General features: G+C 43.8%; 1 protein-coding gene across 1 annotated transcript; it reads right to left on the bottom strand.

The window, feature by feature from the left end:
- Positions 1–41,162: 41,162 nt before the first annotated feature.
- On the bottom strand, positions 41,163–62,642 carry PUS1 (pseudouridine synthase 1). The gene is made up of 6 exons (XM_069756065.1): positions 62,532–62,642; positions 56,824–57,098; positions 55,315–55,452; positions 46,801–46,903; positions 45,566–46,257; positions 41,163–43,955 (listed from the first exon to the last, which is right to left on the bottom strand). The coding sequence occupies exons 2-6, from the start codon at positions 57,034–57,036 to the stop codon at positions 43,911–43,913; spliced, it is 1,191 nt and encodes a 396-aa protein (XP_069612166.1). The 5' UTR covers positions 57,037–57,098; positions 62,532–62,642; the 3' UTR covers positions 41,163–43,910.
- Positions 62,643–72,089: the final 9,447 nt, after the last annotated feature.

Here is a 72,089-nt window from a genome sequence, read left to right as displayed (position 1 = left end):
CTTCAGGAGGTAGCCTTGGGGTTTTCTGCTTTATCGTTCTCGGGGGTCTTTCAGTGTGATTATGGCCACTGTTGAATCCAGGCCCGGGGTCTCTGTTTAGCACGATGTCCTTCAGCTCTTTGGCCAGGAGGCTGACCCCTTGTTTGTTGAGGTGTTTATCATCGTGCAGGTGACTGTTGTTTATGGAGAGGTGTTGTGCCAGGGTCACGTTTGGCACAGTCTTGATCTTTTCAGTCAGTTCTGCATTGATGGCTTGGGTGGTTTGCCTGGGTATGTCCTTTCTTGGAAGCAGCGATGACAGAATGATTTTACTGTCCGGGAATTTTAGGTTTGCCATCTTTGCCAGGTTGATCAGTTGTTCTGCGATCTGCTGGTCTGGCCGATTGTTTGTACCCGTGTGTATAATAATGTGCTTTGGGTTGGTAAACCGTGGTCTACTGATGACCTCTGTCACCTGTTCAATACTTGCACAGCGGATTGTACGGACCTGTTTTCCTGGGAATAGCCGCTGTGTATTTAGGTACTTCCCATTTGAGTCCATTATTAGGACAATATCGGGACTTTGCGATGTCTTGGGTGGGCTACGGTGCTGCTGATGGGGGTCTGTGATGCTGGCTTTGCTGGTGGCTGGTTCTCTTCTCTCATCCATCTCTGTGGTTTCAGGATTTGAGTCCATTATTAGGACAGTATCAGGACATTGCGATGTCTTGGGTGGGCTAAGGTGCTGCTGATGGGGGTCTATCTATATATCTATATATCTATTTCCATAGATATGTCCATATCCATGTTTCTAAACCCCTTCACCCCTGGAGCTTTTTTTGTTTATCGCTCCCCTTCTTTCCAGAGCCATAATGTTTCCTTCAATATGGCCATGTGAGGCCTTGTCTTTTGCGGGACAAGTTCTACTTTTGAACGACACCATTGGTTTTACCATGTCGTGTAACAGAAAATGTGAAAAAAAAATTCAAAGATAGATGAAATTGCAAAAAGTGCAATCCCACACTTGTTTTTTGCTTGCTTTTTTGCTAGGTTCACTAAATGCTAAGACTGTGTGCACACGTTGCAGATTTGATTGCAGATCCGCAGCGTTTTTTGCAGTACGGAATTGCATCAAATCCGCAGTGTAGTGCACAACCAATGTAAGTGTATGGGAGCCGCAGACTTGTTGTGCACATGCTGCGGAAAAGGCCGCACCGAAACGCAGCTTTTTTTTTTCTCCGCGGCAGGCCACTTCTTTTGTGCCGAACTGCAGCGTTTCTGCACCCTTAGGCCGGGATCACACTACAGTGAGATACGGCCGAGTCTCGCAGGTTAAAACCAAGCTCTGGCACCAGCACTCTGGAGCGGAGTGTGCGGCCGCATACCAATACATGGAGCTGCACGCTTCGCTCCGGAGTGCCGGTGCCAGAGCTTGTATTTAACATGCGAGACTCGGCCGTATCTCGCTGTAGTGTGACTCCGGCCTTAGACTTTCATTGAGATGTAAAAAATATCTGCAGTTTTGCTGTGGATGTGGGTCCAAGAAACGCTGCAGTTCAGGAGGAGGGAAGTGTGTGGGCAGTGACCAGGGCCGGACTGGCCATCGGGCACTTCTGGCAAATGCCAGAAGGGCCGGTGCCAGTAGTGGGCCGCTGCAGTCTTTCCCCCCTCCTCCCGCCAGTGCCGCCGCCGCATTAAACTATACCGGCGTCTATGACGCCGGTATAGTTCAAGGCAATGATGGAGGAGAGAGCATCCACTGACGTTCCCTCTCCCATCATTCCCCGCTCTGCCTCTGACACTGCGGGTGCGCGATGACGTCATATCATCGCACACCTGCTGTGTCCCGGGCAGACTGCAGCCGCCGACACAGGAGCAGCGCAGGCAAGAGGAAAGGTGAGGAGAGTGTGGAGCCATTATCGGGGGGATGAGATGTGGGTTGTGCTGTATATACCACTGTGTGGGCTGTGCTGTGTATATACCACTGTGTGGGCTGTGCTGTGTATATACCACTGTGTGGGCTGTGCTGTGTATATATCACTATGTGGGCTGTGCTGTGTATACTACTACGCGGGCTGTGCTATATACTACTACGCGGGCTGTGCTGTATATACTACGACCCAGGCTGTGCTGTATACTACTACGCGGGCTGTGCTATATTATGCAGGCAGTGCTATATACTATGCAAGTTGTGCTATATTATATGCGGGCTTTGATATATACTATGGGAGGTATATTATATTCTATGGGGGAGGCCGTGTTATATACTATTGCGGGGGTATTTTCTATTCTATGGGGGAGGCGGTCTTATATACCATGTGGGGTACATTATATTCTATGGGGGAGGCGGTCTTATATACTATGGGGGGCTGCATTATATTCAATGGGGGCTACATTATATATTATGGCGAGGTGGGCTGCATTATATTTTATGGGGGGCTGTATTAGATTTTATGAGGGATGATTGCATCATACTCTTTGATGGGGCTGCATTATATTATATGGGGAGGTGGGCTGCATTCTATTCTATTCGGGGCTACATTATATTCTATGGGGGGCTGTATTATATTTATATTCTATGAGGGGTGATTGCATCATACTCTATAGGGGGCTGCATTATATTCTTTGGGGGGTTACATTATACTCTGGGGTGGCTGCATTATACTCAGCAAATTCAGATGTAAGGCTACTTTCACATTTGCGTCAGTACGGGGCCGTCGCAAACCTTCGGCCAGACGTACCGACGGACGTTATGCTAAATTTAGCACAACGTGGGCAGCGGATGCAGTTTTACAACGCATCCGCTGCCCATTGTGATGAGCGTGGAGGAGGGGGCGGAGTTCCAGCCACGCATGCGCGGTCGGAAATGGCAGACACGTCGCACAAAAAAAGTTACATTGAACTTTGTGTGCGTCGCGTCCGCCAATACACGACGGATCCGTTGCTAACACAAGTCTAGGGGTACAAAACGCATCCTGCGAGCACATTTGCAGGATCCGTTTTTTCCGCCGTATCCGTTTTTTTCCACCTGATGGTTTTTTTTTCCGCCAGATCCGTTTTTTTCTCATAGAGTTGTATTAGCGCCGGAGTGCGTCTGATGGCCACACGTTTCATCTGTTTTTTGCTAGATCAGTCGCTGTGCATTTTTTCAACGTTCCGAAAAACCGTTCCTCTGTATGTGTTTTCCGTCCGGCGGAAACAGCTTTTTTGACGGATCCTGCAAAAACGGATTAAACGTGTGGCCATCAGGCGCAATCTGGCGCTAATACAACTCTACGAGAAAAAAACAGATCTGGCGGAAAAAAAAAACATCCGGTGGAAAAAAATGGATCCGGCGGAAAAAAATGGATCCGGTTGAAAAAAACGGATCTGGCGGAAAAAAACGATCCGATGCAAAAAAACGGATCCTGCAAATGTGCTCGCAGGATGCATTTTACCCATAGACTTGTATTAACGACGGATCGTGACGGATGGCCAGACATCGCCTCCGTCGTTCTACGGATCCGTCGTGTTTTGGCGTACCGTCGGCACAAAAAAAGTTCAATTGAAAATGTTTTTGTCCGTCGCGCCCGCCATTTTCTACCGCGCATGCGCGGCAGAAACTCCGCCCCCTCCTCCACTTCAGAATTGGCAGCGGATGCGTTGAAAAACTGCATCCGCTGCACACGTCGTGCACAAATTTCACAACGTGCGTCGGTACGTCGGCCCGACGCATAGCGATGGACCCTTACCGACGCAAGAGCGAAAGAGGCCTTAATGAGCGTTGAATTAAAAAAAAAAAAAAAGCAGAAAAAAACGACGTGGGCTCCCGCGCAATTTTCTGCGCCAGAGGGGGAAAGCCGACGGCCGGGGCCAATATCTGTAGCCTGCTGTGAATACCAGCCCGCAGCTGTCTGCGTAGCCTTTACTGGCTATTAAAATAGGGGGACCCCCCCAAAAAAAATGACGTGTGGCCCCCCTATATTTTATAGCCCGAAAGGCTACGCAGACAGCTGCAGGCTGATATTCATAGCCTAGAGAGGGGCCATGGATATTGCCACCCCCCCCCCGGCTACAAATACCAGTCCGCAGCCGCCCCAGAAATGGCGCCCCTGTAAGATGCGCCAATTCCGGCACTTAGCCCCTCTCTTCCCACTCCCGAGTAGTGGTGGGATATGGGGTAATAAGGGGTTAATGTCACCTTGCTATTGTAAGGTGACATTAAGCCGGGTTAATAACGGAGAGGCGTCAATAAGACGCCTATCCATTATTAATCCAATAGTAAGAAAGGGTTAATAAAACACGCACACATTTGGAAAAAAGTGTTTTAATATTCTTCATTTAACCATACTTACCATACTTCAGCGCCTGCAAAAAAAAGTAAAATAATAAACCATATACTACCTTTCCGCCATAGTCCAATTAATAACGAGTGTCCCACGACGATCTCCCCTACAGAATAGTGACATCGGGTGATGTTACTGCTCTATAGCAGGGGTCCCCAACTCCAGTCCTCAAGGCCCACCAACAGGTCATGTTTTCAGGATTTCCTTTGCATTGCACAGGTGATGCAATTATTACCTGGGCAAGACTAAGGAAATCCTGAAAACATGACATGTTGGTGGACCTTGAGGACTGGAGTTGGGGACCCCTGCTCTATAGGACCCTCAGTGACAAACTGACAGGAGACAATGGCTCCTGCAGTGCATCACTGAGGTTACTCTAGTTCACTGGTCTCACTTTATGGCAATTGCTGCGTGGGAAAATGTCTCACCCAGCAATGGCAATAGTGAGACTAGGGACTATTTTCTCACAGGGGCGTAGGAATACCTTGTGAGGAATACATGATGGAAGGATACCTTCCATCATTGTGTTCCTGAAGCCCCTGGAGAGTGGTCGCATCATCTGATGCTCTTGCTCTCCACGGGAGATCGTCGTGGGACACTCGTTTTAATTGGATTTCTGCGGACAGGGAGTGTATTGTTTGTTTACTATTTTAATATTTTTTACAGGTGACAATGGCTTCGGGGAACAAAGTGACAAGTGATGGTGAGTATGTAATCTATGTTATATGTACTGTATGTCTGTAGTATGTATTTATGTACTGTATGTCGCATGTCGCATGGTGCATGTCGTCGCATGGTGCATGTAGCATATCGCCGCATGGTGCATGTCGCCGCATGGTGCATGTCGTCGCATGGTGCATGTCTTCGCATGGTGCATGTCGTCGCATGGTGCATGTAGCATGTCGTCGCATGGTGAATGTCGCATGGTGAATGTCGCATGTTGTCGCATGGTGCATGTCGTCGCATGGTGCATGTCGTCGCATGGTGCATGCCGTCGCATGGTGCATGTTGCATGTCGTCGCATGGTACATGTTGCATGCCGTCGCATGGTGCATGCAGCATGTCGTCGCATAGTGCATGTCACGTCGTCGCATGGTGCATGTCGTCGCATGGTGCATGTAGCATGTCACATGGTGCATGTCGTCGCATGGTGCATGTCGTCGCATGGTGCATGTCGTCGCATGGTGCAAGTCAGCGCATGGCGCATGTCAGCGCATGGCACATGTCGTCGCATGGTGCATGTCGTCGCATGGTGCATGCAGCATGTCGCATGTCGTCGCATGATGTGTGTTTTATGTATGTATGTATGTACTGAGTGTTTTTTTTTTTTTTTTCATTCAACACATTAGCCGGATGATGGGACTACAACTGTCCCATCATTGGCTAATGTGCCAGTCACTGTCAGTGTAGCAGGCAGAGCCCGATGGGACTTGTAGTCCCATCGGACGATGCCTGCACACACACACACACATGACCACACACACACATGACCACACACACACATGACAACCCCCCCGCAGCAGACCCCGGCGCCGAGCGGCACATCAGACCCCGGCGCCGAGCGGCACATGCCGGCACCCAGACCCCGGCGTCGGGCATCCACACAATCATCCCAGCAGAGCCAGAACAGCCCCGCCCGCCCCCAGCACAGCCCTGCAGGCAGCCCCCAGCCCCGCCCACAGCCCAGTCACTCTTGCTGAGTGACTGCTGACTGTGGGGGCTGGTCACGCCTGCTGCTGACGTCACGTCAATTTCCAGAGTCTGGAAATTGACGTGACGTCGGCGGAAATAAGCGGCGGCTGCAGCCTGGGGGTCATGTGACCCGTACCCAGCCGCAGCCATAGCGCCGCTCACAGGCAAAAACGGCAACAGAAGGTATTTACACAATTCAATAGGGGCCCTGGGGGGATACATTGGGGGGTTACATGAAAGTAGTGGACAACCCCTTTAATGCGTCTTGGCATGCTTTCCACCAGTCTTTCACACTGCTTTTAGGTGACATTATGCCACTGCTGGTACAAAAATTTAAGCAGTTCTTTGATGGCTTGTGACTATCCATCATCTTCTCGATTACATTCCATAAGTTTTCAATGGCGTTCAGGTCTGGAGATTGGGCTAGCCATGACAGGGATTTGATATGGTGGTCCTTCATCCACACCTTGATTGACCTAGCAGTGTGGCATGGCGCATTGTCCTGCTGGAAAAAACAGTCCTCAGTGCTGGGGAACATTGCCTGAGAAGGAATCAACTGTTTTTCCAGGATAACCGTGCCACTGAAAACATCTACTGTGTTTATTTTAGCAATATTACCTGTTATCATGCTGTAGCAGCACATCTTCAGTGCTGGATTCAGCTCTCATGGGGTTAATTGACAACTTCCTTTCTCCTGAGTTATTGTGCTCTAATACTACAAGTTCCATGATGCTTTGCACTGCCACTAAGCCCGAACCTAGCACACCCACTCCAAAAACACACCCAAACCCCTCCCTCCTCTCTCTCCTCTCTTCAAAAAGATTTGTGGTGTAATTTCTGTCCAACTCCTCTTTTACATTTGTCCAACCCACACTCCATGAAAGATAGATAGATAGATAGATAGATAGATAGATATGAGATAGATAGATATGAGATAGATATGAGATAGATAAATATTAGATAGATAGATATTAGATAGATAGATATTAGATAGGTAGATAGATATTATATAGATAGATATTAGATAAGGGATAGATAGATAGATAGATAGATAGATAGATATTAGATAGATAGATAGATAGATATTATATAGATAGATAGATATTAGATATGGGATAGATAGATAGATAGATAGATAGATAGATAGATAGATAGATAGATAGATAGATAGATAGATAGATAGATAGATATGGGATAGATAGATATTAGATAGATATTAGATAAATAGATAGATAAATATATATTAGATAGATATTAGATAGATAAATAGATAGATATGGGATAGATAGATATTAGATAGATAAATAGATAGATATGGGATAGATAGATATTGGAATAGGAGGAAAGACCTACGATGTCATCAAAAGCTCCTACACCGAGAACAGCTGCAGCGTGAGTGTGAGCGGCAAAAGAACGGCTTTTTTCCAGCAGAGCCGCGGAGTAAGACAAGGCTGCAGCCTAAGCCCAACGCTCTTCAACATCTACATCAACGAGCTGGCTACCGCCCTAGAATCCTCCTCAGTACCGGGTCTCACCCTCCACGACGCACAGGTGAAATTCCTGCTGTATGCAGATGACCTGCTGCTGCTGTCACCAACCGAGAAAGGCCTCCAGGACAACCTGAAAATCCTAGAGAAATTCAGCTCCACCTGGGCCCTACTGGTCAACCTAAAGAAAACCAACACCATGGTGTTCCAGAGGAGAAAGAGAAGATCAGACCAACACCCATCATTTATCCTCAACAACTGCGACCTCACAGGAACGGACAAATATACCTACCTGGGCCTAGAGATTCACCGGTCAGGGAACTTCAAACAAGCCATAGAGACCCTGAAAGACAAGGCCTGCAAAACCTTCTATGCCATCCGAAGGACACTCTACCATCTGAAGCCACCAGTGAGGGTCTGGCTAAAAATCTTCGACTCCATCATCGCCCCAATCCTCCTGTATGGCAGCGAAGTCTGGGGTCCTCACACCTACCCAGACTGGTCAAAGTGGGACTCCAGTCCAACAGAAATATTCCACCTGGAATTCTGCAAGCACCTTCTCCAGGTCCATCGGAGCACCTCCAACAGTGCTTGTCGGGCCGAGCTGGGCAGATTCCCTCTACACCTAACAGTTCTAAAGAGGGCGCTGTCATTCCGGGCTCACCTGCATAGCAGCAATCCAAGCTCCCATCACCATAAAGCCCTGATACATGAAGGTGAAACAGAAAAACCAGAACCCCCGCAACAGCCCAGCCAAACCCAACCAGAGCAGAACACCAATCACAACAACCTGACAAAAGCCGGAATCAGGAAGATGGCAGATGAAGGCCAGGAGAGGTATGTCAGTGACTGGAAGAATGATATCATCAGCTCACAGAAACTGACCATGTACCGGAGCCTACAGAGAGACTACAGACACTGTGACCAGGAGGCCATAGAGGACGAAACCCACTTCCTGCTACACTGCTCCAAATACTCAGCAGTGAGGGACACTCACTTCAGGAGACTCTCACATCTCTTCCCGGACTTCATCACCATGAAAGAGGAAGAGAAAACATATTTCCTGCTGGGAGAAGAAGAGAGTGCAGTGGAGATAGCAGCGCAGTTTGTGAGCGAATGTCATAGACTGCGAGAAAGAGAAGTATGATGCCATGGACTATAGCCCCCAACCTGGACCTGCCCCATCCACCTCCCCTATGCCATGGACTATAGCCCCCAACCTGGATCTGCCCCATCCACCTCCCCTATGCCATGGACTATAGCCCCCAACCTGGATCTGCCCCATCCACCTCCCCCACAGCTCCTACCCAACATCCCCACAGTCCCTATCCCTATTGCCTCTATACACTTGCTTTGGCAAAACTGATGTGTATTTGGTCCTGCCAATAAAGCTTCTTTGAATCTTGAATCTTGATATTAGATAGATAGATATTAGATAGATATGGGATACATAGATAGAGATAGATAGATAGATTGATATTAGATAGATATTAGATAAATAGATAAATAGATATTAGATAGATAGATAGATAGATAGATAGATAGATAGATAGATATTAGATAGATATTAGATATGGGATAGATAGATAGATAGATAGATAGATAGATAGATAGATAGATAGATAGATAGATAGATAGATAGATAGATAGATAGATATGAGACAGATATGAGATAGATATGAGATAGATATGAGATAGATAGGTATGAGATAGATATTAGATAAATATTAGATAGATAGATAGATATAGGATAGATAGATAGATATATAGATAGATAGATATTAGATAGATAGATAGATAGATAGATAGATATTAGATATGGGATAGATAGATAGATAGATAGATAGATAGATAGATAGATAGATAGATAGATAGATAGATAGATATTAGATAGATAGATAGATATTAGATAGATAGATATTAGATAGATATTAGATAGATAGATATTAGATAGATAGATATTAGATAGATATATAATAGATAGATAGATATTAGATAGATATGGGATACATAGATAGAGATAGATAGATAGATATTAGATAGATATGGGATAGATAGATAGATATTAGATAGATATTAGATAAATAGATATTAGATAGATATTAGATAGATAAATAGATAGATATGGGATAGATAGATATGGGATAGATAGATATTAGATAGATAGATATTAGATAGATAGATATTAGATAGATATGGGATACATAGATAGAGATAGATAGATAGATATTAGATAGATAGATAGATATTAGATAGATATTAGATAAATAGATAAATAGATATTAGATAGATAGATAGATAGATAGATAGATAGATAGATATTAGATAGATATTAGATATGGGATAGATAGATATTAGATAGATAGATATTAGATAGATATGGGATACATAGATAGAGATAGATAGATAGATATTAGATAGATAGATAGATATTAGATAGATATTAGATAAATAGATAGATAGATAAATAGATATTAGATAGATATGGGATAGATAGATAGATATTAGATAGATAGATAGATATTAGATAGATAGATATTAGATAGATAGATATTAGATAGATGGATATTAGATAGATGGATAGATAGATAGATAGATAGATAGATAGATAGATAGATAGATAGATAGATAGATAGATAGATAGATATAGGATAGATAGATATATAGATAGATAGATATTAGATAGATAGATAGATATTAGATAGATAGATATTAGATAGATAGATATTTTTCAAGGGACCAAAAGTAATTGGACAATGGACTCTAAGGGCTGCAATTAAATCTGAAGGCGTCTCCCTCGTTAACCTGTAATCAATGAAGTAGTTAAACGGTCAGGGGTGGATTCCAAGTGTGTGGTTTTGCATTTGGAAGCTGTTGCTGTGAGCAGACAACATGCGGTCAAAGGAACTCTCAATTGAGGTGAAGCAGAACATCCTGAGGCTGAAAAAAAAGAAAAAATCCATCAGAGAGATAGCAGACATGCTTGGAGTAGCAAAATCAACAGTTGGGTACATTCTGAGAAAAAAAGGAATTGACTGGTGAGCTTGGGAACTCAAAAAGGCCTGGGCGTCCACGGATGACAACAGTGGTGGATGATCGCCGCATACTTAATTTGGTGAAGAAGAACCCGTTCACAACATCAACTGAAGTCCAGAACACTCTCAGTGAAGTAGGTGTATCTGTCTCTAAGTCAACAGTAAAGAGAAGACTCCATGACAGTAAATACAAAGGGTTCACATCTAGATGCAAACCATTCATCAATACCAAAAATAGACAGGCCAGAGTTAAATTTGCAGAAAAACACCTCAAGAAGCCAGCTCAGTTCTGGAAAAGTATTCTATGGACAGATGAGACAAAGATCAACCTGTACCAGAATGATGATAAGAAAAAAGTTTGGAGAAGAAAGGGAACGGCACATGATCCAAGGCACACCACATCCTCTGTAAAACATGGTGGAGGCAACGTGATGGCATGGGCATACATGGCTTTCAATGGCACTGGGTCACTTGTGTTTATTGATGACATAAGAGCAGACAAGAGTAGCCGGATGAATTCTGAAGTGTACCGGGATATACTTTCAGCCCAGATTCAGCCAAATGCTGCAAAGTTGATTGGACGGCGCTTCATAGTACAGATGGACAATGACCCCAAGCATACAGCCAAAGCTACCCAGGAGTTCATGAGTGCCAAAAAGTGGAACATTCTGCAATGGCCAAGTCAATCTCCAGATCTAAACCCAATTGAGCATGCATTTCACTTGCTCAAATCCAGACTTAAGACGGAAAGACCCACAAACAAGCAAGACCTGAAGGCTGCGGCTGTAAAGGCCTGGCAAAGCATTAAGAAGGAGGAAACCCAGCGTTTGGTGATGTCCATGGGATCCAGACTTAAGGCAGTGATTGCCTCCAAAGGATTTGCAACAAAATATTGAAAATAAAAATATTTTGTTTGGGTTATGTTTATTTGTCCAATTACTTTTGACCTCCTAAAATGTGGAGTGTTTGTAAAGAAATGTGTACAATTCCTACATTTTCTATCAGATATTTTTGTTCAACCCTTCAAATTAAACGTTACAATCTGCACTTGAATTCTGTTGTAGAGGTTTCATTTCAAATCCAATGTGGTGGCATGCAGAGCCAAACTCGCGAAAATTGTGTCACTGTCCAAATATTTCTGGCCCTAACTGTAGATATGGGATAGATAGATAGATAGATAGATAGATAGATAGATAGATAGATAGATAGATAGATAATAGATAGATGTGGGATAGATAGATATTAGATAGATAGATATTAGATAGATAATAGATATATAATTAGATAGATAGATAGATAGATAGATAGATATGGGATAGATGGATAGATATTAGATAGATAATAGATAGATATTAGATAGATGATAGATAGATAGATATGGGATAGATGGATAGATATTAGATAGATAGATAATACATAGATAGATATGGGATAGATAGATAGATATTAGATAGATAATAGATAGATAGATAGATATTAAATAGATAAATAGATATGGGATAGATATTAGATAGATAGATATTAGATAGATATTAGATAGATAGATATTAGATAGATAGGTATTAGATAGATATGGGATAGATAGATATGAGATAGATAGATATGGGATAGATAGATATGAGATAGATAGATAGATAGATAGATAGATAGATAGATAGATAGATAGATAGATGTGGGATAGATAGATAGATAGATAGATAGATAGATAGATAGATAGATAGATAGATAGATAGATAGATAGATAGATAGATATGGGATGGGATAGATAGATAGAGATAGATAGATGTGGGATAGATAGATATTAGATAGATATGGGATACATAGATAGAGATAGATAGATATATATTAGATAGATATGGGATAGATAGATAGATATTAGATAGATATTAGATAAATAGATAGATAGATAAATAGATATTAGATAGATATTAGATAGATAGATAAATAGATATATATGGGATAGATAGATATTAGATAGATAGATATTAGATAGATATTAGATAGATAGATATTAGATAGATGGATATTAGATAGATGGATAGATAGATAGATATGGGATAGATAAATAGATATTAGATAAATAGATAGATATGGGATAGATATTAGATAGATAGATATTAGATAGTTAGATATGGGATAGATAGATATGGGATAGATAGATAGATAGATAGATAGATAGATAGATAGATAGATAGATAGATAGATATGGGATAGATAGATATGGGATAGATAGATAGATAGATAGATAGATAGATAGATAGATAGATATTTTTACCATATGCTTTGGCAATGCTAACATGTACCTAGTCCTGCCAATAAAGCTCATTTGAATTTGAATTTGAATTTGATATGGGATAGATATGGGATAGATAGATAATAGATAGATAGATGTGGGATAGATAGATATTAGATAGATAGATAGATATTAGATAGATAATAGATAGATAATTAGATAGATAGATAGATATGGGATAGATGGATAGATATTAGATAGATAATAGATAGATATTAGATAGATAGATAGATATTAGATAGATAGATATTAGATAGATAGATATTAGATAGATAGATATTAGATAGATAGATATGGGATAGATAGATATAGTAACCGTATGGCTAAAAATTTTTGACTCCATCATTGCCCCAATTCTTCTATAAGGTAGTGAGGTCTGGGGCCCAGTCTCATACCCAAACTGGTGAAAGTGGGACGCTGGGCCGACAGAAATATTCCACCTAGAGTTCTGCAAGCATCTTCTCCAAGTCCATCGGAGCACATCAAATAGCGCCTGCCGAGCAGAGCTGGGCAGATTCCCACTACACATCGCAATAAAGAAGAAGGCGCTGTCATTCAAGGCTCATCTACAAAGTAGCAGTCCCAGCTCCTACCATCACAAAGCCTTCCTACACCAGGAAGCCTCAGGAAGCCTCCCAAGAAAAAGTACCCAAAGCCAGTCTGACCAAGCCATCAACCTCCATGGCCTGACAAAAGGTGAAATCCAGAAAATGGTACACAAAGTCAAAGAGGAATATCTCAGCATCTGGAGGAACGACATAAACAAATCCCAGAAACTGACAATATACCGGAATCTACAGAGGGAGTACAAACTGGCCCCATATCTAGAGAAACTAGAAAACCCCAAAGATCGACAGATCCTGAGCCGGTACAGACTGAGCGCCCACAGCTTACTCATCGAATCCGGGCGGCACCGACAGAACTACAAGCCTCGAGAGAGCAGACTCTGCCAGCAGTGCCCCCAGGAGGCCGTGGAGGATGAGGCCCACTTCCTGCTGAGGTGCCCCAAATACTCCACAGTGAGGGACACTCACTTCAAGAGACTGTCTGATCTCCTCCCAGACTTCACCTCCAAGGAGGAGGAAGAGAAACTGCCGATAATACTGGGGGAAGAGGAAAGTGCAGTGGCCGTAGCAGCGGAATATGTCAATGCCTGCCACAGACTAAGAGGAGCCTGATATGTCATGGACTCCTATACCCCAACACTGGACATATCCCTATCCCCCGGCTAAAGAGCCCGATATGTCATGGACTCCTATACCCCACCCTGGAAACATCCCCTATCCTCTATATGCCCCCCCTCCCCCACCCCCGTATTTTTACCATATGCTTTGGCAATGCTAACATGTACTTAGTCCTGCCAATAAAGCTCATTTGAATTTGAATTTGATATGGGATATATAGATAGATAGATAGATAGATAGATAGATAGATAGATAGATAGATAGATAGATAGATATGGGATAGATAGATAGATAGATAGATATGGGATAGATATGGGATAGATAGATAATAGATAGATAGATGTGGGATAGATAGATATTAGATAGATATATAGATATTAGATAGATAATAGATAGATAATTAGATAGATAGATAGATAGATAGATATGGGATAGATGGATAGATATTAGATAGATAGATAGATAGATATTAGATAGATAGATATATATTAGATAGATAGATATATATTAGATAGATAGATAGATAATAGATAGATATGGGATAGATATTAGATAGATAGATATTAGATAGATATTAGATAGATAGATAGATAGATAGATATGGGATAGATAGATATGGGATAGATAGATATTAGATAGATAGATAGATATTAGATAGATAGATAGATAATAGATAGATAGATAGATATTAGATAGATAAATAGATAGATATGGGATAGATATTAGATAGATAGATATTAGATTGATAGATATTAGATAGATAGATATTAGATAGATAGATATGGGATAGATAGATATGGGATAGATAGATAGATAGATATGGGATAGATAGATATGGGATAGATAGATATAGATGTGGGATAGATAGATATGGGATAGATAGATAGATAGATAGATAGATATTAGATAGATGGATATTAGATAGATATTAGATAGATAGATATGGGATAGATAGATAGATAAATAGATATTAGATAGATAAATAGATAGATATGGGATAGATATTAGATAGATATTAGATAGATAGATATTAGATAGATAGATATTAGATAGATAGATATGGGATAGATAGATATGGGATAGATAGATAGATATGGGATAGATAGATATGGGATAGATAGATAGATAGATAGATAGATATGGGATAGATATGGGATAGATAGATAATAGATAGATAGATGTGGGATAGATAGATATTAGATAGATAGATAGATATTAGATAGATAATTAGATAGATAGATAGATATGGGATAGATGGATAGATATTAGATAGATAGATATTAGATAGATAGATATATATTAGATAGATAGATAATAGATAGATATGGGATAGATATTAGATAGATAGATATTAGATAGATATTAGATAGATAGATATGGGATAGATAGATATGGGATAGATAGATATTAGATAGATAGATAGATATTAGATAGATAATAGATAGATAGATATTAGATAGATAAATAGATAGATATGGGATAGATATTAGATAGATAGATATTAGATTGATAGATATTAGATAGATAGATATTAGATAGATAGATAGATAATAGATAGATATGGGATAGATGGATAGATATTAGATAGATAGATAGATATTAGATAGATAGATATATATTAGATAGATAGATATATATTAGATAGATAGATAGATAATAGATAGATAGATATGGGATAGATAGATATGGGATAGATAGATATGGGATAGATAATTAGATAGATAATTAGATAGATATATAGATATGGGATAGATGGATAGATATTAGATAGATAGATAGATAGATAGATAGATAGATAGATATTAGATAGATAAATAGATATGGGATAGATATTAGATAGATAGATATTAGATTGATAGATATTAGATAGATAGATATTAGATAGATAGATATTAGATAGATAGATAGATAGATATGGGATAGATAGATATGGGATAGATAGATAGATAGATATGGGATAGATATGGGATAGATAGATAATAGATAGATAGATGTGGGATAGATAGATATTAGATAAATAGATAGATAGATATTAGATAGATAATAGATAGATAATTAGATAGATAGATAGATATGGGATAGATGGATAGATATTAGATAGATAATAGATAGATATTAGATAGATAGATAGATAGATAGATAGATAGATATTAGATAGATAGATATTAGATAGATAGATATTAGATAGATAGATATGGGATAGATAGATATGGGATAGATAGATAGATAGATAGATAGATAGATAGATAGATAGATAGATAGATAGATAGATAGATATGGGATAGATAGATAGATAGATAGATATGGGATAGATATGGGATAGATAGATAATAGATAGATAGATGTGGGATAGATAGATAGATATTAGATAGATACAGTGGGGCAAAAAAGTATTTAGTCAGTCAGCAATAGTGCAAGTTCCACCACTTAAAAAGATGAGAGGCGTCTGTAATTTACATCATAGGTAGACCTCAACTATGGGAGACAAACTGAGAAAAAAAAATCCAGAAAATCACATTGTCTGTTTTTTTTATCATTTTATTTGCATATTATGGTGGAAAATAAGTATTTGGTCAGAAACAAACAATCAAGATTTCTGGCTCTCACAGACCTGTAACTTCTTCTTTAAGAGTCTCCTCTTTCCTCCACTCATTACCTGTAGTAATGGCACCTGTTTAAACTTGTTATCAGTATGAAAAGACACCTGTGCACACCCTCAAACAGTCTGACTCCAAACTCCACTATGGTGAAGACCAAAGAGCTGTCAAAGGACACCAGAAACAAAATTGTAGCCCTGCACCAGGCTGGGAAGACTGAATCTGCAATAGCCAACCAGCTTGGAGTGAAGAAATCAACAGTGGGAGCAATAATTAGAAAATGGAAGACATACAAGACCACTGATAATCTCCCTCAATCTGGAGCTCCACGCAAAATCCCACCCCGTGGGGTCAGAATGATCACAAGAACGGTGAGCAAAAATCCCAGAACCACGCGGGGGGACATAGTGAATGAACTGCAGAGAGCTGGGACCAATGTAACAAGGCCTACCATAAGTAACACACTACGCCACCATGGACTCAGATCCTGCAGTGCCAGACGTGTCCCACTGCTTAAGCCAGTACATGTCCGGGCCCGTCTGAAGTTTGCTAGAGAGCATTTGGATGATCCAGAGGAGTTTTGGGAGAATGTCCTATGGTCTGATGAAACCAAACTGGAACTGTTTGGTAGAAACACAACTTGTCGTGTTTGGAGGAAAAAGAATACTGAGTTGCATCCATCAAACACCATACCTACTGTAAAGCATGGTGGTGGAAACATAATGCTTTGGGGCTGTTTCTCTGCAAAGGGGCCAGGACGACTGATCCGGGTACATGAAAGAATAAATGGGGCCATGTATCGTGAGATTTTGAGTGCAAACCTCCTTCCATCAGCAAGGGCATTGAAGATGAAACGTGGCTGGGTCTTTCAACATGACAATGATCCAAAGCACACCGCCAGGGCAACGAAGGAGTGGCTTCGTAAGAAGCATTTCAAGGTCCTGGAGTGGCCTAGCCAGTCTCCAGATCTCAACCCTATAGAAAACCTTTGGAGTGAGTTGAAAGTCCGTGTTGCCAAGCGAAAAGCCAAAAATATCACTGCTCTAGAGGAGATCTGCATGGAGGAATGGGCCAACATACCAACAACAGTGTGTGGCAACCTTGTGAAGACTTACAGAAAATGTTTGACCTCTGTCATTGCCAACAAAGGATATATTACAAAGTATTGAGATGAAATTTTGTTTCTGACCAAATACTTATTTTCCACCATAATATGCAAATAAAATGATAAAAAAAACAGACAATGTGATTTTCTGGATTTTTTTTTTCTCAGTTTGTCTCCCATAGTTGAGGTCTACCTATGATGTAAATTACAGACACCTCTCATCTTTTTAAGTGGTGGAACTTGCACTATTGCTGACTGACTAAATACTTTTTTGCCCCACTGTATATATTAGATAGATAGATAGATAATAGATAGATATGGGATAGATGGATAGATATTAGATAGATAGATAGATAGATAGATATTAGATAGATAGATATATATTAGATAGATAGATAGATAGATAGATAGATAGATAGATAGATAGATAGATAGATAGATAGATAGATAATAGATAGATATGGGATAGATATTAGATAGATAGATAGATAGATATTAGATAGATATTAGATAGATAGATATGGGATAGATAGATATGGGATAGATAGATATTAGATAGATAGATAGATATTAGATAGATAATAGATAGATAATTAGATAGATAGATAGATAGATATGGGATAGATGGATAGATATTAGATAGATAATAGATAGATATTAGATAGATAGATATTAGATAGATAGATAATAGATAGATAAATAGATAGATATGGGATAGATATTAGATAGATAGATATTAGATTGATAGATATTAGATAGATAGATATTAGATAGATAGATATTAGATAGATAGATAGATATGGGATAGATAGATATGGGATAGATAGATATGGGATAGATAGATATGGGATAGATAGATATTAGATAGATAATAGATATATATAAGATAGATAGATATTAGATAGATAGATAGATAGATATGGGATAGATATTAGATAGATAGATATTAGATTGATAGATATTAGATAGATAGATATTAGATAGATAGATATTAGATAGATAGATAGATATGGGATAGATAGATATGGGATAGATAGATATGGGATAGATAGATATGGGATAGATAGATAGATATTAGATAGATAATAGATATATATTAGATAGATAGATATTAGATAGATAGATAGATAGATAGATAGATATGGGATAGATATATATTAGATAGATAGATAATAGATAGATAGATATGGCATAGATATTAGATAGATAGATATTAGATAGATATTAGATAGATAGATATGGGATAGATAGATATGGGATAGATAGATAGATAGATAGATAGATAGATAGATAGATAGATAGATATGGGATAGATAGATAGATAGATAGATAGATAGATAGATAGATAGATAGATAGATAGATAGATAGATATGGGATAGATAGATATGGTATAGATAGATATGGGATAGATAGATAGATAGATAGATAGATAGATAGATAGATAGATAGATAGATAGATAGATAGATATGGGATAGATATGGGATAGATAGATATGGGATAGATAGATAGATAGATAGATAGATAGATAGATAGATAGATAGATAGATAGATAATAGATAGATAGATAGATGTGGGATAGATAGATATTAGATAGATAGATATTAGATAGATAATAGATAGATAGATAGATATTAGATAGATAGATATGGGATAGATAGATAGATAGATATGGGATAGATAGATATGGGATAGATAGATATGGGATAGATAGATAGATAGATAGATAGATAGATAGATAGATATGGGATAGATGGATAGATATTAGATAGATAATAGATAGATATTAGATAGATAGATAGATAGATATTAGATAGATAGATATTAGATAGATATTAGATAGATAGATATGGGATAGATAGATAGATAGATAGATAGATAGATAGATATGGGATAGATAGATATGGGATAGATAGATAGATAGATAGATAGATATGGGATAGATAGATATGGGATAGATAGATATGGGATAGATAGATAGATAGATAGATAGATAGATAGATAGATAGATAGATAGATAGATAGATAGATAGATAGATAGATAGATATGGGATAGATGGATAGATATTAGATAGATAATAGATAGATATTAGATAGATAGATAGATAGATATTAGATAGATAGATATTAGATAGATATTAGATAGATAGATATGGGATAGATAGATAGATAGATAGATAGATAGATAGATAGATAGATAGATAGATAGATATATAGATAGATAGATATGGGATAGATAGATATGGGATAGATAGATAGATAGATAGATAGATATGGGATAGATATGGGATAGATAATAGATAGATAGATGTGGGATAGATAGATATTAGATAGATAGATAGATATTAGATAGATAATAGATAGATAATTAGATAGATAGATATGGGATAGATGGATAGATATTAGATAGATAATAGATAGATATTAGATAGATAGATAGATAGATATGGGATAGATATTAGATAGATAGATATTAGATAGATATTAGATAGATAATAGATAGATAATTAGATAGATAATTAGATAGATAGATAGATATGGGATAGATGGATAGATATTAGATAGATAATAGATAGATATTAGATAGATAGATAGATAGATAGAAAGATATTAGATAGATAGATATTAGATAGATAGATAATAGATAGATAGATAGATATTAGTTAGATAAATAGATAGATATGGGATAGATATTAGATAGATAGATAGATAGATAGATATTAGATAGATATATATTAGATAGATAGATAATAGATAGATATGGCATAGATATTAGATAGATAGATATTAGATAGATAGATATGGGATAGATAGATATGGGATAGATAGATATGGGATAGATAGATATGGGATAGATAGATATGGGATAGATAGATAGATAGATAGATAGATAGATATGGGATAGATAGATATGGGATAGATAGATAGATAGATAGATAGATAGATAGATAGATAGATAGATAGATAGATAGATAGATAGATAGATAGATAGATGTGGGATAGATAGATAGATAGATAGATAGATATAGATGTGGGATAGATAGATAGATAGATAGATAGATAGATAGATAGATATGAGATAGATAATAGATAGATGTGGGATAGATAGATAGATATTAGATAGATAGATAGATATTAGATAGATAGATATGGGATAGATAGATATGGGATAGATGGATAGATATTAGATAGATAATAGATAGATATTAGATAAATAGATAGATAGATATTAGATAGATAGATAATAGATAGATATGGGATAGATAGATATTAGATAGATAGATAATAGATAGATAGATATGGGATAGATAGATAGATAGATAGATAGATAGATAGATAGATAGATGTGGGATAGATAATAGATAGACACAGATAGATAGAATTAGATAGATATGGGATAGATAGATAGATACATACAGATATATCTATATATCTATTTCCATAGATATGTCCATATCCATGTTTCTAAACCCCTTCACCCCTGGAGCTTTTTTTGTTTATCGCTCCCCTTCTTTCCAGAGCCATAATGTTTCCGTCAATATGGCCATGTGAGGGCTTGTCTTTTGCGGGACTAGTTCTACTTTTGAACGACACCATTGGTTTTACCATGTCGTGTAACAGAAAATGTGAAAAAAATTCAAAGATAGATGAAATTGCAAAAAGTGCAATCCCACACTTGTTTTTTGCTTGCTTTTTTGCTAGGTTCACTAAATGCTAAGACTGTGTGCACACGTTGCAGATTTGATTGCAGATCCGCAGCGTTTTTTGCAGTACGGAATTGCATCAAATCCGCAGTGTAGTGCACAACCAATGTAAGTGTATGGGAGCCGCAGACTTGTTGTGCACATGCTGCGGAAAAGGCCGCACCGAAACGCAGCTTTTTTTTTCTCCACAGCAGGCCACTTCTTTTGTGCCGAACTGCAGCGTTTCTGCACCCTTAGGCCGGGATCACACTACAGTGAGATACGGCCGAGTCTCGCAGGTTAAAACCAAGCTCTGGCACCAGCACTCTGGAGCGGAGTGTGCGGCCGCATACCAATACATGGAGCTGCACGCTTCGCTCCGGAGTGCCGGTGCCAGAGCTTGTATTTAATATGCGAGACTCGGCCGTATCTCGCTGTAGTGTGACTCCGGCCTTAGACTTTCATTGAGATGTAAAAAATATCTGCAGTTTTGCTGTGGATGTGGGTCCGAGAAACGCTGCAGTTAAGGAGGAGGGAAGTGTGTGGGCGGTGACCAGGGCCGGACTGGCCATCGGGCACTTCTGGCAAATGCCAGAAGGGCCGGTGCCAGTAGTGGGCCGCTGCAGTCTTTCCCCCCTCCTCCCGCCAGTGCCGCCGCCGCATTAAACTATACCGGCGTCTATGACGCCGGTATAGTTCAATGCAATGATGAAGGAGAGAGCATCTGCTGACGTTCCCTCTCCCATCATTCCCCGCTCTGCCTCTGACACTGCGGGTGTCATATCATCGCACACCTGCTGTGTCCCGGGCAGACTGCAGCCGCCGAGACAGGAGCAGCGCGGGCAAGAGGAAAGGTGAGGAGAGTGTTTTTTTGTTTTTTTACTGGACTGTGGAGCCATTATCAAGGGGATGAGATGTGGGTTGTGCTGTATATACCACTGTGTGGGCTGTGCTGTGTATATACCACTGTGTGGACTGTGCTGTGTATATATCACTGTGTGGGCTGTGCTGTGTATACTACTACGCGGGCTGTGCTGTATATACTACTACGCGGGCTGTGCTGTATATACTACGACCCAGGCTGTGCTGTATACTACTACGCGGGCTGTGCTATATTATGCAGGCAGTGCTATATACTATGCAAGTTGTGCTATATTATATGCGGGCTTTGATATATACTATGGGAGGTTTATTATATTCTATGGGGGAGGCCGTGTTATATACTATGTGGCTGTGTTATATACTATTGCGGGGGTATATTCTATTCTATGGGGGAGGCTTATATACCATGTGGGGTATATTATATTCTATGGGGGAGGCGGTCTTATATACTATGGGGGGCTGCATTATATTCAATGGGGGCTACATTATATTCTATGGGGGGCTGTATTAGATTTTATGAGGGATGATTGCATCATACTCTTTGATGGGGCTGCATTATATTATATGGGGAGGTGGGCTGCATTCTATTCTATTCGGGGCTACATTATATTCTATGGGGGGCTGTATTATATTTATATTCTATGAGGGGTGATTGCATCATACTCTATAGGGGGCTGCATTATATTCTTTGGGGGGGTTACATTATACTCTGGGGTGGCTGCATTATACTCAGCAAATTCAGATGTAAGGCTACTTTCACACTTGCGTCGGTACGGGGCCGTCGCAAACCTTCGGCCAGACGTACCGACGGACGTTATGCTAAATTTAGCACAACGTGGGCAGCGGATGCAGTTTTACAACGCATCCGCTGCCCATTGTGATGAGCGTGGAGGAGGGGGCGGAGTTCCAGCCACGCATGCGCGGTCGGAAATGGCAGACACGTCGCACAAAAAAAGTTACATTGAACTTTTTTTGTGCGTCGCGTCCGCCAATACACGACGGATCCGTTGCTAACACAAGTCTGTGGGTACAAAACGCATCCTGCGAGCACATTTGCAGGATCCATTTTTTTCCGCCGTATCCGTTTTTTTCCACCTGATTGTTTTTTTTTCCGCCAGATCCGTTTTTTTCTCATAGAGTTGTATTAGCGCCGGAGTGCGTCTGATGGCCACACATTTCATCTGTTTTTTGCTAGATCAGTCGCTGTGCATTTTTTCGACGTTCCGAAAAACCGTTCCTCTGTATGTGTTTTCCGTCCGGCGGAAACAGCTTTTTTGACGGATACTGCAAAAACGGATTAAACGTGTGGCCATCAGGCGCAATCTGGCGCTAATACAACTCTATGAGAAAAAACAGATCTGGCGGAAAAAAAAAAAACATCCGGTGGAAAAAAATGGATCCGGCGGAAAAAAATGGATCCGGTTGAAAAAAACGATCCGGTGCAAAAAAACGGATCATGCAAATGTGCTCGCAGGATGCATTTTACCCATAGACTTGTATTAGCGACGGATCGTGACGGATGGCCAGACATCGCCTCCGTCGTGCTACGGATCCGTCGTGTTTTGGCGTACCGTCGGCACAAAAAAATGTTTTTGCCCGTCGCGCCCGCCATTTTCTACAGCGCATGCGCGGCAGAAACTCCGCCCCCTCCTCCCCGCACTTCAGAATGGGCAGCGGATGCGTTGAAAAACTGCATCCGCTGCACACGTCGTGCACAAATTTCACAACGTGCGTCGGTACGTCGGCCCGACGCATAGCGATGGACCCGTACCGACGCAAGAGCGAAAGAGGCCTTAATGAGCGTTGAATTAAAAAAAAAAGCGGAAAAAACCGACGTGGGCTCCCGCGCAATTTTCTGCGCCAGAGGGGGAAAGCCGACGGCCGGGGCCAATATCTGTAGCCTGCTATGAATACCAGCCCGCAGCTGTCTGTGTAGCCTTTACTGGCTATTAACCCCTTTACCCCCAAGAGTGGTTTGCACGTTAATGACCGGGCCAATTTTTACAATTCTGACCACTGTCCCTTTATGAGGTTATACCTCTGGTACGCTTCAATGGATCCTGGTGATTCTGACATTGTTTTCTCGTGACATATTGTACTTCATGACAATGGTAAAAATTCTTTGATAGTACCTGCATTTATTTGTGAAAAAAAAGGAAATTTGGCGAAAATTATGAAAATTTCGCAATTTTCCAACTTTGAATTTTTATGCAATTAAATCACAGAGATATGTCACACAAAATACTTAATAATGGAAACAGGAACACATGGGCTACTTGCACAGTGAACAAGTCTGTATGATCATGTTCACACACCACCAAGAAACCTGAAGACACAAAAGAGAATAGTAAAACCAAAAACACTCAGTTTGAAAAAATGTTGCAGTAATCCGCAAGTGCTAGTAAAAGATGTAAAAAACAGGGTATTTGGTTGATACGTTTTTTGCAAAAAATGTATACTAAGCTGCTCTACCAATCTTCACGGTATACCCTTATCAGAGCAGTCCTAACTAATGTATGCAATCCCTATCTGATGTATTTAAAAACCTGATCATCTGTATATAACCTGTGTGAACAGGGTTCAGAGAGGAAAAATCCATGTGTGCATACAGGGTAGAACAGCTTTTGTGCAGATAGCCCAAGAGGAGTGGTGGAACTCCCCAGTCTTGTAGACACAAGAGAACAATTATGGAAACAGGAACAAATGGGCTACTTGCACAGTGAACAAGTCTGTATGATCATGTTCACACACCACCAAGAAACCTGAAGACACAAAAGAGAATAGTAAAACCAAAAACACTCAGTTTGAAAAAATGTTGCAGTAATCCGCAAGTGCTAGTAAAAGATGTAAAAAACAGGGTATTTGGTTGATACGTTTTTTGCAAAAAATGTATACTAAGCTGCTCTACCAATCTTCACGGTATACCCTTATCAGAGCAGTCCTAACTAATGTATGCAATCCCTATCTGATGTATTTAAAAACCTGATCATCTGTATATAACCTGTGTGAACAGGGTTCAGAGAGGAAAAATCCATGTGTGCATACAGGGTAGAACAGCTTTTGTGCAGATAGCCCAAGAGGAGTGGTGGAACTCCCCACTCTTGTAGACACAAGAGAACAATTATGGAAACAGGAACACATGGGCTACTTGCACAGTGAACAAGTCTGTATGATCATGTTCACACACCACCAAGAAACCTGAAGACACAAAAGAGAATAGTAAAACCAAAAACACTCAGTTTGAAAAAATGTTGCAGTAATCCGCAAGTGCTAGTAAAAGATGTAAAAAACAGGGTATTTGGTTGATACGTTTTTTGCAAAAAATGTATACTAAGCTGCTCTACCAATCTTCACGGTATACCCTTATCAGAGCAGTCCTAACTAATGTATGCAATCCCTATCTGATGTATTTAAAAACCTGATCATCTGTATATAACCTGTGTGAACAGGGTTCAGAGAGGAAAAATCCATGTGTGCATACAGGGTAGAACAGCTTTTGTGCAGATAGCCCAAGAGGAGTGGTGGAACTCCCCAGTCTTGTAGACACAAGAGAACAATTATGGAAACAGGAACACATGGGCTACTTGCACAGTGAACAAGTCTGTATGATCATGTTCACACACCACCAAGAAACCTGAAGACACAAAAGAGAATAGTAAAACCAAAAACACTCAGTTTGAAAAAATGTTGCAGTAATCCGCAAGTGCTAGTAAAAGATGTAAAAAACAGGGTATTTGGTTGATACGTTTTTTGCAAAAAATGTATACTAAGCTGCTCTACCAATCTTCACGGTATACCCTTATCAGAGCAGTCCTAACTAATGTATGCAATCCCTATCTGATGTATTTAAAAACCTGATCATCTGTATATAACCTGTGTGAACAGGGTTCAGAGAGGAAAAATCCATGTGTGCATACAGGGTAGAACAGCTTTTGTGCAGATAGCCCAAGAGGAGTGGTGGAACTCCCCAGTCTTGTAGACACAAGAGAACAATTATGGAAACAGGAACACATGGGCTACTTGCACAGTGAACAAGTCTGTATGATCATGTTCACACACCACCAAGAAACCTGAAGACACAAAAGAGAATAGTAAAACCAAAAACACTCAGTTTGAAAAAATGTTGCAGTAATCCGCAAGTGCTAGTAAAAGATGTAAAAAACAGGGTATTTGGTTGATACGTTTCACACAGGTTATATACAGATGATCAGGTTTTTAAATACATCAGATAGGGATTGCATACATTAGTTAGGACTGCTCTGATAAGGGCATACCGTGAAGATTGGTAGAGCAGCTTAGTATACATTTTTTGCAAAAAACGTATCAACCAAATACCCTGTTTTTTACATCTTTTACTAGCACTTGCGGATTACTGCAACATTTTTTCAAACTGAGTGTTTTTGGTTTTACTATTCTCTTTTGTGTCTTCAAAATACTTAATAAGTAACATTTCCCACATGTCTACTTTACATCAGCACAATTTTGGAACCAAAATTTTTTTTTGTTAGGGAGTTATAAGGGTTAAAAGTTGACCAGCAATTTCTCATTTCTACAACACCATTTTATTTTAGGGACCACATCTCATTTGAAGTCATTTTGAGGGGTCTATATGATAGAAAATACCCAAGTGTGACACCATTCTAAAAACTACACCCCTCAAGGTGCTCAAAACCATATTCAAAAAGTTTATTAACCCTTCTGGTGCTTCACAGGAATTTTTTGAATGTTTAAATAAAAATGAACATTTAACTTTTTTTCACAAAAAATTTAATTCAGCTCCAATTTGTTTTATTTTACCAAGGGTAACAGGAGAAAATGGACCCCAAACATTGTTGTACATTTTGACCTGAGTATGCCAATACCCCACATGTGGGGGTAAACCACTGTTTGGGCGCATGGCAGAGCTCGGAAGCGAAGGAGTGCCATTTGACTTTTCAATGCAAAATTGACTGGAATTGAGATGGGACGCCATGTTTCGTTTGGAGAGCCCCTGATATGGCTAAACATTGAAACCCCCCACAAGTGACACCATTTTGGAAAGTAGACCCCCTAAGGAACTTATCTAGAGGTGTGGTGAGCACTTTGACCCACCAAGTGCTTCACAGAAGTTTATAATGTAGAACCGTAAAAATAAAAAATCATATTTTTTCACAAAAATTATCTTTTCGCCCCCAATTTTTTATTTTCCCAAGGGTAAGAGAAGAAATTGGACCCCAAAAGTTGTTGTACAATTTGTCCTGAGTACGCTGATAGCCCATATGTGGGGGTAAACCACTGTTTGGGCGGATGGGAGAGCTCGGAAGGGAAGGAGCGCCGTTTGACTTTTCAATGCAAAATTGACAGGAATTGAGATGGGACGTCATGTTGCGTTTGAAGAGCCACTGATGTGCCTAAACATTGAAACCCCCCACAAGTGACACCATTTTGGAAAGTAGACCCCCTAAGGAACTTATCTAGAGGTGTGGTGAGCACTTTGACCCACCAAGTGCTTCACAGAAGTTTATAATGTAGAACCGTAAAAATAAAAAATCATATTTTTTCACAAAAATTATCTTTTTGCCCCCAATTTTTTATTTTCCCAAGGGTAAGAGAAGAAATTGGACCCCAAAAGTTGTTGTACAATTTGTCCTGAGTACGCTGATACCCCATATGTGGGGGTAAACCACTGTTTGGGCGGATGGGAGAGCTCGGAAGGGAAGGAGCGCCGTTTGACTTTTCAAAGCAAAATTGACAGGAATTGAGATGGGACGCCATGTTGCGTTTGAAGAGCCACTGATGTGCCTAAACATTGAAACCCCCACAAGTGACACCATTTTGGAAAGTAGACCCCCTAAGGAACTTATCTAGAGGTGTGGTGAGCACTTTGACCCACCAAGTGCTTCACAGAAGTTTATAATGCAGAGCCGTAAAAATAAAACAAAATTTTTTTCCCACAAAAATTATTTTTTTAGCCCCCAGTTTTGTATTTTCCTGAGGGTAACAGGAGAAATTGGACCCCAAAATTTGTTGCCCAATTTGTCCTGAGTGCGATGATACACCATATGTGGGGGGAACCACTGTTTGGGCACATGGGAGGGCTCAGAAGGGAAGGAGTGCCATTTGAATGCAGACTTAGATGGAATGGTCTGCAGGTGTCACATTGCGTTTGCAGAGCCCCTAATGTACCTAAACAGTAGAAACCCCCCACAAGTGACACCATTTTGGAAAGTAGACCCCCTTAGGAACTTATCTAGATGTGTGCTGAGCGCTTTGACCCACCAAGTGCTTCACAGAAGTTTATAATGGAGAGCCGTAAAAATAAAACAAAATTTTTTTCCCACAAAAATTATTTTTTAGCCCCCAGTTTTGTATTTTCCCGAGGGTAAGAGGAGAAATTCGACCCCAAAAGTTGTTGTCCAATTTGTCCTGAGTACGCTGATACCCCGTATGTTGGGGGAAACCACCGTTTGAGCGCATGGCAGAGCTCGGAAGAGAAGGAGCGCCATTTGGAATGCAGACTTAGATGGAATGGTCTGCAGACGTCACATTGCGTTTGCAGAACCCCTAATGTACCTAAACAGTAGAAACCCCCCACAAGTGACCCCATATTGGAAACTAGACCCCCCAGGGAACTAATCTAGATGTGTTGTGAGAACTTTGAACCCCCAAGTGTTTCACTACAGTTTATAACGCAGAGCCGTGAAAATAAAAAATCTTTTTTTTTCCCACAAAAAATATGTTTTAGCCCCGAGTTTTGTATTTTCCCAAGGGTAACAGGAGAAATTGGACCCCAAAAGTTGTTGTCCTATTTGTCCTGAGTACGCTGATACCCCATATGTTGGGGTAAACCCCTGTTTGGGCACACGGGAGAGCTCGGAAGGGAAGAAGCACTGTTTTACTTTTTCAACGCAGAATTGGCTGGAATTGAGATCGGACGCCATGTCGCGTTTGGAGAGCCCCTGATGTGCCTAAACAGTGGAAACCCCACAATTATAACTGAAACCCTAATCCAAACACATCCCTAACCCTAATCCCAACCCTATTCCCAACCGTAAATGTAATTAAACCCTAACTGTAACTTTAGCCCCAACCCAAACTGTAGCCCTAGCCCTAACCCTAGCCCTGACCCTAATCCTAACCCTAGCCCTAACCCTAGCCCTAGCCCTAACCCTAGCCCTAGCCCTAACCCTAGCCCTAGCCCTAACCCTAACCCTAACCCTAGCCCTAACCCTAACCCTAGCCCTAACCCTAGCCCTAACTCTAACCCTAGCCCTAATGGGAAAATGGAAATAAATACATTTTTTTAATTTTTCCCTAACTAAGGGGGTGATGAAGGGGGGTTTGATTTACTTTTATAGTGGTTTTTTTAGCGGATTTTTATGATTGGCAGCCGTCACACACTGAAAGACGCTTTTTATTGCAAAAAATATTTTTTGCGTTACCACATTTTGAGAGCTATAATTTTTCTATATTTTGGTCCACAGAGTCATGTGAGGTCTTGTTTTTTGCGGGACGAGTTGACGTTTTTATTGGTATCATCTTCGGGCACGTGACATTTTTTGATCGCTTTTTATTCCGAGTTTTGTGAGGCAGAATGACCAAAAACCAGCTATTCATGAATTTCTTTTGGGGGAGGCGTTTATACCGTTCCGCGTTTGGTAAAATTGATAAAGCAGTTTTATTCTTCGGGTCAGTACGATTACAGCGACACCTCATTTATATCATTTTTTTATGTTTTGGCGCTTTTATACGATAAAAACTATTTTATAGAAAAAATAATTATTTTGGCATCGCTTTATTCTCAGGACTATAACTTTTTTATTTTTTTGCTGATGATGCTGTATGGCAGCTCATTTTTTGCGGGACAAGATGACGTTTTCAGCGGTACCATGGTTATTTATATCTGTCTTTTTGATCGCGTGTTATTCCACTTTTTCTTCGGCGGTATGATAATAAAGCGTTTTTTTACCTCGTTTTTTTTTTTTTTTTCTTACGGTGTTTACTGAAAGGGTTAACTAGTGGGCCAGTTTTATAGGTCAGGTCGTTACGGACGCGGAGATACTAAATATGTGTACTTTTATTGGTTTTTTTTTAAAATTTAGATAAAGAAATGTATTTATGGGAATAATATTTTTATTTTTTTTCATTATTTTGGAATATTTTTTTTTATTTTTTTTTTTACACATTTGAAATTTTTTTTTTTAACTTTTTTACTTTGACCCAGGGGGGGACATCACAGATCAGTGATCTGACAGTGTGCACAGCACTCTGTCAGATCACTGATCTGACATGCAGCGCTGCAGCCTTCACAGTGCCTGCTCTAAGCAGGCTCTGTGAAGCCACCTCCCTCCCTGCAGGACCCGGATCCGCGGCCATCTTGGATCCGGGGCTGGAGGGAGCAGGGAGGGAGGTGAGACCCTCGCAGCAACGCGATCACATCGCGTTGCTGCGGGGGGCTCAGGGAAGCCCGCAGGGAGCCCCCTCCCTGCGGGAAGCATCCCTATACCGCCGGCACATCGCGATCATCTTTGATCGCGGTGTGCCGGGGGTTAATGTGCCGGGGGCGGTCCGTGACCGCTCCTGGCACATAGTGCCGGATGTCAGCTGCGATAGGCAGCTGACACCTGGCCGCGATCGGCGGCGCTCCCCCCGTGAGCGCCGCCGATCGCGCTGGACGTACTATCCCGTCCATGGTCATAGGGGCCCACCCCACATGGACGGGATAGTACGTCCGATGTCAGAAAGGGGTTAAAATAGGGGGACCCCCCCCAAAAAAAATGACGTGGGGTCCCCCTATATTTTATAGCCCGAAAGGCTACGCAGACAGCTGCAGGCTGATATTCATAGCCTAGAGAGGGGCCATGGATATTGGCCCCCCCCCCGGCTACAAATACCAGTCCGCAGCCGCCCCAGAAATGGCGCATCTGTAAGATGCGCCAATTCCGGCACTTAGCCCCTCTCTTCCCACTCCCGAGTAGTGGTGGGATATGGGGTAATAAGGGGTTAATGTCACCTTGCTATTGTAAGGTGACATTAAGCCGGGTTAATAACGGAGAGGCGTCAATAAGACGCCTATCCATTATTAATCCAATAGTAAGAAAGGGTTAATAAAACACGCACACATTTGGAAAAAAGTGTTTTAATAATCTTCATTTAACCATACTTACCATACTTCAGCGCCTGCAAAAAAAAGTAAAATAATAAACCGTATACTACCTTTCCGCCGTAGTCCAATTAATAACGAGTGTCCCACGACGATCTCCCCTATAGAACAGTGACATCGTGTGTTGTTACTGCTCTATAGCAGGGGTCCCCAACTCCAGTCCTCAAGGCCCACCAACAGGTCATGTTTTCAGGATTTCCTTTGCATTGCACAGGTGATGCAATTATTACCTGGGCAAGACTAAGGAAATCCTGAAAACATGACATGTTGGTGGGCCTTGAGGACTGGAGTTGGGGACCCCTGCTCTATAGGACCCTCAGTGACACACTGACAGGAGACAATGGCTCCTGCAGTGCATCACTGAGGTTACTCTAGTTCAGAGGTCCCCAACTCCAGTCCTCAAGGCCCACCAACAGGTCATGTTTTCAGGATTTCCTTTGCATTGCACAGGTGATGCAATTATTACCTGGGCAAGACTAAGGAAATCCTGAAAACATGACCTGTTGGTGGGCCTTGAGGACTGGAGTTGGGGACCTCTGCTCTAGTTCACTGGTCTCACTTTATGGCAATTGCTGCGTGGGAAAATGTCTCACCCAGCAATGGCAATAGTGAGACTAGGGACTATTTTCTCACAGGGGCGTAGGAATACCTTGTGAGGAATACATGATGGAAGGATACCTTCCATCATTGTGTTCCTGAAGCCCCTGGAGAGTGGTCGCATCAGCTGATGCTCTTGCTCTCCACGGGAGATCGTCGTGGGACACTCGTTTTAATTGGATTTCTGCGGACAGGGAGTGTATTGTTTGTTTACTATTTTAATATTTTTTACAGGTGACAATGGCTTCGGGGAACAAAGTGACAAGTGATGGTGAGTATGTAATCTATGTTATATGTACTGTATGTCTGTAGTATGTATGTTATTTGATACGTCATTTACAACGTTTGGAATTTTCCAATAAATCTTCATGAATTGCATCTGACTTCTATTGTGTGCCGGAGTTATTTTTCTGGACGTTCTATTTTTTCTCCTGAGCACCAACGTGGTAGTGAGCACCTCATTTTTTCCTATATTATGCCACTGCTGGTACAAAAATTTAAGCAGTTCTTCGATGGCTTGTGACTATCCATCATCTTCTCGATTACATTCCATAAGTTTTCAATGGCGTTCAGGTCTGGAGATTGGGCTAGCCATGACAGGGATTTGATGTGGTGGTCCTTCATCCACATCTTGATTGACCTAGCAGTGTGGCATGGCACATTGTCCTGCTGGAAAAAACAGTCCTCAGTGTTGGGGAACATTGCCTGAGAAGGAATCAACTGTTTTTCCAGGATAACCTTGTATGAGGCTTCATTCATATGTCCTCCGCAAAAAAACAACCTGCCCAATTCCAGCCAACATAGGTCAATCGAGGTGTGGATGAAGGACCACCAGATCATATCCTTGAGAAAACCTATATATCCATATGGATTATACTGGCACCAGGGATGGGGTATTGTTCTTGGTTTTTAAATGTTTTTAGCTATGGTGAGTGCTTTTTGGTCCTCAATAAAGTACATTTGTTATTGTTTTTCATTTAGGTATGCGTGATTTTATGCATTGGCCTTTTCTTTTTGCTAGTACCCTGCTTCACTGACTGTGTGCACACATGACAACAGTTAATAAAGCTGGGTACTATACACAGCTTCACTGTGCACACATGAGGAGCTGATTGTAACGGAACATGTGCAGCTTCCCAATCGACAATGTCATTAATGCAGTTCACGACCACTTACGGTAAATGTGAAGAAACCAATTTTTATGTACTCACTGTTCTGTCTCCGCCATCTAATATTGTTACCCTGATTATCTGTTTGCGTAATTGCAGGTTTCTCAGTATGGATGTTCATATCTTTATTTGTTTTTAGTGCTTTGGCTCCCTCTAGCGGTCAGAGTTATGTTGACAGTTCAATCTTCTGTGTTTGTATTATCCATGTCTGATTCTCCTCCTCCTTTGCAACGCATTATGGTAGCTCAGCCTGCATTTCCCTCCATTTTTCCTTTCACTTTCTTCAGTTTGCCTTCAAGGAAAGACGCTTCACTTCATCCCCCTTGCGATTGCATTGCCGGTATGTCTTTATGCTTTCCGTAGATATTTCTGCTCCATATTAGCCTAGCCTTGCCAGTTGTACTCCCAGTTTAGTCACTAGCTTTCTAAATGTTATGCATAATGTATATCATGTGTATTATGTATCTGTTCTATACCATGCACTGATTCTATGTATATCATTGTTCACAGTTTCACCGCATCAATATACCACTACGTTTAATAAAGCAGACTCAACCACAGTCTCCTTATTGGACCCCGGTATAACGGTTTAGCTGACTGTGTAGCTACGTATGAGCCTGCCTCAGCTAGTGAGGACAGAACAGTGAAACGGCAGCCATCCAACTAGTGGGATTCAAGTCACCGGCTACTCAGAGACTAAATACAGCTGCAGCAATCTCTGCACAGCACTTTCCCAAGACAACATGTCTCACAAATCACATAGGACAAGATCTGTTACTTCCGTCTCCTCAAAGACAACATCCATCAGCAGCGCGGTTGCCATTGCCCGCGCAAATGCTGAAGCCGCCAAAATACGAGCGAGCTTTGCTGACCAAGAGATGCAACTTAAATTAGAAAAAGCACGCCTAGATGATGAAGAGAGAAGGTCACTCTTAGAGAGAGACGAGCAAGAGAGAAGGTCACGCTTAGAGAGAGCCGACCAAGAGAGAAGGACGCAGTTAGAGAAGGCACGTGTGGATGCCGCCTTAGAAAGCCTAGCAGCAAAAAGGGAAGCTGCCGCAGCCCTCGCCGAAGCAGAATCGCTAGAAGCCGCACAAAATCCCAAGCTGCATAGCCAATGCAGTACGTCGAGTCTGGAGTTCCCACTGCAAGACTCACCACAACGCACATCTCAGTATGTTAATGAACTTCCTGATCCAAACTATAACCTTGAACCAGTACCAAAACCAGAATACGACACCTCCAGCGAAGTGAGCGAGAGTCGTCACGAGGCTCAGGACAGAAACACTCGAAAATGTGAGGCAAAACAACTCTGCTAATGACTACCTTGCCCCTCACCAGGTAACCAACGTGGATCACCCTGCTGACACACCGTACATCAGGCCGAAGCAATACGACACCGGCTAGCGCCACCCTGAGGACACTAACAGGTACGAACGCACCTCACATCATTATCAGGGCGACCCATCACCAGTATACTCTGCTGACAACCGGTTCACGACAGAATTTGCCAAATTCTTCACACGACGTGAACTGGTTGCCAAGGGACTCATGAAATTCACTGACCGAGCTGAAGGTTACAGAGCTTGGAAAGCTTCCTTCCAAAATGTCATTAGAGACTTGGGGCTACAACACAGGGAAGAGATAGACCTGTTAGTCAAATACCTAGGAGAAGAGTCAGTCATACACGCAGTAAGGATCAGAGACATTAATACAAACCGCCCTGAGACTGGCCTCAAAGAGATCTGGAAAAGGCTGGATGAGTGTTACGGCTCAGCAGAAGTAATAGAAAGAGCCTTGTTCAAAAGAATCGATGACTTTCCTAAAATATCTAACAAAGGTCTCCAGAAACTTAGAGAGCTAAGCGACCTGCTAAAGGAAGTCCAAGTTGCCAAATACGAGGACGACCTACAGGGACTTGCATTTCTCGACACAGCCAGAGGTGTTAACCCTATAGTCCAGAAGTTGCCCTACAATCTACAGGAGAGGTGGCTCACACATGGTTCCACGTACAAATACAAACACAGCGTTCCATTCCCTCCCTTCTCCGTTTTTGTAGACTTCATACACCAACAAGCGAGAATTAGAAACGATCCCAGCTTTGACTTTGCAATACCATATGCCACACCGTCACCACCTGCAAATCCACGCAGAACATCTGTGGCAGTACACAAGACTTATATTTCTTCTTCAGACTCTAATTACAGGTCTGCTGGCTGCTCCCAATCAGAGACAAAGGTGCAGGACCCTGACAAGCAGTGCCCACTTCATCAGAAGCCTCATCCTCTCCTGAAATGCAAAGCCTTCAGAGGAAAATCTATGCCAGATCGCAGAAGCTTCCTGAAAGAAAACGGTATCTGCTACAAGTGCTGCTCGTCCACAGCTCATCTCGCCAAGGATTGCAAGGTCAGTGTAAAATGCACAGAATGTGGCACAACAGATCATAACACCGCTCTACACCCTGGCCCAGCTCCATGGAGTACACAAAACACGCCAGCTGACAGTGAGCATGGCGGGGAGGAAAGGAACACTGATACAGCTACGCCGGAGATCACTTCACAATGTACCGAGGTCTGCAAAGGGACAATAGACAGTAGGTCCTGTTCAAAAATATGCCTGGTCAAAGTATACCCGAAGGGCCATAGAGACCAAGCTGTAAGACTGTATGCTATCTTGGATGATCAAAGTAATCGATCCTTGGCTAGATCAACGTTCTTTGACCTATTCAACATCAAAGGGCCAAGCACCCCCTACTCCTTAAAGACGTGTGCAGGTACTGTGACAACAGCAGGCAGGAAAGCTACTGACTACCAGATCGAGTCTTTAGATGGATAATTCTGCCTATCGCTACCTACGATCATCGAATGTAACCAGATCCCAGACAACAGATCTGAAATCCCTACGCCAGATGTAGCAATCCATCACGCTCACTTAAAACGAATAGCACACCTTATACCGGAACTCGACCATCAGGCCCAGATAATTCTGCTGTTGGGGAGAGATATCCTACAGGTTCATAAAGTGAGACGTCATATCAATGGACTTCACAATGCTCCCTATGCCCAAAGGCTAGACCTAGGATGGGTCATAATTGGCAATGTATGCTTGGGACGCATGCACGCCCCATCTTCTGTGACAAGCATGCTGACAAATACATTGGAGAAAAGACGTCCATCTCTGTTTCAACCTTGTAACAATGAGTTCCATGTCAGGGAACTGCCACACAGCATCCAACTACCTGATCATTTAATAGACTTTACTCACGACAGCAATATAGTGTCGGGAAGCTATGAGGATCAGTTAGGGTGCAGAGTCTTCCAGAGAACTAAGCAGGACAACCAAGTGGCAATGTCGGTAGAGGACAAGCTGTTGTTAGAGGTAATGGACAAGGGACTCGTTAAAGATGAGACCAACAGCTGGGTCGCACCTCTTCCCTTCAAAACCCACAGACCACGTCTACCGAACAACAGAAATCAGGCATTACAACGTTTCTCCTCTCTCATTCGTAATCTGCAAAAGAAACCAGAGATGAAAGATCACTTTTTCTTCTTCATGTCAAAGATTTTTGAAAACTGTCACGCAGAACTAGCTCCCACTCTCAAAGACTCTGAAGAATGCTGGTTCCTACCCATGTTCGGAGTATACCACCCTAAGAAACCAGGCCAGATTAGAGTCGTGTTTGATTCCAGTGCTAAATTTAATGATGTCTCCCTGAATGTTGTTCTGCTGACAGGACCAGACCTCAATAACAAACTACTGGGTGTACTTATGCGCTTCCGTAAGGATTCCATTGCCTTCATCGCTGACATCCAGCAAATGTTCCATTGTTTCCTTGTGAGAGAGAGAGACAGGAACTTCCTAAGATTCTTCTGGTACAGAGACAATGATCCTACTAAAGAAGTCACAGAGTATCGCATGAGAGTGCACATCTTTGGCAACAGTCCTTCACCTGCAGTCGCCATTTACGGACTCAAAAGTTCAGCTCAGGAAGGAGAACCAGAATACGGAGATGTCAGACAATTCATAGAAAAGGACTTTTATGTCGACGACTGTCTAAAAGCCATGCCTTCAAATGAGACTGCCATCAGTCTTCTCAGGAGAGCCCAGGACATGCTTGCCTGCTCGAACCTTAGGCTTCATAAAATAGCCTCAAACAGCCATGAATTCATGGAAGAGTTCCCTTCTCAGGACCTATGTAATGGTCTCAGAGACCTGGACCTGGGGTCAGACCCCGCACCAATGCAACGCAGCCTCGGGCTTCTATGGAATCTACAATCAGACACTTTCACGTTTCAGGTCAGCCAGGAAGAAAGGCCTTTCACACATAGAGGCGTCCTGTCTACCATCAACAGTCTGTACGATCCCTTGGGTTTCGCAGCTCCTGTTACTATACAAGGCAAGGCCCTACTAAAGGCCCCTTCACATTAAGCGACGCTGCAGCGATACCGACAACGATCCGGATCGCTGCAGCGTCGCTGTTTGGTCGCTGGAGAGCTGTCACACAGACCGCTCTCCAGCGACCAACGATGCCGGTAACCAGGGTAAACATCGGGTAACTAAGCGCAGGGCCGCGCTTAGTAACCCGATGTTTACCCTGGTTACCATCCTAAAAGTAAAAAAAACAAACAGTACATACTTACCTAACGCTGTCTGTCCTCCAGCGCTGTGCTCTGCACTCCTCCTGTACTGTCTGTGTGAGCACAGCGGCCGGAAAGCAGAGCGGTGACATCACCGCTCTGCTTTCCGGCTGACCGACGCTCACAGCCAGAGCAGGAGTGCAGAGAAGCAGAGCGCCGGGGACAGACAGCGGTAGGTAAGTATGTAGTGTTTGTTTTTTTTACTTTTAGGATGGTATCCAGGGTAAACATCGGGTTACTAAGCGCGGCCCTGCGCTTAGTTACCCGATGTTTACCCTGGTTACCAGTGAAGACATCGCTGGATCGGTGTCACACACGCCGATCCAGCGATGTCCACGGGAGATCCAGCGACGAAATAAAGTTCTGGACTTTCTTCAGCGACCAACGATCTCCCAGCAGGGGCCTGATCGTTGGTCGCTGTCACACATAACGATTTTATTAACGATATCGTTGCTACGTCACAAAAAGCAACGATATCGTTAACAATATCGTTATGTGTGAAGGTACCTTAAGAGACTTAACTAGGGAAACATCTGACTGGGATGCACCTCTACCACCTGACAAGAGGATCCAGTGGGAAGAGTGGAAGAACTCGTTAGCCGCACTCTCCAACCTGCATGTGCCAAGACCGTACACCCCTGTGCCATGTACTGAGATACAGAGCCAAAGACTGTACGTATTTGCAGATGCTTCTGTCAAAGCAATTGCCGCTGTTGCCTACCTCAAAACTGTAGACTCCAAATGTCAGTGCCACATTGGTTTAGTCATGGGAAAGGCCAAACTCGCACCACAACCAGAGCACACTACACCCAGGTTAGAGCTTTGTGCCGCAGTCTTAGCCGTTGAGTTAACGGAGTTCATCGCATCCGAAATGGATATCGACCTGACACAGGCCAAGTTCTACTCAGACAGCAAAGTAGTCCTGGGATATATCCACAACGAAACCAGGCGATTCTACGTTTATGTCAATAACAAAGTGCTACGAATCAGGAGATCAGTTCATCCAAAGCAGTGGCATTACCTACCCACAGACCAGAATCCCGCAGATCATGCAACTAGAGCAGTTTAACGCAAGTCGACTAGGAAGCACAACGTGGCTCTCGGGACCAAAACTATTGTACATTGAGGAATGTTTTCCAGACACCTTTGAACTAGTAGGAGAGGACTCAGATGATGAAATCCGCCCTCAGGTGTCTACCCTTCATACAGTGACCTCTGTTATCCAGCTTGGATCTTGCAGGTTCGACAGATTCTCAAGTTGGAAGTCACTTACTCGAGCCATTACCTGCCTAACTCATATAGCTCGCTCATTCAGGACCACCAGAACTTGTGGCACAGAAAAATGTAAAGGTTGGCATCTTTGTAAAAATACCTACGTTACCTCTGACTTAGAGTTCTCTAGAAATCACATCATCCTCACTGTTCAAAGAGAAACCTACTTTGCAGAAATCCAATGTCTTATTAACAAAGCTCCAATACCAGTGAGCAGCATATTGAGAAAACTCGACCCATTCATCGACAACAGCGGCCTACTGAGAGTGGGAGGCCGACTCAAAGAAGCTGAGATGGAGTTTGAGGAGAAATTCCCTCTTATACTTCCCGGAAAATGTCACGTTGCCTACCGAATCGTACAACATTACCACAATCTGGTCAAGCACCAAGGAAGACTATTTACAGAAGGAGCAGCGAGGCTTACCAACGAAAGCCTAATCACCTTCATGGCTGAAGCTGCAGCTATAATCAACGCAAGACCCCTGGTTCCAGTTCCTAACGACCCTGAGGAGCCTTTGTTATTGACTGCAGCTACTTTACTTACCCAGAAAACAGGACTGTCCAGTGCCCCTCCAGGAGGATTCGACGCTAAGGACCTATACAAGCGCCAATGGAGACAGGTACTAAGTCTTGCAAATACTTTCTGGGACAGGTGGCGCAAACAATATTTGTCTACCCTGCAGCCACGGACGAAGTGGCAATCTACTAAACCTAATCTGAACATAGGTGACCTTGTTCTTGTGAAAGACTGTCAAATTCATAGGAACCAGTGGCCACTTGGCCTAGTTACCGCAACGTTCCCGAGTAAGGACGGCAACGTCTGCAAAGTTGAGCTAAGGATGACCAAAGGGAATGAACCTAAGACATTTTCCAGACCGGTATCTGAACTGGTCCTATTGTTGCCTTCGGAAGAAAGGAGTAGTGACATCCGTTGATGCCAGATGGGGAGTGTTCTGTCTCCGCCATCTAATATTGTTACCCTGATTATCTGTTTGCGTAATTGCAGGTTTCTCAGTATAGATGTTCATATCTATTTGTTTTTAGTGCTTTGGCTCCCTCTAGCGGTCAGAGTTATGTTAACAGTTCAATCTTCTGTGTTTGTATTATCCATGTCTGATTCTCCTCCTCCATTGCAATGCATTATGGTAGCTCAGCCTCCATTTCCCTCCATTTTTCCTTTCACTTTCTTCAGTCTGCCTTCATGGAAAGACGCTTCACTTCATCCCCCTTGCGATTGCATTGCCGGTATGTCTTTATGCTTTCTGTAGATATTTCTGCTCCATATTAGCCTAGCCTTGCCAGTTGTACTCCCAGTTTAGTCACTAGCTTTCTAAATGTTATGCATAATGTATATCATGTGTATTATGTATCTGTTCTATACCATGCACTGATTCTATGTATATCATTGTTCACAGTTTCACCGCATCAATATACCACTACATATAATAAAGCACAGACTCAACCACAGTCTTCTTATTGGACCCCGGTATAGCGGTTTAGCTGACTGTATAGCTACGTATGAGCCTGCCTCAGCTAGTGAGGACAGAACACTCACATTTTAGGGCTTGTATGTTGTGCCCAAAATAATGACCTTTAAAATGAGTCTTGTGGCTGGTTTCTCACACGTGTAATAATAATATGTGAATGGAATGGCAATTTAGCTTGGCTAATCAATCAGTACATGATACTGTTTTTCCCTGTCTTTTACGGCAGGGGTCCCCAACTCCAGTCCTCAAGGCCCACCAACAGGTCATGTTTTCAGGATTTCCTTTGCATTGCACAGGTGATGCAATTATTACCTGGGCAAGACTAAGGAAATCCTGAAAACATGACATGTTGGTGGGCCTTGAGGACTGGAGTTGGGGACCCCTGTTTTACGGCATGAGCTCAAGTACTAGGTGAGTGACCCTGCCAACTTTAATCACTAAGGGAAAGTCATGTAGTGAAACGAAGAGTCAGTAACACATTTTAAAGTCCTAAGACAAAATGTTAGATTTGCCCAAAGAATGGGGTCTGGGAACAATGTAAATTCAAGCATCTGAGCTGAGGAAGTGTTTAACAGTGAATAAAACACAAATCCGAAATTGTAAAATGATGAATTTATTAAAAAGGATAACATAAAAAGATGTTTCATCAGATACAGCTCCTATTGTGATTCGAGTGGACAGTCCTGTGTACCGCAAAAGTTTAGGGTCACTTAGAAGTTTCCTTATTTTTGAAAGAAAAGCAGTTTTTTTCAAATTAAGCCAACATTAAATGATTCAGAAATACACTCTATACATAGTTAATGTGGTAAATGACTGTTCTAGCTTCAAAAGTCTGGTTTGTAATGCAATATCTGCATACTTGTATAGAGGCTAGTGATGAGCGAGTATACTCATTGCTCTGGTTTTCCCGAGCACTTTCAGGTGATCTCCGAGTATTTCTAAGTGCTCGGGGATTTAGTTTTCATTGCGGCAGCTGAATGATTTACAGCTACTAGCCAGCTTGAATACATGTGGGGATTCCCTAGCAACCAGGCAACCCCCACGTTTTCAGCCTGGCTAATCGCTGTAAATCATTCAGCTGCAGCGATTAAAACTAAATCTCCTAACACTAACAAATACTCGAAGACCACCCGAGCGTGCTTGGGAAAACCTGAGCAACGAGTACACTCGCTCATCACTAATAGAGGCCAATTTCAAAAAAACATCACTCCAGTGTTCTTACTGTACTTTACGATTGCCAACTGTGTAAGAAAGCTAATGGATGGTTAGAATACCCTTGAAAACCCTTGTGCAAGTATGTTAGAACAGCTGAAAACAGTTTGGCTGATTGAAGAACCTATAAACCCCACCTTCCTTTGTGCTAGTTGAGAATCTGGAGAATTACATTTGTTGATTCCATTAGACTCTCAAAATGGCCAGAAAAAAAATAAATTTCATGTGAAACTCGACAGTCTATTCTTGTTCTTGGAAATGCAGGCTATTCCATGCGAGAAATTGACAAGAAAGTGAAGATTTTCTACAACGGTGTGTACTACTCCCTTCAGAGGAGAGCACAAACAGGCTCTAACCAGAGTAGAAAGAGAAGTGGGAGGCCTTGCTGCACAACTGAGCAACAAAACAAGTACATTAGAGTCTGTAGTTTGCGAAATCGATGCCTCACAGGTCCTCAACTGGCAGCTTCATTAAATAGTACATGCAAAACGCCAGTGTCAACGTCTACAGTGAAGAGGGGACTCCAGGATGCTGGCCTTCAGGGCAGAGTGGCAAAGAAAAAGTCATATCTGAGACTGGCTAATAAAAGGAAAAGATTAATATGGGCAAAAGAACACAGACAATGGACAGAGGAAGATTGGAAAAAAGTGTTAAGGACAGACAAATCCAAGTTTGAGGTGTTTGGATCACACAGAACATTTGTGAGACGCAGAACAAATGAAAAGATGCTGGAAGAGTGCCTGACGCCATCTGTCAAGCATGTTGGAGGTAATGTGATCTGAGGTTGCTTTGGTGCTGGTAAAGTGGGAAATTTGTACAAGGTAAAAGGGATATTGAATAAGAAAGGCTATCACTCCATTTTTCAACGCCATGCCATACCCCGTGGACAGCGCTTGATTGAAGCCAATTTCATCCTACAACAGGACAATGACCCAGAGCACACCTCCAAATTATGCAAGAACTATTTAGGGAAGAAGCAGGCAGCTGGTATTCTATCTGTAATGGAGTGGCCAGTGCAGTCTCCAGATCTCAACCCCATTGAGCTGTTGTGGTAGCAGCTTGACCGTATGGTACGCAAAAAGTGCCCATCAAGCCAAACCAACTTGTGGGAGGGGCTTCTGGAATCATGGGACCAGATTTCTCCAGATTACCTCAGCAAATTAACTGCTAGAATGCCAAAGGTCTGCAATGCTGTAATTGCTGCAAAGGGAGCATTGTTTGACGAAAGCAAAGTTTGAAGGAGAAAATTATTATTTCAAATAAAAATCTTTTTTTTTTGAACCTTGTCAATGTCTGAACTAGATTTTCAATTCATTTGACAACTCATTGGATTAATAAAAGTATGAGTTTTCATGGAAAACACAAAATTGTCTGGGTGACCCTAAACTTTTGAATGGTAGCGTAAGTTACAAATCGCAAATGAAGTAGGCACATGGATTTACAATCAGATGGTAGGACATCTTACAGTAATGGTTGATTTCTCCAGCCTAGAGATTACAAATAGCTCTCTATATGATAAATCCAGTACCTGGATCACCCCTTTTCAAGTGAAGTAGTCCCCTTTGTTAAATAAAAACAACATATATGCATCTCCCACACCAGCGCCATTCCAGTTATGGCGACACTGGGTCTGCCAGGTTTTTGAGCCCTACTGTCAATCAGCAGGACTACTTAATTTAAATAGGGGTTGTCCAGGTAGTGAACAACCCCTTTCAGTCAGAAATGAAAATGTACAACATTTATTAGGAGACCATTTATCCCCAAGGCACGGCACAGAAAAATCCTCTGACCTCTGGAAGGCCATCACTTGGCTGAGGCTACGAATTCATCATGCCCTGCTCAGTTCTTCCTGGCATTTACTCTTCTGTTATGCCAAGTTTCACCAAACTTACCAGACCGATATGGATTGTGTTATCAGATATTCCTTCTGATTATCCACAGGTATAAACCTTTCATGAAAGGAAAAAAAAAACTAAACTAAAAACAGTGCAGGATCCTGAAAGAGGATCATGGTTTATACACCTCGTGCCCCAATTAAATTGCTAGTCAATACTGTGCCCAGTATTACATAAAGTGCCTCCTGTAAGGCATCTTCAAATTGTGGAATGATGTAACGTTAGATATGACGAACCATCAGTCAGAGCCTCCATCATCATCACTCTGCACCGCTGCTTCCACCTGTAGTAAAATGTTACAGAATTAGCAAAAAAACAAACAAAGGAAAGATTCAATCTAATGTCTAAATAAAAGCATTTTGTCATTCCTCCTGGAAATATATGAATGAACTGACCACTAGCTATTGCAATTCCGTTTGCCATTAGGATGTCTAACAGGCAATCTGACACCAAGGCAAAGGTTGCATGAGTGCATAAAAAAGTCACCTGAGAGTCATCTCCTTCCATATGGCAGCCATTTTTATCCATCAGCAGTTATTAACATTCACAAAACCAAAATAAGTTTTATATGTTAATCAATTGCAATGCATCGGTAAAAAATTGGATGCTATATGGTGGATCTGTATGGGATCCGAATTGTTTGCACAACCATAGACTTGAATAGCTAAGTCTCATCCGACATAAGGAGAAAAACTATTGCACGCTGCGATTTGTTCGCAGATCCGGTCAGTAAAAAAACCCTGCACATCTGAACAGTCCTATCAAATAACATTGGTCTGAGTGCCTTCTGTTTTTTTCATGGACAAAACTTCGACTGAAAATACGGTCTTGTGTACATGGCCTAACAATAATGGATGGACAGTGTTAGATTGTGTAATGAAACGCACCTAAAAGGCAATGGGAGAATATGATTATATATGGTTTTCTAACTAAAATATTTCAATGCAAGACTGAAACTGTAAATCTAAAATGTCATATCAAAAGTGCAGAACATGCGGGATACGGTATCTGAATGCACAAAGATGAACTAAAGGATTAGTCGAAAAGGCGGAGGATTAGTCGAAAAGGCGGAGGATTAGTCGAAAAGGCGGAGGATTAGTCGAATAGGCAGAGGATAGTTGAAAAGGCGGAGGATTAGTCGAATAGGCGGAGGATAGTTGAAAAGGCGGAGGTTTAGTCGAATAGGCAGAGGATAGTCAAAAAGGTGGAGGATTAGTCGAATAGGCAGAGGATAGTCAAAAAGGTGGAGGATTAGTAGAAAAGGCGGAGGATTAGTCGAAAAAGCGGAGGATTAGTTGAAAAGGCAGAGGATTAGTCGAAAAGGTAGAGGATTAGTCGAAAAGGTAGAGGATTAGTCGAATAGGTGGAGGATAGTAGAAATGATGATTACATTTGCAGCAGTAAAAGATTCTCAAAACAGCAGCAGAAATAACTGGAACTAACATGTTATAGGAAACCTGTCATATTGAAGATGCCGTCTGATTAGCCATACATCTGTTTTAGGCGTCTAGGGAAAATCTAGTAGAACTTGTAATTTGATCTTTGTAATCCCTGCTCATGCCGGACTTGTGCCGCCATTAGATAAGGCGATCTAAGCCATTAAATGACCGTCGATCACCTATTTGTAAACCAATCAGCGGTGGTTTACTGTCCTGTGTATATAGGCTGACAAACATTCTAGGCGACCAGAATGCTTGCTAATATGATTGTTCTTTGCACAAATAATGTTATCGGCAGCACATTCCCCTTTCACACAGCACTATATTCTGCTAATAACAGTAACTTTGAAGCTGGCTTAAAAATCATTGCACCCAAAAGTGGGGGGGTTCCTAATTTGACAGCCATTTCTGCATGCACCTTCACCCTTATAATAGATTTATAAAAATGGTTTACCTTGTGATTGGCCATATTCTGCCCCTGAGAAGTTGCATCATAGTCATGAATGGGTAAAGTGTCTAGCCAGCTTGCCATGGACTTTTCTTCAATTTCAGTCTGAATAATTGTAGGATAGATATGTGCTTTCTTAAATGCCTCAATTTTTTCTTCCTCCTCTGCCCAGTCCAATGACTCATGAAGACCGTCATTCCCAAAACGCCGATTGTACTTCTCAAAGTGGACCCTCTCTAGTACCAGTCCCAGACCTGGAGCTTTGGGTATGTCTACTTTTTCCTCTCCCCAGCTCCTCTGCATTATAGATGGTGGAGCATATCCTTTCACCACCGCAATAACCAGTCCAATCATCTTGCGTATCTGATGCATCATGAAACTTTGTCCTTTCACCTTAATCACGGCCAGCTCCAGGCCGCCCTGCAGGAAAGGCGGCTCACAATTCATCTCCATGATATAACGTTTAGCACTGGGGTCCCAAGGTCCTTTCTGTGATGTGAAATTATGGAAATTGTGTGTACCTTTGTAGAGCGCAAGCAGTTCATTCACTTTATCTAAAGTTTCTTGGCCAAGCCGGAAGCTTTCCTCTTGCAGACCGTGGTCCTTATGAGCAAAGGCAAAAGTAGGTAGCGTGTAGGAATAGGTACGGGCATCACACGAGTTCTTGGAGTTAAACCGTCCCGTAACTCGTTTCAGTCCTTAGACGAGGAAATGAAATGTGAGAACAATGTGCAAAGTCAAAAGTTTGTGTTGCATAAAAGACCCAGTTCTTCACAAAAATCGAAGTTATGTTTTATCTATGCATTAAACATGGCTGTAATGGAGCTGTAATATTGATTATATTGATACCTTTCTCAGCTAATTAGATGTAAATGCACAGGGGCAGGACTGTGCACTGGGTCTTCTCCTCCTTGTCTGTAACTCCCGACCCCTCTGCTGCCTCCGGTCTCTGGATGACAGGCCACTGCTGAGATTTCACACAGAGGAAGCAGGTCATTCAGAGACCATAGGCAGGCAGAGGGGCCGGGGAATCACAGACAAGGAGGAAAAGACCCCCTGTACAGTCCGGCCCCTGTGCAACAAAATTTAATCACAGAACTTCATATGACGATTAGCGAAGAACAATAACACATTTATTACCGCCATGTCTTTACATTACAAAATCAGTCCCTTTAAATCACAGTCACTTTAATAAAAGAATAAACGACAAGGTCCTTCCACACTACAAATAACGTCCTTACCTATTATTCTTATTTGGGAAGGCAGTTGACCATTAATTTTTTCCACTATGTTGTCGATCAGCCATACCTTCAGAGACACAACTTGCCCAGCAGCAGACACTCCCTAAAATGGAAGCAATATATACCTTTAGGGTAAGTGCACGTCGAGTATTTACAACAGAAATTTCTGCACCAAAACGGTCTCTTGGCAGGAAAAATGTTTCATGTGGTTTTTTTTTCACCACTTGTTTGAATGGGTGAAAAACGCTGCAAAAAAACGCGGAAAGAATGGACATGCTCTGAGACTGCTACTGATTAGATGGAACATAAACCTCTTTCAGAGAAAGGGTGAGCATCCAGTCACAATGGCACAGGTCTGGGAGTGGCAACTATTAGGCAGCGAGGAAAAAGCCAGTTCTTCAAATTGACGTCATGCAAAATCAAAAATATGATTTTTTTTTTGTCCTCTCTTTTTAGAACAAAAAGTCACATTCCGTTAAAATCTTACATATTAGTCTTCAACTGTGCAAAAATAAGATTAGATGTGATTATGTGCTCCAGAATGGTGCTGGAGTACAGCTGTGCAAAAAGGTTACGATATTTTGTAGAGTCGCAAATGATGAATTAGGCTAAAATATCTGGATAAAGAAAACCAGGCCCACCATGCAAAAACAGATGAAGCCAAGTACAGTTAACGGGAGTGTCCAGCATTGGGCACATTATTTTTTCTTCTTTTGAACTTAAATGCAAATATTTGGAGCTAAAAATTATTTTTTTTTTACAATTGGCCTTCATTAAAGATTTTGCACCATTTTCCTTTCTGTTGATAGCTGCAGAACGAGTCATTGGGAACCTATAACTGGATTCTTGCTGCCTGAACTGCCAGCAACATGGATTAAAGTCTGGCTGCGTGATTGCAGCTAAACAGGTCTCTCTCAGAATCACTGCGGCATTCCACAGAAAGCATAGTTTGGAAAAGCTGGCTGGGGATTACAGAGAGGCTTGTCAATCATCTGGAATGGGGTGGAGAGAACCTGGGGGAGACTACGGCTGACTAGTCGCGTCTCTCGCTACGGTCCCCGAATGGCGTATTTTGAACTATGTTAAAGACATATTTATCTCCCATCCTGAAGCTTGGCTCTGATTAATGCTGCCTGTGATAGGGTCCATCCAACGGAGAATCCATAAGCAAGCTTACTTTGACAGTTTTAAAGGGTTATACACAAGTTATGTCGTGCGCAGCACAAAGCTCTACACTCTCATTTTCCCGATGCTGGGGGTGGGCGCTCCTTGTGTGACGGTTCTGGTTCAGTAGCTAAGCTTATCCTGCTAATGTGACATGCTCAGGTCTGTCACTGGCTGGTTCTGAAATCTACCAAAGAAGATCCAGGAAAACAAACTCAGAAGGGAGGTAAGAACATTTCTAAAACAATCCACAGCGAGGAGATTGGAACAAAACAAAATCCTCTAAACTGCATGCTTGCAAACGCCAGAAGCCTGACAAACAAGATGGAAGAACTAGAAGCAGAAATATCTACAGGTAACTTTGACATAGTGGGAATAACCGAGACATGGTTAGATGAAAGCTATGACTGGGCTGTTAACTTACAGGGTTACAGTCTGTTTAGAAAGGATCGTAAAAATCGGAGAGGAGGAGGGGTTTGTCTCTATGTAAAGTCTTGTCTAAAGTCCACTTTAAGGGAGGATATTAGCGAAGGAAATGAGGATGTCGAGTCCATATGGGTCGAAATTCATGGAGGGAAAAATGGTAACAAAATTCTCATTGGGGTCTGTTACAAACCCCCAAATATAACAGAAACCATGGAAAGTCTACTTCTAAAGCAGATAGATGAATCTGCAACCCATAATGAGGTCCTGGTTATGGGGAACTTTAACTACCCGGATATTAACTGGGAAACAGAAACCTGTGAAACCCATAAAGGCAACAGGTTTCTGCTAATAACCAAGAAAAATTATCTTTCACAATTGGTGCAGAATCCAACCAGAGGAGCAGCACTTTTAGACCTAATACTATCTAATAGACCTGACAGAATAACAAATCTGCAGGTGGTCGGGCATCTAGGAAATAGCGACCACAATATTGTACAGTTTCACCTGTCTTTCACTAGGGGGACTTGTCAGGGAGTCACAAAAACACTGAACTTTAGGAAGGCAAAGTTTGACCAGCTTAGAGATGCCCTTAATCTGGTAGACTGGGACAATATCCTCAGAAATAAGAATACAGATAATAAATGGGAAATGTTTAAGAACATCCTAAATAGGCACTGTAAGCGGTTTATACCTTGTGGGAATAAAAGGACTAGAAATAGGAAAAACCCAATGTGGCTAAACAAAGAAGTAAGACAGGCAATTAACAGTAAAAAGAAAGCATTTGCACTACTAAAGCAGGATGGCACCATTGAAGCTCTAAAAAACTATAGGGAGAAAAATACTTTATCTAAAAAACTAATTAAAGCTGCCAAAAAGGAAACAGAGAAGCACATTGCTAAGGAGAGTAAAGGTACCGTCACACATAGCGACGCTGCAGCGATACCGACAACGATCCGGATCGCTGCAGCGTCGCTCTTTGGTCGCTGGAGAGCTGTCACACAGACAGCTCTCCAGCGACCAACGATCCCGAGGTCCCCGGTAACCAGGGTAAACATCGGGTAACTAAGCGCAGGGCCGCGCTTAGTAACCCGATGTTTACCATGGTTACCATCCTAAAAAGTAAAAAAACAAACGCTACATACTTACCTACCGCTGTCTGTCCTCGGCGCTCTGCTTCTCTGGTCTGGCTGTGAGCGCCGGGCAGCCAGAAAGCAGAGCGGTGACGTCACCGCTCTGCTTTCCGGCTGACCGACGCTCACAGCCAGAGCAGGAGGAGAGCAGAGCACAGCGCTGGAGGACAGACGGCTGTAGGTAAGTATGTACTGTTTGTTTTTTTACTTTTAGGATGGTAACCAGGGTAAACATCGGGTTACTAAGCGCGGCCCTGCGCTTAGTTACCCGATGTTTACCCTGGTTACCAGCAAAGACATCGCTGAATCGGTGTCACACACGCCGATTCAGCGATGTCTACGGGGAGTCCAGCGACGAACTAAAGTTCTGGACTTTCTTCCCCGACCAGCGATCTCCCAGCAGGGGCCTGATCGCTGCTGCCTGTCACACTGGACGATATCGCTAGCGAGGACGCTGCAACGTCACGGATCGCTAGCGATATCGTCTAGTGTGACAGTACCTTAAAACTAATCCCAAACTGTTCTTCAACTATATCAATAGTAAAAGAATAAAAACTGAAAATGTAGGCCCCTTAAAAAATAGTGAGGAAAGAATGGTTGTAGATGACGAGGAAAAAGCTAACATATTAAACACCTTCTTCTCCACGGTATTCACGGTGGAAAATGAAATGCTAGGTGAAATCCCAAGAAACAATGAAAACCCTATATTAAGGGTCACCAATCTAACCCAAGAAGAGGTGCGAAACCGGCTAAATAAGATTAAAATAGATAAATCTCCGGGTCCGGATGGCATACACCCACGAGTACTAAGAGAACTAAGTAATGTAATAGATAAACCATTATTTCTTATTTTTAGGGACTCTATAGCGACAGGGTCTGTTCCGCAGGATTGGCGCATAGCAAATGTGGTGCCAATATTGAAAAAAGGGCTCTAAAAGTGAACCTGGAAATTATAGGCCAGTAAGTCTAACCTCTATTGTTGGTAAAATATTTGAAGGGTTTCTGAGGGATGTTATTCTGGATTATCTCAATGAGAATAACTGTTTAACTCCATATCAGCATGGGTTTATGAGAAATCGCTCCTGTCAAACCAATCTAATCAGTTTTTATGAAGAGGTAAGCTATAGGCTGGACCACGGTGAGTCATTGGACGTGGTACAGTTAGGGCCAGAAATATTTGGACAGTGACACAATTTTCGCGAGTTGGGCTCTGCATGCCACCACATTGGATTTGAAATGAAACCTCTACAACAGAATTCAAGTGCAGATTGTAACGTTTAATTTTAAGGGTTGAACAAAAATATCTGATAGAAAATGTAGGAATTGTACACATTTCTTTACAAACACTCCACATTTTAGGAGGTCAAAAGTAATTGGACAAATAAACATAACCCAAACAAAATATTTTTATTTTCAATATTTTGTTGCAAATCCTTTGGAGGCAATCACTGCCTTAAGTCTGGAACCCATGCACATCACCAAACGCTGGGTTTCCTCCTTCTTAAAGTTTTGCCAGGCCTTTACAGCCGCAGCCTTCAGGTCTTGCTTGTTTGTGGGTCTTTCCGTCTTAAGTCTGGATTTGAGCAAGTGAAATGCATGCTCAATTGGGTTTAGATCTGGAGATTGACTTGGCCATTGCAGAATGTTCCACTTTTTGGCACTCATGAACTCCTGGGTAGCTTTGGATGTATGCTTGGGGTCATTGTCCATCTGTACTATGAAGCGCCGTCCAATCAACTTTGCAGCATTTGGCTGAATCTGGGCTGAAAGTATATCCCGGTACACTTCAGAATTCATCCGGCTACTCTTGTCTGCTCTTATGTCATCAATAAACACAAGTGACCCAGTGCCATTGAAAGCCATGCATGCCCATGCCATCACGTTGCCTCCACCATGTTTTACAGAGGATGTGGTGTGCCTTGGATCATGTGCCGTTCCCTTTCTTCTCCAAACTTTTTTCTTCCCATCATTCTGGTACAGGTTGATCTTTGTCTCATCTGTCCATAGAATACTTTTCCAGAACTGAGCTGGCTTCTTGAGGTGTTTTTCTGTAAATTTAACTCTGGCCTGTCTATTTTTGGTATTGATGAATGGTTTGCATCTAGATGTGAACCCTTTGTATTTACTGTCATGGAGTTTTCTCTTTACTGTTGACTTAGAGACAGATACACCTACTTCACTGAGAGTGTTCTGGACTTCAGTTGATGTTGTGAACGGGTTCTTCTTCACCAAATTAAGTATGCAGCGATCATCCACCACTGTTGTCATCCGTGGACGCCCAGGCCTTTTTGAGTTCCCAAGCTCACCAGTCAATTCCTTTTTTCTCAGAATGTACCCAACTGTTGATTTTGCTACTCCAAGCATGTCTGCTATCTCTCTGATGGATTTTTTCTTTTTTTTCAGCTTCAGGATGTTCTGCTTCACCTCAATTGAGAGTTCCTTTGACCGCATGTTGTCTGCTCAGAGCAACAGCTTCCAAATGCAAAACCACACACCTGGAATCCACCCCTGACCTTTTAACTACTTCATTGATTACAGGTTAACGAGGGAGACGCCTTCAGAGTTAATTGCAGCCCTTAGAGTCCATTATCCAATTACTTTTGGTCCCTTGAAAAAGAGGACGCTATGCATTACAGAGCTATGATTCCTAAACCCTTTCTCCGATTTGGATGTGGAAACTATCATATTGCAGCTGGGAGTGTGCACTTTCAGCCCATATTATATATATAATTGCATTTCTGAACATGTTTTTGTAAACAGCTAAAATAACAAAACTTGTGTCACTGTCCAAATATTTCTGGCCCTAACTGTATATCTCGATTTTTCCAAAGCGTTTGATACCGTGCCGCACAAGAGGTTGGTACACAAAATGAGAATGCTTGGTCTGGGGGAAAATGTGTGTAAATGGGTTAGTAACTGGCTTAGTGATAGAAAGCAGAGGGTGGTTATAAATGGTATAGTCTCTAACTGGGTCGCTGTGACCAGTGGGGTACCGCAGGGGTCGGTATTGGGACCTGTTCTCTTCAACATATTCATTAATGATCTGGTAGAAGGTTTACACAGTAAAATATCGATATTTGCAGATGATACAAAACTATGTAAAGCAGTTAATACAAGAGAAGATAGTATTCTGCTACAGATGGATCTGGATAAGTTGGAAACTTGGGCTGAAAGGTGGCAGATGAGGTTTAACAATGATAAATGTAAGGTTATACACATGGGAAGAGGGAATCAATATCACCATTACACACTGAACGGGAAACCACTGGGTAAATCTGACAGGGAGAAGGACTTGGGGATCCTAGTTAATGATAAACTTACCTGGAGCAGCCAGTGCCAGGCAGCAGCTGCCAAGGCAAACAGGATCATGGGGTGCATTAAAAGAGGTCTGGATACACATGATGAGAGCATTATACTGCCTCTGTACAAATCCCTAGTTAGACCGCACATGGAGTACTGTGTCCAGTTTTGGGCACCGGTGCTCAGGAAGGATATAATGGAACTAGAGAGAGTACAAAGGAGGGCAACAAAATTAATAAAGGGGATGGGAGAACTACAATACCCAGATAGATTAGCGAAATTAGGATTATTTAGTCTAGAAAAAAGACGACTGAGGGGCGATCTAATAACCATGTATAAGTATATAAGGGGACAATACAAATATCTCGCTGAGGATCTGTTTATACCAAGGAAGGTGACGGGCACAAGGGGGCATTCTTTGCGTCTGGAGGAGAGAAGGTTTTTCCACCAACATAGAAGAGGATTCTTTACTGTTAGGGCAGTGAGAATCTGGAATTGCTTGCCTGAGGAGGTGGTGATGGCGAACTCAGTCGGGGGTTCAAGAGAGGCCTGGATGTCTTCCTGGAGCAGAACAATATTGTATCATACAATTAGGTTCTGTAGAAGGACGTAGATCTGGGGATTTATTATGATGGAATATAGGCTGAACTGGATGGACAAATGTCTTTTTTCGGCCTTACTAACTATGTTACTATGTTACCAAACGATCACTAGATTTGGATCCAGATATAACAAGGCTGTTGAACAATCACATGGCTTAAGCAATGAATAGAACAATTCTGGAAAAAGCTGATAGAGGGGGCTGAGGGATAGTGATTTTGCAGGACTGATAAAAGCTCAGGAGCTGAGAGGGAGGTGAGCAGCAAACCGCTATATAAAAATCGATAGGCTGGGATCTCAGGAGTTAAACAGGACCTTTCACCAGTTTGAGCATGTTAAACTGCCCAAATCATGGAATAGTGGCTGCAGAACCGAACAAAATGTCTTTTTTTACTTTTTAAATTTCTGTGTTGTAGAGATATTAGCTTCTAAAGTTTAAGTTATAGTTTATGTTATGAATATGGGGGCATTACCAGAGATTCGTTTCTGGAGGCATGTACTTCTTCTACTGTGTGACATTGAGCAATCAAGTAGTCCGCAACACACAAGGGAAAAAAGAAAATGCCCCCACAATAGTTTTGAACAGGCTTTCTCTTGTGTGAGACATGTAATGACAGATGGTCTGATCTCAATGCAGAGCTGTGTGTAATTACAAAGTTCCGGGGGTAAACCACAGCTCATCAGCACCTTTCATCTCATGGCAGTCAGTGTGGGTGCAGGAGAGTTCTGCTGAACTAACAGTACAGTGAGGAGAGCTGTAGAGGCATTTGCAATAAAACAAAGCTCAGGTCTGCTGTACTACCCCTCCCCCACATTGACTACAGCGAGATGAAAGCTGAAATGTGTTCTTAGTCTCTACTCTACTCCCGACACTTGTAATCAATCTGCAGTGAGACCAGTGGGAGCAGACTGTCTGTCATTACATGTTTCACACTGAAAAACCTGCTCCAAGCTCATTTTGTGTGGATGTACTTTTTTAACTAGTATGTTGCTGCCTGTCTATGACTGGTCAACATCATACAGGGGAAGAAGTCCATGACCCCAGTGAAAAAAATTCTCCCAAGAATTACTACATTATACATGGTGGGGGGTGTCCATAGTAGGGCACATTTGGGCCTGTCCTTGTGAGGACAGGAGTCATTGCTGGGGCACGACAGGGGTTTAGTAAGAAGGTCCCCCGTCCCCCTTTTGTTATACCCTACATCTACTGGACCCTCCCAGGGACCCCTCATCATCGGTATGGGTACACTGCGACCATAATTGGTGAGATCAAACCAGTTTTTTATTAGAGCACTATTTTTTGTTGTATTGTTTTGTCCATGTTTTAATAGTATTAGTAAAAGTTACGTTTTATTTTATTGGGCTATACTTTTCTAGCTGTGTTCTACTAATGCCTCCTTAGACTTAAATTATATCCTAAATTTTGCAAGCCAATATCTCAACACAAGAGAGAAATGCTCTAGTGGTCGGTCTCCATAGCAACAAGCTGTACACATCCTAAGATAAAAACTCTCATAGCAGAGGAATCAAAACAGATTGAAAAAGCAAATCAATTGCAAACTTGCTTATTTTCATACTCCTCCTTTAAGGGAAAATCTTTAATTAGTCTTTTTCTAAAATTTAGACAACCTCTAACATAAAAAAGGCACAAAAAAAGGCATAAAAAAGGCACAAATAAAAAAAAGCCACTATTAGAACCATTTTAAATCCAGAAAAAAGGGCATCAAAGTAATAATCTCTAAATTATTCATATACCTCTTATGAAGTGATGTTACCATAATAACCTCTGAGCATCCCGGATGAGACAGCCATTGTGCTTTTTATTGTTTTTCATGATGCAGATTATAGTATTTAAAAATAACCAAAGACAAAAGATTACCGGCATAACACCTACCTTATCGGTGCGCGCACAGCGCTGAAAGGACATCTTTTTCATGTCATCGGCATGATTCTCAGGAATACAGCCCGACAGGACAAGAGCCTGCACAAGTACATCTTCAATCGTTTTATACTGTGACGATCCCACATTTCTCTGCAGAACAAGGCAGCCAAATGTCAGCAAGGGACGACAAAATTACTCAACCAGATGTAGAACGGTATGGTACCTTAAAAGGGTTGTCCACCACTTTGATTTTACTTTACAATGGCCACAGCAGTGGAAGCAGCCGTCATATGGAGTCTGGACCAGAAGAGAATGAAATGAGAGTAGAATACGCCGACAAAAAGGGGGCAACACGGCCTGCTGTATCGTGCATCGGCAGGGGTCCAGGAGGCAAGCTTATCTGTTTTATTTTAGGACAACTACACGCCCTTTATTAGGTTAAATAAAGTGGTGGACAACCCATTTGAACTAAAATAAAGCATTCACAAACCCAGTTTCCTTTCATCTGGATCAGATGATAGACTAGAAATCAGAAGATCGCCAACAGCAATCCTTAAAGGGACTGTTTCATCTTTTTAAAGGCAACCCATTATCAGATTCATGCTGCCCGATACCACAGCAACATGAATGGGACACTGCTGCACATCTGTTCTGAGACGCAACAGTATTTCAAAGCAAACATACTTTAGAACTTGAGGGAGCCTGCCACAGACCATAGGCCCAAACCATCAAAGCTTTTATGCCAGTATTCTTTCCTAAAATGCTTTGAAAAGCTGCATCAATTTGGAGCAAGTGGCGGCTGCGCTAAAATTGTGCGAGTTTTGGCATTTTCACTTTGGCCAGCTCCGACAAAGTGTGCTGCGGGTGAGCTGCGGGTTGGACGTTCCACAAGTATGCAGCGTCCAACTTGCAGCATTTACTGATCGTGTGCACACACCCTTATACTCCAAATACCTCTCCCAGTTGGGAGTTTGCTAATTGTATCCAGTCAGAGCAATACTCCTAGGGTAGGTGCACACGGTCAGTAAACGCTGTGGGTTGAACGCTGCGTACTTGTGGAACGTCCAGATGTTACAGCATAGTGAATGTAATTTTAAGAAATCCCATGCCCACTATGCGTCCAAAGAGGCCCAGGGCTCACCTGTGGAGACGGACATGTGGTGCGTCTTCCCAGACCGCAGCATGTCTATTTATCTTGCAGATACGCGAGCCTCCACAAGATAAATGTCACCAGTACAATGTATTGGACTCTGTAAATCCGCAAGGTTCAATGGTCACACGCGGATTCACCTGCGTTCAATACCTGGCAGCACTTTGGACCTTGATCGTGTGCACATACCCTTATGTAATTATATGAGAGTATCGGGGTAGTGAATACGCTCCGGCCTCGAGGCTGACATATCAGGTCCTGGGTTTAGCAGTGTATTAGGAGAGACTAGACCATGCTCTCAATTATAGCCGGCCCTAACCGGTTTCAAACTTTTTCCATTTTTACCTCCATAAATATGTAATATTATTCACCTGCATCCCATGGTAGCCTTTCCCTGAATACGCCATCAGCAGCACCACTTTCCTCTTTGGATGCTTCTTATTCTGATCGTCATGATCCACTTTGAATCTTTTCGCATCATGTCCATTTTCTTCCAAATTCTCCGTTTCCTCTTGGAGACAGGAGGATTTCCTGATTTCTCCACCACTTGCTTGTCGTTTTGGCTCCTCGGACAGGTCAGCCATAAGGAGAAATCAGAAGGACTCCAGAAACAGGCAAAATGTACAAGAGCTGTCAGCAACCCTTCCTGGAAGACATTAACAGAGCACCATGGTAACCAGGGCAGTAGAGTCGGAGTCGGTGGCCATTTTGGTGGAGTCGGTATAAAATGAACCGACTCAGACAATATATAATAAATTGGTACAGTAGTACAATGCAGGATGTGCTGTGTTTTCATAAGAGTTTGGGAAAGTTATGAAACGTCCTATAAACGTCTGTTCTGTTCCTGATCGAAGGACCTCGGCGTATAGTTGAGATGAATCTGTGCTGCACTTTATGTACATGCTCAGTAGTGAGGCCGGGCTGTGGGGTCGGGAGTCAGGGAAACTAAGGAGTCGCAGGTTTAGCTTACCGATTCCACAGCCCTGCCTGTAACTAGGCATGCTACATTTGTGTAGCAATTGTTACCATCCACCTCTCGTGTCTCCCCTTTTCCCCATAGTTTGTAAGCTTGCGAGCAGGGCCCTCACTCCTCCTGGTATCTGTTTTGAACTGTGATTTCTGTTATGCTGTAATGTCTATTGTCTGTACAAGTCCTCTCTATAATTTGTAAAGCGCTGCGGAATATGTTGGCGCTATATAAATAAAATTATTATTATTATTATTATTTACTTACAGAGGCAGGCATATGGCTAGACCTATACACAAGCAGTATGTACGGTTACAATAGCTTGCTGGCACCACCTTGGGGCGGATACACACATTGCAGCTATGGTATGTACGGTATCTTCTGTGTGGAAAGTCTGCAGCACCTTCTGAATTAATGTGATCCTAATAATGTTACCCACACGTTGTGGAAACAGTCACCACATAAGCTGACCGCAGCGCGGATTTACATCTGCAGCATGTGAATTCTTTGTGCGGAGCTTATTGCGGTCTTTACTGCTACAAACAGGTGAAATTCTCAACAAAATCTACATGTAACCCATTTGGATTCTGTTATGGAAAATCTGCATCAAATCCCCAATGTGTGCATGTATCCCATGGCTAACGGTGCATTATGAGCATTTGGTGCATTTTTGATGTTGCATTGTTTTTAGTTGCGGTTTTTGTCTCTTTTTGTTACGTCATGTTTTAATTACAGTTGCTTTGTAATGGAAACTTCCAGTTACTTAACTTTGATAAACTTGCGAAGATTACATTTTCTTCATCTCATTCAAGTCTATGTGAAAAATCCTCAAATAAAACGCAAGAGGAATTAACATGTCGCAGACTTCAAAATCACTCACAAGACGGCGACGCGGGACCCGAAAAAATGGTGAAGACACCGGAGGGTGAGTATATGACCAGGGGCAGGGGACTTACACTTAAAGCGCCACTCCAGTGGTGAGAGAAAAAACACGTACCGTAATATACAGAGCAGTGTGCTATTGCGTATTTTGCTGCAGGAAACATTGATATAAAGCTGCATTTACACTACATGTGAACACAGCCTTCCCGTGGCGTCATTGTGGATGAAAAGCGATTGGCTGCAGCCATGACGTGTAGATGGCACGAGATCACTGAACAGTTAGAGACTGGAACCACCGGTGTGGGATCCATCCTGACACGCTTTACTATGAGGAAAACCACAACATATGGCTGCGCTGTATGGGAATCTGGAACATGATGGCTGCTGTGCACCACAGAGATCAGCGGCTCCAGGGAAGTCTGACAGCTGCTTATCCCACTTCTCCAGATTGGGGAGATGTGGGGGAGAGTGGTCGGCGGGACGCAGAGCTGGAGAGCAGTCTGATGGGGACTATTCGGCTTGACGTAGGGCTGGAGAGCTGTGACAGGACTGGTCGGCGGGACGCAGAGCTGGAGAGCTGTCTGACGGGACTGGTCAGCGGGGTACAGAGCTGGAGAGCTGTCTGACAGGACTGGTCAGCGGGGTACAGAGCTGGAGAGCTGTCTGACAGGACTGGTCAGCGGGGTACAGAGCTGGAGAGCTGTCTGACGGGACTGGTCGGCGAGACGCAGAGCTGGAGAGCTGTCTGATGGGACTGGTCGGCGAGACGCAGGGCTGGAGAGCTGTCTGATGGGACTGGTCGGCGAGACGCAGGGCTGGAGAGCTGTCTGATGGGACTGGTCGGCGAGACGCAGGGCTGGAGAGCTGTCTGACAAGACTGGTCGGTGGGACGCAGAGCTGGAGAGCTGTTTGACCGGACTGGTTGGCGGGACGCAGGGCTGGAGAGCTGTCTGACAGGATTAGTCGGCGGGACGCAGGGCTGGAGAGCTGTCTGACGGCACTGGCATGTGGGACGCAGAGCTGGAGAGCTGTCTGACGGGACTAGTCGGCGTGCCACAGAGCTGTCTGACGGGACTAGTCGGCGGGCCGCAGAACTGGAGAGCTGTCTGACAGGACTGGCATGTGGGAAGCAGAGCTGGAGAGCTGTCTGACAGGACTAGTTGGTGGGACGCGGAGCTGGAGAGCTGTCTGACGGGACTAGTTGGCGGGACGCGGGGCTGGAGAGCTGTCTGACGGGACTGGCATGTGGGACGCAGGGCTGGAGAGCTGTCTGACGGAACTAGTCGGCGGGCCGCAGAGCTGGAGAGCTGTCTGACAGGACTAGTTGGCGGGACGCAGAGCTGGAGAGCTGTCTGACGGGACTGGCATGCAGGACGCAGGGCTGGAGAGCTGTCTGACGGGACTAGTCGGCGGGCCGCAGAGCTGGAGAGCTGTCTGACGGGACTAGTTGGCGGGACGCGGGGCTGGAGAGCTGTCTGACGAGACTGGTTGGCAGGACGCAGAGCTGGAGAACTGTCTGACGGGACTAGTCGGCGGGACGCAGGGCTGGAGAGCTGTCTGACGGGACTAGTTGGCGGGACACAGAGCTGGAGAGCTGTCTGACGGGACTAGTTGGCGGGACGCGGGGCTGGAGAGCTGTTTGACGGGACTAGTTGGCGGGACGCAGGGCTGGAGAGCTGTCTGACGGGACTAGTTGGCGGGACACAGAGCTGGAGAGCTGTCTGACGGGACTAGTTGGCGGGACGCGGGGCTGGAGAGCTGTCTGACGGGACTAGTTGGCGGGACACAGAGCTGGAGAGCTGTCTGACGGGACTAGTTGGCGGGACGCGGGGCTGGAGAGCTGTCTGACGGGACTAGTTGGCGGGACACAGAGCTGGAGAGCTGTCTGACGGGACTAGTTGGCGGGACGCGGGGCTGGAGAGCTGTCTGATGGGACTGGTCGGCAGGACGCAGAGCTAGAGAGCTGTCTGACGGGACTGGTCGGTGGGATGCAGAGCTGGAGAACTGTCTGACGGGACTAGTTGGCGGGCCGCAGAGCTGGAGAGCTGTCTGACGGGACTGGTCGGCAGGACGCAGAGCTAGAGAGCTGTCTGACGGGACTGGTCGGCAGGACGCAGAGCTAGAGAGCTGTCTGACGGGACTGGTCGGCGAGACGCAGAGCTGGAGAACTGTCTGACGGGACTGGTCGGTGGGACGCAGGGCTGGAGAGCTGTCTGACGGGACTGGTCGGTGGGACGCAGGGCTGGAGAGCTGTCTGACGGGACTGGTCGGTGGGACGCAGGGCTGGAGAGCTGTCTGACGGGACTGGTCGGTGGGACGCAGGGCTGGAGAGCTGTCTGACGGGACTGGTCGGTGGGACACAGAGCTGGAGAGCTGTCTGACGGGACTAGTTGGCGGGACGCGGGGCTGGAGAGCTGTTTGACGGGACTAGTTGGCGGGACGCAGGGCTGGAGAGCTGTCCGACGGGACTAGTTGGCGGGACACAGAGCTGGAGAGCTGTCTGACGGGACTAGTTGGCGGGACGCGGGGCTGGAGAGCTGTCTGACGGGACTAGTTGGCGGGACACAGAGCTGGAGAGCTGTCTGACGGGACTAGTTGGCGGGACGCGGGGCTGGAGAGCTGTCTGACGGGACTAGTTGGCGGGACACAGAGCTGGAGAGCTGTCTGACGGGACTAGTTGGCGGGACGCGGGGCTGGAGAGCTGTCTGATGGGACTGGTCGGCAGGACGCAGAGCTAGAGAGCTGTCTGACGGGACTGGTCGGTGGGATGCAGAGCTGGAGAACTGTCTGACGGGACTAGTTGGCGGGCCGCAGAGCTGGAGAGCTGTCTGACGGGACTGGTCGGCAGGACGCAGAGCTAGAGAGCTGTCTGACGGGACTGGTCGGCAGGACGCAGAGCTAGAGAGCTGTCTGACGGGACTGGTCGGCGAGACGCAGAGCTGGAGAACTGTCTGACGGGACTGGTCGGTGGGACGCAGGGCTGGAGAGCTGTCTGACGGGACTGGTCGGTGGGACGCAGGGCTGGAGAGCTGTCTGACGGGACTGGTCGGTGGGACGCAGGGCTGGAGAGCTGTCTGACGGGACTGGTCGGTGGGACGCAGGGCTGGAGAGCTGTCTGACGGGACTGGTCGGTGGGACGCAGGGCTGGAGAGCTGTCTGACGGGACTGGTCGGTGGGACGCAGGGCTGGAGAGCTGTCTGACGGGACTGGTCGGTGGGACGCAGGGCTGGAGAGCTGTCTGACGGGACTGGTCGGTGGGACGCAGGGCTGGAGAGCTGTCTGACGGGACTGGTCGGTGGGACGCAGGGTTGGAGAGCTGTCTGACGGGACTGGTCGGTGGGACGCAGGGCTGGAGAGCTGTCTGACGGGACTGGTCGGTGGGACGCAGGGCTGGAGAGCTGTCTGACGGGACTGGTCGGTGGGACGCAGGGCTGGAGAGCTGTCTGACGGGACTGGTCGGTGGGACGCAGGGCTGGAGAGCTGTCTGACGGGACTGGTCGGTGGGACGCAGGGCTGGAGAGCTGTCTGACGGGACTGGTCGGTGGGACGCAGGGCTGGAGAGCTGTCTGACGGGACTGGTCGGTGGGACGCAGGGCTGGAGAGCTGTCTGACGGGACTGGTCGGTGGGACGCAGGGCTGGAGAGCTGTCTGACGGGACTGGTCGGTGGGACGCAGGGTTGGAGAGCTGTCTGACGGGACTGGTCGGTGGGACGCAGGGCTGGAGAGCTGTCTGACGGGACTGGTCGGTGGGACGCAGGGCTGGAGAGCTGTCTGACGGGACTGGTCGGTGGGACGCAGGGCTGGAGAGCTGTCTGACGGGACTGGTCGGTGGGACGCAGGGCTGGAGAGCTGTCTGACGGGACTGGTCGGTGGGACGCAGGGCTGGAGAGCTGTCTGACGGGACTGGTCGGTGGGACGCAGGGCTGGAGAGCTGTCTGACGGGACTGGTCGGTGGGACGCAGGGCTGGAGAGCTGTCTGACGGGACTGGTCGGTGGGACGCAGGGCTGGAGAGCTGTCTGACGGGACTGGTCGGTGGGACGCAGGGCTGGAGAGCCTAAGAGGTCATTCCCAATGGTGAATACAAGGACCCTGCAGCCCCTCCTGCCATCACTTGTATCCACCTGCGCCCCAGCCCAGCGCACACATGGGGGACACGTGTCCTGGCTGTGCACACACCATACACACTGTCCTCATCCAGCGGAGCCTGCAGCCCCTGACACGGCGCTAACCTGCGGGGATCTGGGCGGCAGACCCGGCCAGCTGCTGCTCTGTATCCGGCTTCAACACGTGGGGAGACTGCTCGTCTGGAGCTCTGAGCGCTACGGCAGCCGGGGAGGATCAAAATCAGCGAGAAGCGTCACTACAGCTATGGCTACAGGAGCGAAAGCTCCCCCTGCTGGGTACTACTGGGTACCACTGCGCACATGCGCAGGTGCAGCCCACCACTGACTTGGAGGAGTTTTTCGCAGTTCTTTTTCTCTAGCCACAACCGCAGGATGTGAATATTTCAGTAATTCGTCGCCTTCCTGTCGGATTTTTCTTTTAGCTAATTTAATCACTGAATGGGAAAACACTGAGCAGTGGGGATTGATCAGCTAAGGCGATGTTCAGACAAAGAGCTCCTACACATTTGTCTTCAAAGAAAAAAAACACAAAGTGGCACTTTTTTTTTTTACATAATGTCATAAAAATGTTTTATATCAATTTCTTGAGCCTTAACCCCTTCTTGACTCGGGGTATTTTCATTTTTCTGTTTTCGTTTTTCGCTCCCCTCCTTCCCAGAGCCATAACTTTTTTATTTTTCCGGCAATATGGCCATATGAGGGCTTATTTTTTTGCAGGACGAGTTGCACTTTTGAATGATATCATTGGTTTTACCATGTCTTGTACTAGAAAATGGGAAAAAAATTCCAAGTGCGGTGAAAAAATTGCAAAAATAAGTGCAATTCCACACTTATTTTTTGTTTGGCTTTTTTGCTAGGTTGACTAAATGCTAAAACTGACCTGCCATTATGACTCTCCAGGTCATTACGAGTTCATAGACACCTAACATGTCTAGGGTCTTTCTTTAAGTGGTGAAAAAAAAATCCAAACTTTGTTAAAAATAAAAAAAAAATTGCGCCTTTTTCCGTTACCCATAGTGTCTCCATTTTTCGTGATCTGGGGTCGGGTGAGGGCTTATTTTTTGTGTGCCGAGCTGACGTTTTTAATGATACCACTTTTGTGCAGATACGTTCTTTTGATCGCCCGTTATGCATTTTAATGCAATGTCGCGACAACCAAAAAACATAATTCTGTTTTTTTTCTCCCTACGCCTTTTAGCGATCAGGTTAATCCTTTTTTTTATTGATAGCTCGGGCGATTCTGAATGCCGCGATACCAAATATGTGTAGGTTTGAAATTTTTTTATTGTTTTTTTTTTAATGTGGCGAAAGGGGGTGATTTTATTTTTTTTTTTCATAATTTTTAAAACTTTTTTTAACTTTTGCCATGCTTCAATAACCTCCATGGGAGACTATAAGCTGGCACAACTGGATCGGGTCAGCTACATAGGAGCGATCATAAGATCGCTCCTATGTAGCTGAATTACAGGCTTGCTATGACCGCCGACCACAGGGTGACGCTCATAGCAATCCAGCATCAACAACCACAGAGGTCTTAAGGAGAACCCTGGTTGTAATGCCGACGCATGGCCGGAAGCGCTAGTTAAATGCCGCTGTCAGTGTTTGACAGCGGCATTTAACTAGTTAATAGTGGTGGGTGAATCACGATTCCACCCGCCGCTATTGCGGGCACATGTCAGCTGTTCAAAACAGCTGACATATCCCGGCTTTGATGCGGGCTCATCGCCGGAGCCCGCATCAAAGCAGGGGATCTGACCTCGGACGTACTATCTAAGAACAGTGTGTATCATCTTCTCTTCCATTGGCAGAGATGTTCCTGGAACGGTTTCTCTGTTCCTCAATTTATCAGGGCATTTCTTGAGATGGTCTCTGGATACTGCCGTCGAAGTTTCTCCTCCATCTTTGCTGATAAGAGTTTAGTATTGCCAAAGTTGGACGTTAAGATGGTACATGCTTCTGCTTCCCACTGATCATCAAATATGTTCATTCTCCTTTAAGGCTATGTGCTCAGGTTCAGGTTTTTTCGCTTTTTTTTTTTGCATTTTTTTGCGCTCAAAACGCTATAAAAACTCATTAAAAACGCATACATTATGCATTCTATCATTTAGAATGCATTCTGCATGTTTTGTGCACATGGATGCGTTTTTTTCCGCAAAACGCATCGCAGTAAAAAAATGAGCATGTTCATTATTTTTGCGGATTTTCTGCGTTTTTCCCGAAATTCTATGCATTTGGGAAAAAACGCACCACAAACGCGTCAAAAAACGCACGCGGATTTCTGGCAGAAATGTCAGGTTTTTGTCAGGAAAATTTCTGCCAGAAATCCTGACGTGTGCACATACCCTAATTTGCCATTCTGCAAATTCAGCACGACGATCTGGGTCATCCTCGTTGAGATGCTGCAGCAGCTGGATTTTGTAAGGGCGCCATTTGTGAGTAGCTAATATCCGCCAAAGGGATGTTCGACTGATGCCAGATCGGCGTGCTGAATTTGCAGAATGGGCAAAACAAAAATTGGAACAGGAACCTCAGTTTACACAGAACATTATGTTCAGTGATGAGGCAAACTTTTTTGGGTGGGCCACTTATATGGATACACCTAAATAACATGGGAATGGTGACAGTTTTCTTGCGCAGGGTATCTTGCATTGAAATCTGCTCCAATTACCCGGGTACTGTGTTCACCGGACATCAACACAATTTCTATCTGCTCCTCATGTGTTAAAATACCTGTTTTTAATTGCATCAATGTAATGATTGTCCCGAATAAAGAACTGTTTTATTGGATCACGGAGTGCCACCTATTCATTTCTCTCTGGCTTGGAGTTTTCACAACGCTGTTCGTTTCAGGTGCTGCACTTGCGATTATGAAAGCCCACACCCTGCTGGTCCAATGATTAAGCTCTAGAGGGTATGCTAAACGTTGTTTGATGCTGGTTTTTCTCAACTGCTTCATTTGTTTAACTGTGAGGTCCATTTTTTCATATTAGCCTTTATAAAAAATTAAAACCTTGGGGCTCTTCTCGGGGTAAAAATCTAATTTTTTACTCTTCATCACGCAATGGTAAAAAATTCTGCAAGGCACATGTGCTGTCAACATGGTCACTGCCCCTCTAGGTTAATCCTTTGGGGTATGTGGTTTGTAAAGTGGAGTTACTTATCGGGGGGGGGGGGGGGGGGTAAAATCGGGGTGGGGAGGGGAGGAAGGGGGTCTGATTTTCTGGCATGTCAGGAGCTCCGTCAATGCAACATGACACCCTCAAACCAGTCCAACAAAATCTGCACTCAAATATGGCTCTCCTTTCCTTCTGATTTTTGCACTGTGCCTCAAATGTAGTTTTTGACCACATATGAGGTATTGGTGCACTCAGGAGAATTTGCATAACAAATTGTCACATTTGTTTTCTCCTATTACCCATTCTGAAAATTAAAAACTTGGGGCCAAAGCAATATTTTCATGAAAAAAATGGTAATTTTCAATTTGCTCAACCCAATGTTGTAAAATTCTGCGAATTGCCTGAGGTTTAAAACTGCTAACTACACACCTAGATGAATTTCTCGAAAGGTGTAGTTTCCAAAATAGGGTTACTTGTGCGGGTCTTACGCGGTTTTGGCATTTCAGGAGCTCTTCAAATGTGACATGGTGTCCCCAATCAATTCCCACCTGTCACGGTTTCATAACTGACAGTGACCTGGAAATGCTGTGAGTGGCAGCTCAGCCACCCAATGGAATTTGAAATGTGCTGGACGGTCTGTTTTGTGAGTGACAGTCCAGTCATCCAATCTGGTCCTGGTGTGTGCTGGATTGTCAGTATTTTGATTGACAGTCCTGCTGCTTAATCTGGTCTGCGGGCGTTTCCCCAGGTGCCTCCCTTCTCAGATGATTTGCTAGGTATTTATTTGGTTTGCAGTGAGCAGCAGATTGTCATTTCTAGCTTTGCACTAAGTAGATGTGTGTGCTTAGCCCTATGTCTGACATCTGATCTTGCTTATGATCTTGGATCTGTTGTGACATTTCTTGTGAATTATGCCTTCTGCTTTTGATGCTCTCTGACTTCAGGTATTTGATACCGAATTGGCCTCTGACTTTCTGTTTGTTGTACTCCCTGGCTTTGACATACCCTTCTGGCATTTGACCTCGGACTGTTTCCTGACATGCCTTGGACTTACCCCTCTGTTCTACGAGCCTTCCTGGTAGCTGACCTCGGACCTGCTGACTACCCTTCCTCATGGCTTGCCAGTGAGTAGTGACTCAGCGTCACACCACCAAAGTGGCACTCCAAAATTCAAATGCTGCTCCTTCCCTTTCGAGCTCTGCTGTGCACCCAAACTGTAGTTTTCCTTTACATACTTTCACAGCTCAGCGTTCTAAAATTTTATGAAGTACCTGATGGTTCACGGTGCTCACCACACCTCTAAATAAGTTCCTTGAGGGGTGTAGTTTCCTTAATGAGTCACTTGTGGAGGGCTTCCAATGTTTAGGCATATGAGGGGCTCAGCAAATGCAACATTATATCCGCTATCTGTTCCAGCCAGTTTTGCTCTCCTAAAGTCAATAGGTGTTCCATCCCTTCCAAGCCCTGCCATCGGCCAAAACAGTAGTTTCTTATTATTATTTTCTTTATCTATATGGATACTGTGATGCAGTTGCAGTGCAGTTTAGCGCAACCTCCACCATGAGGTGCTGGTGAGGGAAGAGAGGTTGCACAAAACACCGCACAGGTGTCACAGGTAACAAAAGAGTGGTCAGACGAGCAGAGTCAGAAACTGTCAGGAGCAGAGGTACCAGAGGTCACAGCATGCACGAAGTAAAAGACAAGCCAGAAGTCTGAGCCAAAAGGGAACGTGAGACGTAAGATGAAGTCGGGGTACAAGCCAGAAGTCAAAGAAGGTTGGGGAATGAGGTATCAGAGACAGAAACCAAGAGGCGGGGATCAGGGATCAGGCCGAGTCATACACTGTAAGGAAAACTACAAGACAAACACTATGTCAGGGATAGGGAACGGGTCTGTTATGATCAGGTGGCCTTGGAGCAGCATGAAAACTTTCTCTGGAGTAGGTGGTAACTATACGGACCGCAAACCCTGATCTTAACACCGCAACTAGAAGTAGCCGTGGGGTGTGCCTAACAAAACCTAGACACCTCGACACAGCCGGAGAACTAAATACCCCTAAAGATGGAAATAGGAAAACTACCTTGCCTCAGAGTAGACCCCCAAAGGATAGGCAGCCCCCCACAAATAATGACTGTGAGTTGGAGAGGAAAAGACACACGCAGGCAGAAAACAGGCTTAGCAAAAGGAGGCCACTTCTAGCTAAATAGAAAAGGACAGGACAGGATACTAAGCGGTCAGTATAAAAATACTACAAAAATATCCACAGCAGAAAATACAAAACTCCACCACCTAACTAAAGATGTGGAGAGTATAACTGCAACTCCAGAGAATCCAACCAGACTGAGAAAAACAACTGGCACAGTCTAAGCTGGACAAATAGAAACAAAAGATCAGCACTGAAAATAAGCACACAGCAAGTGTGCTTCAGAAAAAGAAACAGACACTTATCTTTGCTGAACTGGCAGCTAAGCAGGTGAGGCCAGGCAGAGATCCAATACTTCCAAAGAAACATTGACAACTGGCAAGGGCTAATGAATCCTGCACACTTAAATATCCCAGTCAGAACAGCAATTAGCAGATACACCTGGCCAGGACTGTGACTCAGAGACAACTGCATTCCCACCTACCACCACTGGAGGGAACCCAAGAGCAGAATTCACAACACGGGTCTCACACAAATACGGGAAGTCAGAGGCAGAAGGATCACCAGGGTATACGGGTCAGCTGCTCTAGCCTGGCAGCATGAACTATCACTGACGCTGGCTAGCAGACTGTAGAGGACTGAAAAAGACCAGCCAGCTCCAAAACAAGCTGGAGGGTGTTAGACTGGATCAAGACAGAACCCCCCATCTCAATGGGGGGCCACAGGACCCCCAGGCTTCCCTGGACAACGAGCGAGAAAGGCATGGACCGAACGTGCGGCACCCACGACCAGTCCTCAGGACCGTAACCTTTCCAATGGACCAAGTACTGAACTGAACGGCGGAGCATACGAGAATCCACCACCCGTTCCACCTCATACTCGGTCTGGCCATCCACCACAACAAGCGGCGGGTGCAAGGGAGACACACCTGAGGAAGGCACCGACGGCTTCAGAAGCGCCTTATGGAATACATCCCTGCACACTTCCCCCCCCTCCCGGCAGGAATGCTGACTCACTCACCTCCGCAGCCCCCATCTTGCATTTCCTCCTCTTGCTCTGGCTGCCGCGCAGAGTCTGCTTGTGGTGCAAAGATCCCCGGGCACTGTGCTTAGTGCTTTTGCGCACTTCCTCCTGAAAGGGAACACATGCGCCATCCTAAAGTGTCCCTAGCCAATGGCTCTTACTGTACATTTACCCTCTCACATTCCATACTGCCTCCTCACACATCCCTCCGACTCCCCATACTGTGTTCGCTGTTATGACCTGGTCGTTAGGACAATAATGGACCTGGTGGTTAAGTGCACACGGAAAGACCTGATAGTTACAATAATACAGGACAAGCTCTGGGACGTGGGAACTCTGCTGACCGCAATCCCTAATCCTATGACACACACTAGAAATAGCCGTGGATTGCTCCTAACGCTCCCTATGCAACTCGTCACAGCCTAAGGAACTAGCTAGCCCTAAAGATAGAAAAATAAGCCTACCTTGCCTCAGAGAAATTCCTCAAAGGAAAAGGCAGCCCCCCACATATAATGACTGTGAGTTAAGATGAAAATCACAAACACAGAGATGAAATAGATTTAGCAAAGAGAGGCCCGACTTACAGAACAGACAGAGGATAGGAAAGGTGACTTTGCGGTCAGCACAAAAACTACAAAAAAAACCACGCAGAGGGCGCAAAAGACCCTCCGCACCGACTCACGGTGCGGAGGCGCTCCCTCTGCGTCCCAGAGCTTCCAGCAAGCAAGACAAAAAATCAAAATAGCAAGCTGGACAGAAAAATAGCAAACAAGAGAAAAACAAGCAGGAACTTAGCTTCTGCTGGAGAAGACAGGTCACAAGAACGATCCAGGAGCGAACAGACCAATACTGGAACATTGACAGGTGGCATGGAGCAATGATCTAAGTGGAGTTAAATAGAGCAGCCAGCTAACGAATTAACCTCGTCACCTGTGGAAGGAAACTCAGAAGCCGCAGCCCCACTCACAACCACCAGAGGAAGCCCATGGACAGAACCAGCCGAAGTACCATTCATGACCACAGGAGGGAGCTTGACAACAGAATTCACAACAGTTCGCACCCATCACCCTCGCTCCTCATACTGTGTCAGAACCCATCCCATCACCCTCGCTCCCCATACTGTGTCAGCATACATTTTCCCCTCATTCCTCATACTGTGTCCGCACCCATACCACCAATCACCATACTGTGTCAGCACCCACCCCCATACATGCCCCCACCTCAGCCCTTCCTCCTATTGTCTTCAAATTTCTACTGCTACCCATATTGTGTCTGCACCTGTCCCCTCATTTGCATCCCCCATTACACTATATCTCCCTCAGCCCTGTTACACTAAATACCCCATCAAAGTAAATCTCCCCAGTCCTGTTAATGTAAATACCCCCACACAGCAAATACCCAGCAACACAAACAGTAAATACACCCCAACACACAGTAAATACCACCCTCACACAGTAAATAAATACCCACACACAGTATATACATCCCCTACACACAGTAAATACCCCCCACACACAGTAAATACCACCCAGGCAGTAAATATCCCCTAGGCAGTTAATACACCCCTCAACACAGTAAGTACATCTCCCACACACACATTAAATACCACCCCCAGGCAGTATATACAAAACCCACACACAGTAAATACACCCCCCCACACACAGTAAATACCCCACACACACACAAAGCAAATACCCCAGGCAATAAATACTCCCCCAAGCAGTAAATACCCCCCATCCCCGTTACACTAAATCTCCCCAATCCGCAGTATCTTCAGCTACACTAATGTGTAGCACTTACCACCAATTCTCTCAGTGCCGGCGAATGATGTCACCAGCGTGATCACATGACCTGATAACGCTGCTGAGGTCGCTCTAACCTGGCAGTCACTGGGAGTCGGCGCACTGCAGCTTCTCTGTGCTGGCTGTCAGCTTGACAGCTGGCTCAGAGAACCGCCGACTACCAGTCCGGGCATGTCAGAATGCATCTGCCAGGGGAGACATTTCGGACCATCGCCTTAGGTGGCCCAACTGCGCTCCTCTGCAAGCTGTACCGGGGCACATGCTCCGGCTGCTCCCCCCCCCCAGATATACCTCTGCCCACCAGTCAGCCTTACTGTCCAGTACCTGTCTGCTCGTACTAGCCGTGTCTCCCTGTATTTCAGCTGTACCAGCCTGCACCTGCCAGTGCTAATTTGTCTACCAGCTGACCAGCCTGCACCTACTAGCGCTTATCTTTATACCAGCCTGCACATGCCAGTGCCCATGTCCTGTATTGACCAGCCTGCACCTGCCCGTGCTTATCTATATACTAGCTGGACCAGTCAGCACCTGCCAGTGCCTATTTGTCTACCAACTGTACTCATCAGCATCTGTGGTTCCTGTGTTCCTGCTGTGCCTGCCTGTATCAGCTGTAGGCCGGGGTCACACTTGCGACTTCAATGCGAGAAACTTGCACAAGTCTCTCGCATCAAGAGTGCCGCCGGCACTCGGGACCGGGACATGTATTTCTATGCAGCTGCACACTCCAGTCCCGAGTGCCGGCGGCTGTACCGGGACTTGATACAAGAGACTCATGCGAGTTTCTCGCATTGAACTCTCAAGTGTGACCCAGGCCGTACTCTCCTACCGGGTTGTTCCAGCTACCTGTCCGTTGGGGGTCAGCTGCCTTGCGTCTGAGGTCTGTTGTGGACTAGCACAACCAACCATCAGGGGCTGTAATGAATAGGAAGGTGCTCATATAGTCATGCCCCTCCAGGCTCTCCTCAGACCACGGCACAGTGGTTCCTACACTCCCGTTAGATGCAGCATCAGCACCACGTCCACTTCCCTGTCCTTTAACATGCACCTTGCACAATTTAAATTAGGTATATACAGGGCCGGCTCCAGGATTTTGTGGGCCCCAGGCAAAAGAGTCTCAGTGGGCCCACATACCACGATTCATGATGCACAGATACGGAGGAGAAATATTGATATACTACATAGGGCCTAGCCTTCCCCCTCATCCTTCACATAGGCAGATATGCACACACACAATACGCAGACATACATACACATACAGTACGCAGACATGCGCACTCACACACACACACAATACGTAGACATGCACACACACAAATATGCAGACATGCACACACACACACACACAAATACGCAGACATGCACACACACAATACGCAGACATGCACACACACAATACGCAGACATGCACACACACACACAATACGCAGACATACACACACACACACAATACGCAGACATACACATACAGTACGCAGACATGCTGCACACACATACAGTACTCAGACATGCACACACACACAGCACTCAGACATGCACACACACACAATACGCAGACATGCGCACACACACACACAATACG

Source organism: Ranitomeya imitator, chromosome 1 (assembly GCF_032444005.1).
Source record: "Ranitomeya imitator isolate aRanImi1 chromosome 1, aRanImi1.pri, whole genome shotgun sequence".
Taxonomy (NCBI): Eukaryota; Metazoa; Chordata; class Amphibia; order Anura; family Dendrobatidae; genus Ranitomeya; species Ranitomeya imitator.
This window is presented reverse-complemented; position numbering and strand designations above follow the sequence as displayed.

Coding starts and splice junctions, on each gene's coding strand:
- PUS1 (XM_069756065.1), bottom strand. CDS start 57,036: ATGGCTGACCTGTCCGAGGAGCCAAAACGACAAGCAAGTGGTGGAGAA. Junction 55,453..56,823: donor AAGGCTACCATGGGATGCAG/GTGAATAATATT, acceptor CTTGTTCTGCAG/AGAAATGTGGGATCGTCACA. Junction 46,258..46,800: donor TTCCCAAATAAGAATAATAG/GTAAGGACGTTA, acceptor TCCTCGTCTAAG/GACTGAAACGAGTTACGGGA.